We start from the raw sequence: 64,304 nt of genomic DNA, 5'->3' as shown, positions 1-64,304 counted from the left end.
GACAAGAGAAGAGGAGACACAGATGGGGAAAGATAGAGAGGGAGGTGAGGAGGAAAAAGAAGAGAATGAAAAGGGGGAGGGGAGAGATAAAAAGAGAAGAGAGAGGAGAGACAGAGAGAGAGACAGAGACAGAGAGACAAAGACTGAGAATGTATGTGAAGACCCATAATACCTTTTTTCTCAGGGTATTCTTCTACTCCTTGAGAGTGTTCCTTAAAACTTCCACTGTCACGGAAAACTCCCCCCTCCAGTAATGATCTCCCATTATCTTCTTCTCTGGCCAAGTTAGAAAAAGTACAACTCCTAGGGTTTAAAGCAACCTTGCCCTCGTCACAAGGCAGCTATTCCAAACTTTGCCAGAAGGACTATAATATAAATAAAACCTCTTAAGAAACCTTAAAAGGACTGTGCCAAAGACTGATTTCTATTCCACAATGGGCTAGGGAGAGAGAGGAGAGCCTGTTTATAAGTAAGAGGGTAGAAATTAGAAAGAGATGTAGGTATGACAATTTCTGGGGCCAGGAAAGAAAAAAAGAGTAAAATAATGGAGAGCTGGCCCAAGGGCTTATACTGGCAGGAGTAGTCCTCTCCCCTTACCAAATTCTTACACATGATTCTCAGAAGTCTCTTTTATTTGTTGCTCTGCCATCACCACCCCTCCCCAAATCCCCAGTCCCTATCTTAGGCGATGGGGAGCTACTGCCAATATTTTAGAGTTGAGATGGGCGACCAGGATGAAAAAAGGACTCAAAACCAGGACATCTGAAGAAAAGGACATCTGGAGAAGAGAGAAATAAGGGTAGGGATATAGGAGACAGACACGTACTCAAGTACTTGAAAGGTTGTCCTGTGAAGGAAAGATATGACTTTTTCCACAAAGAGCAGAACAAGGATCAAAGGATGAAAGTTACAGAGAAACCAAGTCTATCTAGGAAAGAAAAAAGGAAAATAAAAACTGTGTAATAGTTAGAATTGTCCAAAAGTGAAATGATGTAACAGCTCTCATGACATGAGGTGCTCTGTTACACAAAGTGGGGTTTTCTATCTTGTTGCACACCACTCAGACAATCTGGAAGAATCACTATCTAACACTATCCACTCACTCCCCCAGCAAAAAAACAAGTTATTTAATCAAAGTCGTATTGAAATATTAAAGAAAACAAAAGTCTGCAAAATACAACCAATGTACTACAAGTAAAAACCCTTCAATAAACAACCATCTCCCAAAGATCTATGGGAATTCTTATTGATATAGTACAGAGAGTGCTGAATTTGCAGTCAGAGGATCCGGGTTCAAACCTCCAGTTTAGTGCCGCCATTTTCTATTTGCACAGCTGTGGGCAAATCTCAATATCTGTGGGCCCCAGTGGGACTATGTGATCTCTAAGTTTTCTTCCAGCTCTACTGTAAATCTATGATTTCATGTTTATGGCTTTATCTGTCCCGTGTACCAAAGTTTTGTCAAAGTAAGGGGGTTGGATTAAGTAGCCTCTGACGAACTTTCTAACCTCAGTTCTAGGATCCTACACACACCAGACTGATGAACTGCTCTTGAAACATCTAACTTCCAGATTGCCTAACATTACCAACTACTTCAGTGGCCTAATGCAAGATACTTTTTTCATTCTATTAAACAGGGCGAGAGTGAGGACAGGGGTATTAATAAAACATTGTCTATGCAACGCTATGTGGTATTTAGCTTTCTCGTAAGAGAGTGGTTATGCTAATACAAACTATCAAACTTTGTATAATGGCTCGCTTTTCCTCTGATCATTTTTCTCCTTTTTTCTCCATCGTTCATCTACCTGACTTCCCCTTTTCAGTTCAGGACAATCCTGCTGAGTGAGTGTTGAAGCATAATCCTGCACTAACTCATTGGTTGGAGTGGTGCTTACCGGAAGGGATACTGTCAGATAAGCCTAATCACTTTCACAGACAGCAGGTGCCACGACTAAAATAGGCCCAACTAAGGGAACAAGAACATACAATAAAGCCATCGCATAGTACTGGATGGATTTATGTCAGGAGGAGGAAAAGAGTCAAAACGTGACACAGGCAGTGCTTCAACTCAGTGTGAAAGGCAGCAACTTCAGACAAATGGTCAGTGCAATTGAGTTTAGCAAGGCGCTAACCCAGCTATTTCTGCCTGGCACACCATGTTCAAAGCTTCGCTAAGGGCTGGTGAAGGACTTTTCATGCAAAGAGAAGGGAGAAAAATTGCTCCACATGCAAGGCTTCTTACCTGCTCCTGGCCATTCAAACTATCTGTTCAAAATAGCTCTGATGCTTAGAAGAGAAAAAAAAGAGACTTTTAAAAGGAAGGCACCTGGGGGTGGGGTGAGCACTCCATGTCCCAATCTGATTTTTGCACACCACGTTTCACTGATAAAAGGCAAGTAGTGGGAAGATTTGTTGCCTGTCAGGCTTTGCTCAGACTGAGATAGGAAGCTATGCCTAGACATGTCTAATCTTTTATCAATATTCCAAATTTAAATTGGAGGGCATAGCAGAAAGGGAGGGCAACAAATCATTATCTTCTGGCGAATCGTATATTAGATTTGTTTAGTTCCAGGATTTTTCTGTAAGATCCATAAGTAACTCAAATGTTAGCTCATCATCGATTCCAAAGGAGTAGTGTTGGTGTTGGTACATGCTCATTTGTTGTTGATAGCAACTCTTCTACACTTTCTCATCTTAAGCAACTCTTGTCCATATCTTTCTATGAATCTTCCATAGAAGATTTGCTAATGCACTGAAGGCCTTCTTTAGCTCTTTTAATATTTCATGGATGAGAGTGCAGTACTCTGGTGGTCCATCAGTTACGGCTTACTATTTCTTACATGACTAGAACCAACCCTTCCTTTTCCAGGCAAACATGTCCTTGATGATGCCTTTTGTTTATGTGTAAGAGTATGACCCTCAATTTTCTGAGCTCAATTTCTGAGACATAGATCTGTTCAGGGTTCTAAGAGAAGTTGTTACACTCACTCAGGGTTCCAAGACATCAGTAGTTGCTCATTTGAATGTGACAAGTGGTAGTATTCTGGTGACAAATGGAGAGCACAGTATGCTTCAGTGTTGTGTATCTGAAGAACTGTAGAACTTTTATGTTAATAATTGCAGGAAATATGGCACCAGAGCTGTTCTACGATAATGAGACAAAATGTAAATGCTGTTATCATAGACAGAAAATGAGAATTCGATAGCTAATTATAAACTATAAGCTATATTTCTAAGCATAAAGAACAGCTTGGAAACAGAGAATAAGAAAAGCTACCTAGCAGATCAAACAGTTTGTCTGAGACATAATATCCAGGGAAGTGTAAGACAAGCATGGTATGGGTCAACTCATTTTAGCGGTGAAGTATTTTTTCAGCACAGAAGTTATGTTCATGAAGGAACTTTGATGGACAGTTTCTGAGTCAGAAAAAGAACAATGAAGTTTACACCATCAGAGTTTTGGATTATTCCAAGCTTGCAGGATTTTCTCACTTCTGTGCCTCCTTGACAGGTTTCTGTAAGGGCCCACTCAAGAGACAATGATTAAACTGGTAGGAGAATGTGGCTCAGGTTTATATGTGGATTATATTTAAATTTTCTGAATTTGATTTGACTATTTGTGATATTATTTATGTTGCCTTATTGCTAAGTAAATAGTTATGTTTAAGACCTAAGTGTGTCATTATTGTAATTGGCTGTTTTTGTGTAAATATAAGCACATTAGTGAAGACTTGAGAGCTAGAGTCTTGAATACAGGCAGTATATTTCCTAACAACCAAGTTAGCCTAGGAAAACGAGAAAGTTTGAATGTAACTGTGGTGGTGATTCTTTCCCAGAAGCCTAGACCTACTAGTATGAGGAAAGGTGGAAATGAGTTAGCCATCCCAGAGAAAGAGTACATGTCCATTCACTCTCCATGAGAAGTATATGGCCCTACATAGATGAGAAACCTTAAACATATATTTTTATTATTTTTTTTAAGTTTTTTTCAGTCATATCCAACTCTTCATGACCTTTTTGGGGTTTTCTTGGCAAAGATACTGGAGTGTTGTGCCATTTCCTTAACCAGCTCATGTTACAGATGAGGAAATTGAGGCAAACAGGGTTAAGTGACTTGCCCAGAGTCGCACAGCTAGTAAGTGTCTGAGGCCAGATTTTAACTAAGGAAGATCTTCCTTACTCCAGGCCCAGTGCTCTATCTGGCGTAGAGTTAAGAAGACTCACCTTCATGAGTCTTTGGTGGGGGCCCACAAGGTCGAAAGCATTTTCATAATAATATTAAGATGTTTTAATTTCTAATACTGTAAATATTGATAGATATAACCCACGTAAAAGTTATTTGAGGGGTTCTCAATAATTTAAGGGTATAAAGGGGTCCTCAGACACAAAAAAGCTGAAGAATCACTGCCACAGATAAACAGAGATATCTTAAGGATAGGGGAAAAGGACTGGGCATATAATTTCACTGATATAGGAAACTCCCAGGTGAGGAGAATCCCTTTAACCAATGTAGATCAATGTTTTCTCTGCAACTTGCAGTATTAGCAGTTACCTAGAGCAGTGATATTAAAATTAAATAGAAACAGATTCCAGTGGGTTTTGTGTTGACTTAGAAAACTGCAAATTAATATAATCTATGTTGTACTGTATTTTTATTTGTTAAGTATTTCCCAATTACATTTTCACCTGGTTCTGGCTGCTGGCTGCTTATAGCTTTCTGAATGTTTCATACCTGTGGCCTAGAGCACTAAGAAGTTATGCCCAAGGTCATACAGCCAGTCTATGCAAGAGGTAGACTTGAACCCAGATCCACTTGGCTTAGAAGACAGCACTCTATCCATCATGATATGCTTTTTCTATCTTGATATTTTAGGACAAAAAGCAAACAATCCCACCTCCCCCCAGAATTAGCTGAATTATGCCACAACCTTCACAATTAGGCTATCTCATTTGCACTCATGCTTCAATGCAAATTTGATGCTCCTTAAGTCAGTGGTGTCAAACTCGCATCGACATGGGAGTCACTACACCTTCCATAAGGATCTACATACTGCTGCAGAAAACCACATGTTAACATTGACTATGTCCTACTGTATTTTTATTTATTTTGTGCTATTTGGGCCTTGAGTGTCATATTTGACACCTCTGGCATAGGGTGTAACATAGTCTTGCAGTCAAGAGGCTAGATCACATTCTGCTTCTGGCACAGACTGGTGGACTAGTGGTGTGACCATGAGGAAGTACCTTAACTTCTCAGTACCCCAAATAAGTGTGAGCCTTTAAGGTACAGATGAACTGCTCATCAGCTCAGGCCAAGGGAGTTTAATCTACACTAAGGTTGCTTACATTAGTGAATTCACTAGTCTGGACCAAAAATTAAAAAACAAAAAAACAAACAAAAAAAAACTCTGAATTTAATGTTACAAAGTGCTTCATATGCATTATCTCATATCTCAGACAAAGACCCTTGAACTCTAAGTAGTAAAAGTATTATTATCCCCATTTTACAGATAAATAGACTCATAGTTGAGTCTGTGCATGCGAGGTCACATAGCTTGGATATAGCAGGGCTGGGAATTGAAATCAGGTCTTTTGACTCTAAGTTTATTTTTTTTACTATCAAAATACTCTGTTTCCCTTAAAATGTGCTATTTCTGTTGTTCTCCAGGCTCTGAAAACTCACTAGTATCAGATTATTACAAGGTAAAAAGAAAGGGTAAGGATGGCTAGTGTGTGTGCAATGTGCTCATAATATAATGAAAGTGTTAAATCTCTGCAAGATGGCTCAATAAACCTCTTCAAAGGCTTTTCCAATCAAGGCCTTTTGTTAGCCTATAGACTAAAAGAATACCTACAGAAATATATTATTAATGATTATCTCAAATACAATTCCTTTTTTCAACTCAGTTTGTCACAAGCAAATAATTCAATTTAAAGAAACGAAGCAGTTAGAGAATATAGTTGTTAATAGAGGAACTGAAATCTCTTCTTGGCTTGACAATCCAAGTTCAAACAGTCTTTCTACGCACGAGATCATGGTCTCTTTTCATCTACATTTAGACATCTTATTCCAGGAAAAAGTTCTTTTGCCAGAATTTTTAAAGAAATAATGTTTGTAGTTTTGACAGGGTTCTACTTTAGGGATAATCTCCAACCAACTAAAGGAGATCTACCAGAGACCTTGTTCATAAAAGATTTAAAGAAAAGCCACAATGTGGTAGAACTCAAAATGTAGCATGCTTAAGATAAATGACTCATTTTAAATAATATCTTCAGAAAACTACAAAAACATATGACCTCAAAACACAATGGGACAATATTAGAAAGATCTCTTAGGGAATATTACTCTTGACAAAGTAAGTACAGGCTCACTCTCACTGTGACTTCAGAACATCCCACGGTGATCTGGAGAACAACATTAATAGTTACTCCATTGGGAAGAATGCCTCAGGTATACATATACACATACTGTGTGTTTAGGCAACAACCAAGCCACTTATCAGGGTCTGAAAAAAACTATCTTGCAGGAGACATGACAACAGTAAAGGCATTGACCAAAATCCTTTCGTTTCCCAAGAGTAATAATGGAGCAGTTCTATTAAACCTTGGGTCAATTCTGCTTGGATGACACCTGGTAACTATTTGCCTTTGGAAGGTAAATAAGCTGAGACCATGTAGGCTCTAAGACATTATATGTGTGTGTTTGTGTGCGTGTGTGTGTGTGTGCACGTGTGTGTGTTTTGGGGGGAAAAGAGAAGGGCTGAGAATACGTCTGGGAGTACTTCGGTATATTTTCATATTCTCTCCACTGCTGTAAGTCAGAACTCATTCATACTTCTTATCCTACATGATTCTTCCCCTCTCTCTCACCCCCCTGAAATTCACTATAGAAAATCCACCCAATTTATTCATGTCTTCTTCTGGTTCTTTTCTTATATCATAGATATCAGTGATGCCTATGTTATTTATCCCTCTTTCTGTATGCTTCCTTTTCTGGTCTTGCATGTCTTTGATGGTATCTCATGGGATCACAGATCTAGAAAGTGAAGGTCCTCCAAGAGCATCTAATCCTGCCCCCTCATTTTACAGATGAGGAAACTGAAGTCCAAGGAGACTATAAGTGACTTCATGAAGGGTCACAAAGTGGTGAATATCAGAGACAGGATTTGAACCCAGTGCCTCTGACATCAGAGCCAATTCACTTTCCAAGATTCGTATAGATTCTTATTTCAATTATGCCACTTTTTAAACACAGTGTAGACAAGCATAGTGCCTGATACCTAATAGGCACTTAAATTGATTGCTAATATACTGTAGTCTAGTGGTGTCAAACTCAAATAGATCCCTGAATGTTGCATATTGATGTAGAAAACAACAAATTAACATTATCTATGTTTTATTATATTTTTATTTTGTTAAACATTTCCCAACTACATTTTCATTTGGGTTCTAGGCCTCACTTGGGAAGCTTTGTAGCCTTATTCAACCAGTGGGCCAGGAGTTTGATACTTCTGCTATAAATTGTTTCCACCCCTCATCTGCCTTTTATTTTACTCGATCTGAAGTAGAAAAATGAAACAGCCTAACATACCTGTGTACTCATCTGTAAAATGAGGGAGTTGCTCCAGACAGCCTCTAAAGTCCTTTAAGATCCAAAATCTATGACCCTTATGACTCTTCCACTTTTGCAGTGACGGTGGTGGAGAAGTACAAAGGTGAGTAATGCTTATTCACAGGTTGAATGTATCTTTAAACACTAGCTGTTGCCCAAGGACCAATGAGTGGATGAAATCAAATGATATTTTTGCTACTATAAAAACAAGAAGCCCTAGAACCTGAACAAAACACCCGAAGTGGCATCTCCATGGAAGGCTATCTCACAGATTCTCACTGGAGAGACAAAGAAAGGAAACGGTGAAAGTTTTCATTTTGAATCCAAAGGTAAAAAAGACAAATCATTTCAAGGGACTCTTGACAACGAGCAAAAGCAAACAGACCACTATACGGATAAATGCAGTTCATATATAAAAACACTTGAAACTCTGGGTTTATTAACCTGGGGTTACTCCTAGGAGCTCTCATTCCCCTTCTCCTGGGGCTGTCTGAGTGGTCTCTCTAAGCACCAAATCCCTGAAAATTATACCCATTGTAAGATCCTGATCTCCATTACAGAATATCTCTTTTCCCAAGAGAGCATTTATTTGTAGCACATAGTCTCATCCATGAAGCAAGATTATCTATTTCTTTCTGCTTTTTCAGTCCTTCCCTTTTCCATTCTCCTATCTTTTAGTTAAATTTCTCTAAGAAATAACGATCACATTATTTAACAAATAAGTTTCTATTCTAGACCAGAGGTATCAAAGGCAGGGCCACAATGCTAAAGGGGGGACCAGGTTAAAATGTTGCTGATAAACATTTAACAAAATAAATAAAAATACAATAAGATATAATTTTAACTTGGGGTATTCTAAGTCAATATGGGGCTCTCAGGGATTCTTATGTAAGGTTTGGTGGCCCCTATTTCTATTTGACTTTGACACCACTGTTCTTAAATAATGTTGACTTGGGATATTCTTTCTTTCCAAGCCCATTTATAAAACATTTACAGAGGCAGCTAGGTGGCGAAATGGATAGAGGACCGGCCCTGGATTCAGGAGGACCTGAGTTCAAATTCGGCTTCAGACATGTAACACTTACTAGCTGTGGGACCCTGGGCAAGTCACTTAACCCCATTGCCCAACCAAAAAACAAACAAACAAACAAAAAAAACATTTACAGAGGAGGATAATGGAAAATCATGAACTGTATCTTATCACAAAACAACAAAAAGGAGCCTGTAGTAGTTCACACCCAAATGATTTTTTACCTAGGGTGAACTTTCTGGTGAAGAACCCCTCTGGACACAACTTAGCTGATGACTCAACTGCAGACCTAGTTTTCCACAAATACCATTCTTGCAACCTCTCCAGTTGAGCAAAAACTGCCAGATCTTTCTCTGGGCATAATCTTCCCAGACTCAGGTTCTATCACCTCTTCCCTCCCCACTCCCACAAATAATGAGGCAAAGTAGAGTGTTCACTTTGGGAGAAAAAAAGAACTTCCAACAGGCAGGGATCCTTAGGACAACATAGGATGGTGAGGAGAAAATGAACTTGGGATCGATGAGGTCTGCTGCCTTTTCTACAATCTCAGTTTTGCTTCTTACTGGCTATGTGACTGTGGCCTCAGCTTCCCATTTGTAAAATGACTAAGTTTTCTCTGAGGTCTTATCTAGTTCTAACATTGTGATTCACATGGTTGAGTGTGATCTTCCATGGCTCCAGAGAATATCTGGTCCCTCATTTAGGGGACTGATGCTAACAGGTTTATGTCAGTCACACCAGAGGTTCTATTTCACTATGGAGACCTTTTTCTTAGGCACAGGATTAGTCTTAAAACACTAGTTCTCAAAATGCAGTAAATGGTCCCTTCAGATCATCTGAGACCTTTTCAGGGGGTCCACAAAGTAAAAAAGATTTCCATAATCGTATTTTAAATTATTTGCCTATTAAAAAACCCTTCCCTTCCAACCACATTATCTGTGAAGCTAGATTTTCTTCAACCAAAAAAATATATCACAACAGACTGAATGGAGAAACAGATATGAGAATCCAGCTATCTTAAGCCAGACATTAAAGAGATCTTAGAAAAAAAAAGGGAAAACAATGCTACTGTTTTTATTTTTTTGAAGTTGTTTTTCATAAAATGCTATGTTAAAATGGACTTACTGTTAAAATGAATAAATGCTTTTCAAAATAATCAGTATTAATTTCTAATATAGCGATAGACATAACCCACATAAACCAAAATTCTTCAGGGTCTGCAACAAGAGGATAAAAGAATCTTGAAACCACAAAGTTTGAGAACTACTGACTGATCTAGATTTTTTTTTTTTTTTTTTTTTTGGCAATTGGGGTTAAGTGACTTGCCCAGGGTCAGACAGCTAGTAAATGTCAAGTGTTTAGTCTGAGGCTGGATTTGAACTCAGGTCCTCCTGACTTCAGGGCTGGTGCTCTATCCACTGCACCTCTTAGCTGTCCCTTCAATCTAGATTTTTTAAAGAGCTAATCAGTATCTCAGGGATCAATCCTGCTCTCAACCATGTCCTTCTTTTAGTTTTCCTGGAATTAGATTGGATTGTGGGATCTAGAGATAAGGAGGTGGAGATGGAACACCTACCTGGATCTGTTCTGGTTCTGTTCTACCTTTTCATTACATGTAAGTCATTTAAAACCCCCCAGGGGCACTGCCTAGAACATTCTCCATTGATGGACACAAGGCTTTTGGTCTGAAGTCACCTTACTTGCTTCTTAACCTGGGAGATACCAAAAGGTTAGAGACTCTTGGAAAGAAAAAGCCACCAGAATGAATTCTGCTCACCTAGAAGGTAGTCCCCTCCTATTACGTGCCACCAAGATCTGCCTAAGTGAGGCACCCAAATAGTTGCACCCATTTAGAAGACTACAGCAAGATGAATCAGATCTGGGTTAGGGAGTGGATGAAGTCAGATCTTTTTGCATCTCATTTCAGCTGCTGGGAATATCCAACTACTGAATCAAACTTTTCTTTTCTTTTTTCCTAAAGAGGTTTTTAGAAAGGCAGAGTTGGGTTCATTATCTTCAAGGATTTCATTTTCTGTGTGAATGATAGCTCTTGGGCAGTAGTTTTCTATTTGATGGCCACCCAACAACCTGTGAGTTTTTCCTGGGTAACTGAGGGCACCAGAACCATGAATGCAATTTATTCTTCAAAGAAAATGAAAAACTCCCTACTTTGAAGGAGTGCTGAGTACTGAATATGTAAAAGGTGGTTAAAGAACATAGACACCCAGGGTTAAGATGCCTGCCTATGACCTAAGTTCTGTAGTACTCTGTGGGTACAAGAGACTTTATACGATTCTGATGTTAAATAAGTTCTGATGTTATGATTTCTGAGTTAAAGACTTGAGAGCCTAAGGTTTTCTGAGTGCTATAGATGAAGAAATGAAGCAGGATATCCAAAGCTCTCAGGAATCATAATACAGTGTGGAACAACTGACTCATTTCCATCTGGGATGACCACATTCACATCTATATTAAGCATCCCTCCTCTGAACTATAGAGACAGGGAAAGTAAGAGTATGTGAAAGATAGAGACAGGGACATTGCAGGAGGAGGAAGAGGAGAGAGAATGCAGTTGAGCAGCTGATATTTAGATTCAAGCTAGTAGTTTTACATGAGGGAGGGAGAGAAAGTGAGAGAGACAGACAGAATGAAACATAAAAACCATCTTTACTACCACAGGTGGAATGGAAGCAGATCTGGTGAGGGATTTGTGGGCATTGGATAGCACAAACTGTGGAGGAGAAAAGCTACTACATTCAGCAAAAGAAAATAGTAAAGCATCATGGTAGTATAGCAGAATTTGCATTGGCACTGAATTCTAAGCCTCCACTACTTAGTAACCTATGTGAACTTTTGAAAGTCACCTAAAAATCTCAAAGATCTTGATGCCAAGTGACCTAAATCCTCATTTTACAGATGAGGAAACCGAGGTTGGAGGGCAAGGGGTTAAGCCACTCACCCAGTCTCACACAGGTGGTAAGCACCAAAGCAAACCAGGTTCTCTTGACTTCAGAGTCAGTGCTCACTCCACCACAATACTCTTCTTTGGGCCTAGTTTTCTTATCTGTGAAATTAAAGGTGGCAAATGGTTTCTAGTGTCTCTCATAGCTACAAAACTATAAGCAATAGCTAGGATACTTCAAACAGTGTGATTAAAAGAGAGGACACTCAGATAACTTGATAATATTTCAGTGTGTGATTGTATTGGCTTTGTTTTCTAATGGGAAATTTTAAAAGTTGTGTCAGGATGAGAGTATATACTATACCACAAACATGTATTTATTGTCTTCTTGCAATCAAATTGAGTTATCTGGCATTTTCTCCAACAGTCCTTTTATTCTGAATTTTCATTTTGGATTTTATTTCAATTAGAACATACTAAATAAGAAAAATAGGCCCAAAGATATTAAAAATAAAAAGTCTTATTGGTCTTGTTTAGAGGATAGAAAGGGAGTATTTTGATATTTATGGTGTTTGGGTATTTTAGGCAGGTTAAAAAGTAACAAAGGAAAAAAAGTATAACAATTTCAAGTGGACTTATTATTTCTGGATTCCAACATTATGATCTGATTTTGCTATATGCAGCCTCTGCCTGTTATTCGTATCACAGAAAATGAATTTTAATTACAGAAATAAGCCAGGAACCACAGCTAATACATAGTACAGAGAGGTCACAAGTTCAGACCATCTGACCAATTTTTTTTTTTTTTGGTGCAGCGTTCATGCATTAGAACTATAAACTACTTCCTTTGCCTTTAATACAGAAGCAAATAGTTGATTACAGCAGCTTTAACTTCCATTATACCCACTTTGAATGTGGCAATTATTTTCCCCTTCAAATGAGCATGCATTTTCTAAACACTGAATTATAGCATTCCTTTCCTTGCTGACCCTCAGTTGTATATGGAAGCATTTATCAACTGGCACTGTAGAAAAATGGTTTTCTAAATCTGTCTAGACTCTGCTTGGTGGAATAGAGCATATTAACCGCAAATCAACCAGGCACACTTTTTTTTGGTAGCCCTTATTAGCTCATGCTTTTTTTTTTTTAACCTATTATAAAGACAGAAAAGTATGTTCAATAGTACTTGAGCAATGAAATAGTTGATAGCACAGGTAAGAGTAAAAAAAGAAAATTAAACCTTTGCTTTGCAGCTTTTAAATAAAGTTTCTAAGAAGCTTAATTTTTTTTTTTTTACACAGGTAAACTCAATGTACCACATGTAGGATGAAAAATATATCTTAATCTACCTTCACAATTAGTTTTTGATTAAGATATATTTATGTCACCCAATAGTTGTTTTATTCAAATAAACAGTTAATTAAAATATCGGAGTTATTAGATGAATCCAATTAAGTTCTCAGCTCTTAATCTAATTGATTGATATCAGACCCTAAGGCACATTAGAAAATCAAAGATAAAAAAAACCCTCAAATATTAAAAGTGTAAGACATTTAGCATTTTCTAAAACCCAGAGAGAAATCACTATATTCAATGTTAATTTCTCAAAAATTGTTTCTTTAACAGATAAAATAAGTTCATTCTCTTGCTGTCTTTCTCCCTCTCCTCCCCTCCCCTTTAATATACACACACACACATTTGCCAGCTCCAATATTGTTAACTTCCACGGATGAGAATAGAACTAAGCCAAGAGATTCTTAACCTGGAGTCCTTGAAAGCTTTAAAAAAATTTTTTTTTCAAAATAACTGCTTTCCTTTTTAATTCTATATATTTTATTTCATGCACTTTAAAGCATTATTCTAAGAAGGGACCCAAAAGCTTCACTAGCTTGCCAAAGGGGTCCATGATCCCCAAAAGGTTCAGAAACCCGGTTTTAGACAAAAGGAAGAAACTGAGAGCTGAAGAGGATGAAAGAATCAGCCTGGATAGGTTCCTTCTCACATCTCTTTCCCTGACTATCCATCCTCCAACATAGCTGCTGAGTTATATTGCCAAAGCACTGGTCTGACCACATCCGTTTTCAAGAAATTCCAGTAGCTCACTATTAGCCCTAGCATAACGTACAAACTCCTTTGTTTTGGTATCTGTCACAATCTGGTTCCAGCCAACCTTTCCAGGCTGATTACATATTATTCTCCGTCATGTGATCAACACTGCAGCCAGAATGACCTATTTACTGATCCCCATACATGACATTCCATCCCTCCTCATGCCTGGAATGCTTTCCCTTCTCATCACTTCCTCTTGGAACTCATGGATCAGCTCATCATGTGCTGCCTCCTTCAAGAAACCTTTCCTGAATTCCCCCAGTCTTTAGTGGCAACACCTCTGCCCACCCCCTTCACTTTGTATCTATTTTGCATATAACCTATATGACTGTAAATATTCCCCATCCCCCCCTTTCCTCTTTTGGTCTGTTTTAAGATTCCAATCCTCTTTCTTTGGATTTGCAATATTTTCTTTGGTTTTCATGTAACTCTTATAGATTTAAAGGGACAGATATTCTATGATTTTGTCAATTTAATCAGCTATATTTCATTACCATGTTCCTCCCTCCCCTTCCTCATTCTTTAAAGTGGTTTATTTTTTAGTGTGTGGCTTATTATTGTTGGAATATAATATTCTTTAAATATTGACAATTTAACACTGATTTCAAATGAATGTGGTCATTGATTTGGGCGTTTCCTCCAATGCTGCATTTCACAATGCACTGATGCATGTCCCTCTTTTAGGCAGCTAGGTGGTACAGTGGATAGTGCTGGGCCTAGAGTGAGGAAGATCTGAGTCCTTATCCAGTCACAGACATATACTAGCCTGCGCAGGTCATTTAACTTCTGTTTGCCTCAGTTTTCTCATCTGCAAAATGGTGATAAAAGCACCTATCTTCCAGACCTGCTGAGGATAAAATATTTGGAAATGCTTTGCAAACCTTAAAGTACACATGCTAGCTATTATTAATACAGTGACTCATCTGCATCTTTCCCCAAATTTCACCACAAGGAGTCCACTCAAGGTGCTTAGAGGGCTTGTTTTAATACTATAACCTTAAAAAAAAAGACTACTCTCCATATCTCGTTACCCCACTTTTAATAGAGCAATTAAAATCTGGAAACAATTGTACCAAGTAATTCTTGAAGCAAAGAAGGACATGCAGAAATGATAATGATAAAGAACAGATTATTTAGATTAGCAAGAGTCACAGATTGCTGCTCGCTTTCTGTAATTAAAAAAAAAAAACCAGTAACACAAGAAAACTAGTTCTGAGTGAGTCTCAGTTATCATGGTGAGAGCTTGGATGCTAATACTGGAAACAGAAACCACTCCCTGTCCATCTAGGCCCAGAAGCCATTAAACTGATTTAGGACAAGCAAGAACCTAGCATACTCCCTGCATTTTGAATGCTAATGAATTTGCAAATAAGTGTTAAGGCTTACAAAGTCGGAAAGAATGTAGCCTTCTGGTTAGACTAGATTAAGAATCACAAACATCTAATTTGTGGTCTAAACATTGTCAAGAGTCCCTCTGGGAATCTTCAGATGCTTTGTATCCTATCTTCAGAAGGACATTTAACTGTGAAGTGTTTTTCAGTGGCCCAGGTGTAAGGTGTAATTAATCCTATATGGCTAGCAATGCTAAGAACTATTTTAACAGGAAATGAGCCACTAGCGTGTCCCTACGATCTACTCATCAAATTTATAGCCTGCTGAGCGTCTTCTAGGCTATATTATGTTAGCAATAAAATCAGACAGAAGGGGAGAAAACCACATACCCAGCACATCACACACACACACCTAGGCACTTAATAAAAATAGCTAGTATTTACACAGATCTTTCAAGGTTTGCAAAGCACTTTGCATGTATTATTTCATTTGACTGGTAAATCTGATGAAAGTCTCTTTGACTGGAGATATTATCAGAACTCAACCCAAATCCCTCAGTCTTATAAATGGGTTAGGTTTAAGCAGCACAGACATTGAAACTATGTAAGTATGATGGGGATCTATGGTTTCATTAGCATAGGGAATTTCTAGGTAAAGTGAATCCCTTTATTTGTGCAGAATCACACATGGTGTACAACTTAGTCTTAGAGAGTTGCCCAGAACACAGAGAGATGGAGGGACTTGCCCAGGCTCACAAAGCCTTAATATACCAGAGATAGGAAGGACACAGACCCAAGCTTTCCTGGTTTCAAGGTTAACACTCTATCCACTAGGCTCTGCCGCCTCCCTGCTGTAAGGAAAGCATGTTGTAGACTGTAAAGTAGCATATAAATATGAACTGTTATTATTTTTATAGCAAAGAAGGAAAACTAACATTGCTTTGAAAAACACACTTTAAGGCACCCTTTGCACAAACTCAAGCGTACTGCACATCACAGGAGCCGTTAAGGGCTGGTTACAACATATGACTTATGATAAGTGTGAAGTTGTGGCATTTTTCTATGGCTGGCCTCAAAACTCAAATTCTTAGTTGTCTACACGAAGTTGAAAACCATAAACTTCTCACCCTAAATCTACAGAACAGTAAAAGTTAATATGCTAAGAAAACGGAGTGCCAGCTAATAGGTAACTTGTATTAACAATTTCTAAAATTACCACTGAGTGTGAACCTGAAGGATTCCAGAATACCACTCAGGAGAGATTACACACACATCAGGCTAGACAAAGGATGTCTACAGTCAGTGTCCCACGCCTAAAGGTAGTGGTGCTGGAGGTGGGAGTGGAAGAAGAGAACCCACAAGGAATGGGGAAATTCAATCACAGATCACGTTTCCCAAATTAAAACACTTGCAATATGGACTTCTGCTATTAGAAATGCAGCAAGCTGGTAAAAGATAATAATGGAAACATGGTTTGAGAACCCTGTCTATCCACCACAAGGGCTCCTTCAGATGGACACAGAGCAAGTTAATCAATAAAACCGCTCATCAGCACACTGCCCACATTTCCCATTACACACACAAAAGCATCTAGAGTATTAGGGGAAGAGCAGAAATGGAAGGGAAATGAGATGCTATGCTGAAATCCTCCCCTTCCAAGTTGCCAGAAGGCAGATGCTAAAGCTAGATACGAGAAGAACAATGATCAGTGATAAAGGATAAATCACTGTAACATTCAGAAATTCAATCATGACTAATCATGCCATGCCTCATTTTGGCTCCTCAACTAAAATACTTGAATATTTCAAAGAGAATGCATGTACAGAGACATTTGTGGGTTTGTTTTATTTTTTAAGGGGGTAGCAAGAAGTTTCCTAAAAAAACAATTCAATGATAATAGTCTGAACACTCAAAGAATTAAAGATTTAGACCTGACGGGACGTTAGAACAGGGGTTCTCAACACTTTTTTCAAATGGATGCCCCCAGCAGTCTAGCCAAGCCTACGGCCTCCTTCTCCGAATAATGTTTTTAAATGCATAAGATAAAAATATTTAGGATTACAGTGGAAATCAATTAATTACAATAGTTACCTATCCTTTTCGCTTTCTCCATTTATGGATTTCAGGTTAATAACTACTGCCTTAAAGGCCATCTAATCCTTATTTTACAAAGGGGGGAGAAACTGAGGCTCAGACAAGTTAAGTGATTTGTCCAAAGTGACACAGGTAGTAAACAGCAGAACTAAGATCTGAACCCAAGTCTTCTGACTCCAAAGACAGTGATCATCTCTCAACTGTACCATATCAATGTATTAACTTCATTAAACTCCAGAAGAAAAAATTCCAAGATCAAATGACCCATATGTATCTTCTCATGTTCTGAGAAAGCAAGAGAGTTTAGACAACATTTTGATATGGTAAATAAAATTCAAATGGAGAAGGTGGAGAGTGTCATGTCAGCCCAAATTTACTCTGACGCTCATACTGACACAAAGGAATGTATGTGGTACAGAGCAGGAACATGTTCAAAAGTGGCAGCTAGTGAACCTTTACAGCCTTTGTTTCTTCCTTCATCTTTTAAATAGAGATGTTGACAGAAAAGGATTAAATGCAGTCTACTTTTTCTTCAATTGGCTGACTTTGCAGAGGATGATAAATCATGAAATGAAACTGAGAAAACTCTGGAAGTTTGTTGCAGGCGGCACCTGGAACAGGAGAAAGAGAGAGAAAGAGACGAAGATATGTGTCGGTGGATAGTAATTATATTTATTTTACAATTATGAATATAGAAGCCTAGATCTAGAGCTGGAAGAGAACTCAGATGTCATCTAATTTAGTTCCTCATCTTAAAGATGAGTAAATTACCCAAGGTCACCCAGGCAGTAAAAGCACAGGAATCGGAAGGTGAATGCAGGTCCTGTAACTCCAGAACCAATGCTCTTTCTCCAATACTATACTGCATTTATGTAAATAAATTTATATAAATAAATAAAGACAAATACATAAATAAACATGCTATTTATTCACCTGAGGACTTTTCTCGGTTAAGGTTCAATGTTTGTTTTATGCCCTGACTCTACCCAAGTCTTATCAAAACCCTGGAGTATCTGCTTAATTCTTACAGGGCATTAAAAATCCCAGAGACTGAGGACCAAAGTGACAGGTAGGCTCTCCCTATCAGCTTTAGGATACTCACTGGACACTTATTTTATACACCTGCTGCTTTCATTATCTTACCTTTAACCAAAAAAAGGATGGAAGTAGAAGGTTATTAATACTATTCCTATAGGCCAGAGGTCAACCAGAATCATTTTCCACCCTCCATCATTTCCTCAGAGCATGGGCATCTGGTCCTTTGCTAAGTGACGGCTTTCATCTCACTAGTCTAGCTGCCCCCTTGGATTTCTTTCCTTCTGATCACTCCTCTTTCCTCTGTTCTACTACCTAGACTCAGATCCCCTGTCATTATCACTGCTTGAATAAAAGTCCTTAAAATGCAAGAAACTGTTCTTAGTTTTATCCAACAAATCAATTTTAAATTAATCTATAATTACTTAATTATCATTGTTATATTCTATTAAATTCATCTTTGGGACTTCTAAGAAGCTTTTTACTTGTTGAAGAAATTCAATGACACTGATATTTTCTACTTCAAGTCCCTCTTTTCTCATTTATATTTAATATTTATCTTAATACTTGGAAAGGAAAAACAAATTCCTCAAATTCAAGTTTTTCAAGTTAGAGAACTGTGGGAAGGAAAAGATCAAAGAGCTACAATAAGCAGTCTAAGCTAATATGACACATTGATTAGTAAGTTGTATTTTTTAGTGATCTAAAAATTCACTAATGAGCACCAGCACAGTGGTTGATCTCAAAGTGCTTTGAAGCTGTGATAGGTTTATAAAGAAGGCAGATGAAGCAAAAGATATATATACAGTAAAATGCAAAAATAATTCTCCTGTCTATTCCTATGCTTACACATTAGAAATACTTAATAAAAGGACAGCCTCGTGCACCTTGAAGACCAAAGTAAGACCACTTAGGGAGCTGTGACATTTAGAGGAATGGTAAAAAATGAAGAAGGAAAGAGAGTGTATATAGATCAGCCCATTCTCTTAATAAAACAGATAGAAGTAAGAAGTAAAAATGTGGAACATAAATAAGAGGGTGGAGCTTGTGGCCAAAACCAGGGCAGAACCATGATGCAGCCTGCTAAGGTCTGGCTTACTAGTATACTTGTAAGGTTGATGTGCAGGTTTCCTTTGGATACTTAAAGTAATCTATACCATTGCTAACAAACATTTACTGAACATACAGGGTGTTATGTATATTTTATATCCTGTACAAAGCTAACAAAAACAGTGCAATTTAATGCTAGGTGTATCATCACAAAAATCTGCAAACACACTTATCAAATATAACTCACCATAACTTCCAGTTGTATTGGCGCATATAACAGCCCCAAAGAACTCAGGATAATATTTCTGGATTCTGGAAATAACTTTCCGGCAGGCTAGAGTTGGATCATCTCCTTTTCTCATATATTCTACTGCTTGGTAACTGGTTAAAAAAAAATAAAGTTAATGACAAGGTCTAGAACAGAAATTCTTAACATTTATATCAGGACCCTCTTGAGCAGGCTGATGAAACATATGAATCCTTCTCAGAAAAATGTATTTAAATGCACGAAATAAAATGCATAGGACTAGAATGAAACCAAAGGTTAGTGAAAACAGAGGTGTAATTTTTTGCCCATTTCAGTTCACTGATTAGTCCATGGACCCTATGAGCATCCACAGACTCCCAGGTTAAGATTCCCTGGCTTTCAATATGAATAAACTTTAATACATCAGGACCACAGATATATGAATAGGGACCACCATGAGCTAGGATCATTTAGGGCTGGAATGAACCCAAGAGGGCATCTAGTACAACATTCTCTTTCTTACAGCTGAGGAAACTGAGACCCAGGGAAGTTAAATGATTTGCCTAATATCACATAGTTCATATTAGAATTAGAATTCAAACCCAAGTCCTTTGATTCCAAATGCAACAATCTTTCCACTATACCACTCTGTTTGAATAAATAATGCACTAAAATTAGCATACCTGAAATTATACACTTCAAGCTGCTTTAAAAGTTATCATATTCAGTAGAATGAATGCAATGATACAAGTAAATAAGTTGGCTCAGTTAAAAAATCAGCTTTGATGCAATAACCATCTTCCCAACTAATCCACCAATTAATTTTAAATAAAAGACAAATGAATTCTTTTTGTTATAGCTGAATAACTGTGTCAGCTAGGTCACTATAGCTAGAAGTCATAAAGCGTGGAGATCCCATTTAAAAGAAAAATGCTGTTATAGTTGAAGTGCAAAATGCCGTTAGTGTGCACAATGTCCAGTCATAATGACCACCTTTCAGCAATTACTCGTATACAATGACTGCATTTCCCCCTTCTGCCATCAATAATCACTGTCTTTTTACTGACTGGCTGAGTGACCTTGGGCAAATTACTTAAACAGTACTTACGTTTCCTCATCTGTAAATTAGGTAAAATGTTACCCTACCCCAGGAGGACAAGTCATAAATACTTTTGATGACAATAATGGTCATTAATGGGAATACAAGCTAGTAAGTCTACAGAGCCAGAGACAAAACAACTCTGCACAGACAGTTCAAAGGCAAGTTCACAAACCTCTGTGCAGGCACATTCAGTTAAGAAAACACCCCAACATGATACAAGAAAAAAAAAAACCAGTTATGATAGTGATGCTAACCAACAATAACTCTAACTTAAGTATGGTACCAAGAAGCATACCTGGGTAAAAAGCGCATCATGATGTCACCATCTCCGGTGGCAGCAGCCCCTCCAGCCGTGCTATCAGCGTAAGACCCTGCTCCTGCTATTGGAGAATCGCCAACTCGACTTTTAAAGGGGAAGCAATTAATTATTACAAGAGAAAAAGCCAGAATGTATATTTTTATCAGTTCAATAGTCTGTCCAATAAAAGAAATCATTTTATTGAGCAAGATATGGTATCCTACTATGTCTTCTCCCCAAATAAAAATACAAACCCCACAATTATTATTATAGGCAGAACACTGTTTTTTAAAGACTGTTCTTTAGATCAGATTTTTATATATACTAATTGGAGTAGGATTTGATACTAGATAGATAAAAGTGCTGGCTTTGCAGCTGTCACACAGACAAGTGGTGTCAAATTTCTGAATGACATTCTGGTTAGAAAACCACAAATTAACATTATTTATGTTGTACTGTACTTTTATTTATTTTGTTAAACATATCCCAATTGCATTTTAATCTGGTTGCAGGACTTGGGGCATGACACTTCTGATCTATAATGTTACCAAGGCCCTAACTTAAGGCTTCATCATCTCACAATGGAGGATTTCAATAGTCTCCTACACTCTACTCTCTGCCTCTAGTCTCTTTCAACTTCAATCAACCCTCCTAGATTCATCCTGCTAAACCACTGGTTTTCATCATGCCACTCTGTTCAAAAATTGCAGCAGTGGCCCATTACCTAAGATAAATTCCAAACACCAGGAAAGAGCTTGCAAGGCCTTAATAACCTCACCCCAACCTATTTTTCCAGCTTTACTTCTTATAGTCTCTTATGCACAACAGGTTCTCACAGAGCCCCTCTGTTCTACCAATGGATCCTAAGAATGAACCTTATAAATTTCAGCCTGACTCTGCACATGCTGTTCTTGTAAAAATCCTTCCTTGTCCTTGCCACTAACTCTTAATCATCATTCAAAGTCTATATCAAGGGTAGCATTCTGTCATTACTCCCTGGCTACAAGTAAGGTCTACTTGCTCTGAACTCCATCAGCAATTTAATGTCAATAATGCTTATCTGGTATTTATTACATGCTGTCAAACACAATTACACTTCAACTCCTCTACTTGCACAAAGTTCACTGACAAGATGGGAGGTGGCATTTGGAGTCTGTTCAGAAAGAAGAGGAAAGATGTAAGAAGTAGTGTGATGTACGTGGCTAATAAGTGAAACCTTCTCGAGGAGGTCTTGTAGACAACAGTTGTGGGAAGTGTGTATTTGTGCACTGGCAATGAGTAGGGCTCACCATGTGTGTATCACCAATGCCCCCAAAGACAGCAGGGCTAGCTAGTGTAATACCACAAAAAAGGCAGAAAAAGCATGCTATAAAGCCTCACTCAAGTGTCCCTAGGGCAGTAAACAGGCATTTTGCTATTGCCTCAGAGCTACCAACAAAAATTACAGGGACTGAGTAATTTTACTTCCAGAGATAAGAAGAATTTTGTAGGGACCTATAAAGTGCATACTATCTGTACTTGGAAAACACAAATAATAGGCACTTGAAAAAAGTAAAGCTCTTGGAAAGGGATGGAATGCATTTGAAGAGGATTGGTTTAAAAGAAATTGTCTGAAATCTTACAAATCTGATCAAATGGGAGGGTCAGGGAGGATGGACAAACAAACCTGCCAATATAGCTCTTCCAAGCTGGATGGCACAGAGAATACTAAGTATGAAGAACTTTGGTTTCACAAAAAACAACAGGAATATAAAAATTGATGGTCTCAGATGCTTATACACAAATGTATGAAACTATAATAATAATATAATATATATAATATAATATTAATAACAAAAATAAACAAGTGAGCTAGAGTTCCTAAAGTAAGGAGGCAAATTCACCTGAAGAGGTATCACTGAGACACGGTGGAGGTGGGTCTCAGGAGCAGAATATTGATATGGAGGAGAATACCCCCTTCCAAAGGGACAGAAATGGTGAAATAATGTTGCATCTCAAGATTTGGATGAGGGAAATCGGGCACTGGAGGGGAAAACACAAAGTGGAGAGCTTTGGGGTGAGACTCAATGGAAGAAGAAACAGAAGCAAATTATCATGAGTATGCTGGACCTGGTTAAAATAGGCCTGTAATCTAGGAAACAGATCACACACCTGGCACACAAGCAGGCATGAGATAGTACTAGAGGAGCTGAATTCCCTGAACATCTGTCTGGTGCAGGCAGAATCCCCTAAAGGCTTGCGACCTCACCAGGGAATTCCCAGGATGGGAACCTTCTTCCCTACTCTGGCCTATAACTGCCCAGGACCACCCAGTTAGTATGTATCAGAGGTAGGGCTCAAATCCAGCATGGCATTTGATCCACCATGTCATGCTGCCTCTACACGAAGAGCAGAGCAGACAACAAATTATTCTGTGACGTGGGGTAAGTCACTTAACCACTAGGATCCATTTCCTCATCTGTAAAATGAGGGAGCTGGATCAGATGACCCTTGAGGTCTCTTCTGATTCTAAATCTGTTGCTGCTTAAGGACAAGGATAATGTCTCATGCTTCTTTTTATCCCCTGCTTAGCACCCAGCATAGAGCCTTCACATAGCAGGCGCTCAACAAATATTTTCCATTGATCAAACACTAACCCAGGTATTTTGAACTTCGCACCATTTGTGGATGTGCCAGCAGCAATATGTCCTGTCTTACCAATTACAACCATGCCTAGGAGTTTGAAAAAAAAAAAAACAAAACACAACACAATCAGTAGGTACCAAATCAAAAAGATTTCTGAAATACAATTAAATGAGGGTAATAAAATTAATCAAACTTCTAGAACACCAAGGTGTTTTCAGGCTAGGTAGAAGGACAGAAGAAGAAAACTTGGGAATCATGAAAATACCATTCATAATATTTAACATAAAGTCAATGAACCAGAAAATCCTGACCTTTTGGCTTTTAATAGGCCATTTTCATAATTCACTCTTTTGGTCACCCACAGGGGTGCCACAACCACCCCTTATTTTCCTCCTAAAAATGAGTAATCACCCTTCAAAACCTGCTTACAAAGTGACATTAAGGAAAATCACTAAAGCAAACTGATGGTAATTTTCTAACCACAACCTTGGGAAAAAATAATGTACACAAATTTGACTTTGCAGTGCAAAGAAACCAAGAATTGAACTGAAAATCAAAAATGGATTTTTAAGCTTGCACTTGAATATTCATTAGTTGTTAAGCATGCTGGATGCCACTTAGGTGTCCTGGAAAAGATAATTCACCAAATGGCAAGCAGATGCCAAGGGAAAGAGGTCCACTCTTCTTTGGAAGTTAATAGGAGAAGTTTATTCCTAGACTGTATCTTTTTTTTTAATTGTTACAAAAGAATCAGGCTCCTGGAACATTAATAGCCATGGATAAGTTAAGGGATAAACAAATGCAATTTTAAAAATTCTAACTCCTTAAGTTTGAAAAATTCATAAAAAGAAAATTACCAATAGTATCATGACTGTGAATATTTATTTTCTCAGAGGTGTGAAGGTGCTGTTTTAAGACTCTAGATGGTTTATATGGTCCACAGGATTTTGATGCATCTGGTATAACATTCTGTAAATAACATTTCAAATACAATTTTTCTGTAAGTATGCTTTATCCAAAACCATCTACTAAAAAAAAAAAAAACCCAACCTAACAATAATCATAGCTAACCACAAAAAAAGAACAAGAGGAATCTGGTACAGTGTAAGGTGGAAATTGGGGCAGTTAGGAGCCCGGGACACTTATTAGCTGTGTGACCCTGAGTAAGTCTCTTAACCCGTTTGCCTCAGTTTCTTCATCTGTAAAATGGGTATAATAGCACCTACATCACTTAGTTGTAAGAACTGAATGAGATAGTATATATAAAGGCATTTTGAAAAACCTTAACTCACAATATAAATGCTAATTATACTTAAGTGGATAGTTTCATGATTATTCTGATATATAATGAGTTGGTTACACATATATTTTAACTTACTATATCTAGATTATGTTGTTTAGAATAGATAGCACTCTCTCTCACCTAAACTATGAGATTCTCAATAATGAAACATCAGTTCCCAACAGAATCAGGTACACAGTTCATAATTAAATTTGGGAATTACATTGTTTACTATGGTCAGAATAATGTTCCTAGATCTTTAAAAAGAAAAATGAACTCATCATTTACTAAACTAAGTTTACATGAATTTATTTTCAAAGTCATTTCTAAAACTTATCCCCCCTACCCCTACCCCCAATCTGGACCTGTGATTTTATCAGGAGAAGGAATTTCAGATGAGAAAATTCTCTCAGTCAATGCAGAGCAAGACTATAAATTGCCAAACAATTGTCTGAGGCACTAAGAAATTAAGGGCCCAGGGGCTGTCAGAGTTGCATCTGAACCCAGGTCTTCCTGATTAATACTGGTCTTCTATTCATATCAGCTCTTAACTATTCTAGTAGGCCTGTATATGTATGTATATTTATATATGTATATCCACATACAGACATATAAACATACATATGTGTGCGCATATGTATATGTACATGCACTCATATATATAGATAACACAGTGTGTTATATATGTGAATGTGTGTATGTATGGGGAGGAGAGAGTATGTGTGTGTGTACATCTTACAAAAGTTCTAGAAACTGCTAAAAACCTAGAAATGAGGGTTACATTCGTAGAATTTTCTCTCACAGAAAGTTCATTTAAAAGTCAATGTTAAAAGTACACATTTCATCATTCAAGGCAGCAGAGAACCTGATGCTTACCTATATCTATGTCAAACATATAAACTGACAGACACTTATAATGCCTCACATATGGATTGTGAACACATTTTTCAAGTGCCAGGCTTACAATTCCAGTCTAGTTAGTCTAACGGTGCTGGTGGTGGTGTGAGGGTGGAACAAAGGGACAGATGGAGAAGTAAGCATTTCCTGGGATGGGGAGAAACTAATTCTCAGTGGCAAAGCTAGACCAATGTAACGGTAAAGAGCCTGCTAATATAATAAATGTGCAGTATGAACTAGCAATCAAGTCAGTAGCATCAGATAGTAGCAATCCCCAGCAAGATACGGTCACACTTCAAAGCACATAAAACTAGCTACACTTTCAGGCACAGAAAACACTCTGATGGTAAGTATCAAATGATTCTCAGATGTAGACATAGAAAATTTTTTAAGTTGTTCAAATAATTCATATTTTAAATCCCAAAAGTCTTCTAACAACGTCAGACAATTAGTATTTTATGACAAAACATACATACCTTCCAGAAATTTGGCTGACATTTATGGCTCAGCCACTCCAAATGGAGAAAACGAGAAGTGTTGGTGGATAATTCCTCATTTGGAAATCCCATACATTCAGCAAACTGGGTAGCTAAAGAGATGAAGATAAAAGCAAAATAATAGTAATCATGAAGGTGATGATAACTGGGACTTACATAGCATCTTAAAATTTACAAAACACTTTACATATTACATGTGTTTATATTATAATATGTAAAATTGCTGTAACAATCAACACACTGACATTCAATAAAAGACAGCAAAAAAAAATCATATTTCCCCCAAACAGCAAAGGTTTAATTTGTAAAACTGCATATTAAAACAGGAACAATAAAGGAAGCCTTTGTTTTGAGGAAATTATAGTGAATTATGAATTTATGTAGAAAAAAATTTCTCCTGCACATGAAGATAATAAGGATGGGAAGGAGGTACATAAACCTTCCTGATTTCGACCTCTTCCCACTCACCCCTACCACCAAACAGGAAGCGTTTCTTTGTTCACAAAAAGCTGATCTTTTATTTCCAGTTGTTAAAGTATCTGTCATTTAACAAACTTTATTTATTTTTTTTTTTTGGTATGCAAGGCACTCTATCAGTGGTAGGGATATAAAGATGGAAAAATGACAATCCTTTCTCAAGTAACAACAACAGAGGCAAAGGAGGAAAATGAAAACAGGAAGGGGTTATCATTTTTAGCTTGGAGAAAGGGGGGAACGGGATCAAGTAAGACTTTATAGAGAGAAGCTCTCAATGCTGGGTTTTGAAGGAAGAGAAGCATTTAAATAATAACAACAATAATAGTAAAAGTTAATAATTATGTAGTATCTTAAGATTTGCAAAGGGCTTTCCTTCTATTATCTCATTACAACAACCTTGTTTAGGAAGGTGCTACTTTGATCCACCTTTTACAGACGGGGAAACTGAGAGTGAGACTAAGTGACTTGCCTAGGATCACACAGCTAATAAATGTCAGAGGCAGAATTTGAACTAAGGTCTTTCTGAGCAGGTAGGTATTGAAGTAGATAGAGTGGCTGGTGTGGAATCACGAAGACTCATCTTCTTTGTAGGTTCAAATCCAGCCTCAGACACTTACTAGCTGTGTGTGTGACCCTGAGCAAGTCACTTAACCCTGTTTGCCTCAGTTTCCTCAGCTGTAAAATGAGCTGGAGAGAAAGAAATGGCAAACCACTCCAATATCTTTGCCAAGAAAACCCACAACTGGAAAAAAAAAAAAGACTAAACAACAATCTTCCTGATTCCTAAACCAGTACTCTCTGAGTTATGCCACTTCACTCTGGGGTAGAGACAGAAAAAAATCAGAGCAAGAACTGAAAGATTACCAAATAGCAGTAGGGGCTCAGAGGAAGTTATTAACATAAGATAAATAGATGGTTGGTGAAAACAGAGTACTTTGTCTAGTAACTACCAGCTGCCTGGGGCAGCAACAGAGAAACCGAGTTGTAAGGGTTTATTTTGATTTGAGGATTAGCAGGCTGGAACCTGATGGCTTCTAAATTTGTGGCTGGTGAAATCACTGCTCCCCCTAACTCCTTTGCAAAGGTAGGAGGTCCACAAGTGAGGAACATTGCATATATTGTTTTAACAAGTTTTTGTTTTGTTTTTGGTGGGGATATATTGGTTGGTTTTGCTGATTTTTTTTTATTCTTCCTCTATTAGTGTGTTGTTGGAGCTTAAAGGTGTAGTTTTAGGCTCAAGGAAATTTTAGGTAGTTTGAAGAGTATCTGATAATTTTAGCCTCAAGGTAAAAGAGTACTTTACACAGCAGGCAGTCAACTACGGAACCTGTGATCTAATTATGATGTTTAAGGTACTGACTACATTTTTCATTTAATGTTCTTGGACATAATGAATGCTACCTTTGGGAATTAAAAGAAACAAAGTGTAATCAACATAAAATCCTCATGCAATGAGGAAGAATAAATCTTAACTATTTTTGCTGTGGTTTCCAAGCCAAGGAAATGTACAAATACACCTACCATGTGTTCAAAGGCTTCTGTTTTTAAACCAGACAGTTTTGTAACATTTATTAACTTGGGAAAAAAAGTATACTATCTTAATTGCATAAAAATATGTGATAAAGGTAATGAATTTCATTTACACTTATGTAAAGCTTTCTTTGAATGTCATTGCTTTTTTTTAAAAGACTAAATTATAAATCAAATCATATAAATTTAAATGACAAAGTTCTGATTCCTAAGCAATACATTTTTTTCATAATATTTTAATAGAATTAAAAGCACAGTACCTGATTCTCCCACTAAAAGTGTATGTTTTGTATGTTCCATTACTTTTCTTGCTACACCAACAGCATTTTTAATTCGTCTGAGATCTGCTACTGCCCCTACTTTCATGGTGTTGCTAAAGAAAAATTTACAAGAAGGTCAGTCTTAAGGTTCACAAATACATGTGGTGAATTTGTGGGCAAGCAACTGACAAAGTTTTGTGAAACCTGACTTATTCTGAGATTTCCCAAGCTTTTCAGATTGCTTCCCTGATGAACATAACTCATCTGGGAAAGTGGATTTCTATTATTGTGGATCATTTAAAGTTTTGTTTTGTTTTTGCAAAATTTAATTCAGACGATAATTTTCAGTTTTCATGAAAAAAATTGTGCCCCTCCCCCCTAAATCAAATCAACTATTGAGGAAGACATTTAAAAGCCCCAAACTTTAAAATCATTTCTTTCCTTTAATAGTCATAGGAAATAATTCTTATTCCCTAATTCTAACCTACTCCCTTCTCCCTAGTACATGACCCATCTCAAACCTACAAGCCTAACTGAATAAATTATCTATTAAGCACTTATTGTGTACAAAGCTCTGTGCTAAGCATTGGGGATACAAAGACAAACATAATAGTCCTTGTTCTCAAAGACATCACATTGTAATAATTAATAATAACAAATTCTATTCCATCCTAGCTTCTTTTAAAGATGTTTACTGCACTGACCACAACAACAGAAAGCGAACAATGAAAAACTAGAATTCTGATTCACAGAGGACTAAATGGTTACTTCAGAGGACCCTACCTGGGGTGGACAGACATGCAGAAGGAGGCTTATATTTTTCAGACCTAGAAGCACATATCACATCAGGAGCTGGAAGGGATTTTAAGAAGTCATCTAATCCAACCTCTTTATTTTGCTTATAAGGAAAGTAAAACCCAGGCAGGTAAAGGGACTTGCCTAAGGTCACAAAGGTGATGGCAGAGGCAAGACTGGAACCCAAGACCTTTGACTTCAGAGCCAGTGGTCAATATGTTGACTTGCTTGACTGCATTTATTTGTTAGAAGGAAGGGTTCTATGAGGGAGGAGGAGAAGGGATAGGGGACAATCACCAGGAAGCAACAAGGATGAAAAAAAAAAGAAAAGTCATCAATAAAATATTTTAAAAGAAAGTTGGAAGCTATCAGTAAGAAGCTGCTAAGACCAGAAGGTTGAAATATTTAAGAAGGGAGGTGGAGACAATTAGGAGTGCAAAGCCACTTCTAAGTAGTCTTGGATACTTTCTGCTCCCAGATTCAAACAAAATGGTTTATTTCCATGGGATAATCACCATTAACAAGGCACAGTGATTGAATGATATCTGGAAAAGCTAAGGGTGGTGAACAACAGATTATTAGGTTATAGATTTCTAGAGCTGGAGGAGCCATGAGTGATCACCAATCACCAGAGGACCCATTCTGGTTTTATATTTCTTCTCTAAAAGGTCATGTCTTCCTTCTCTTTCTATCTGTGTTTTCAAAGCAGAAGAGCATACACAAACTTCAATATATTTCAATATAGTTATCAATGTCAAGCTTTCCCATAAAGGACCACTTTGACTGGTGTACTTACCCATCCATAATCATGGAATCTAATGTCGTTTCTCCATATTCATCAGGACTTCCACCAAAGCCTACACTGCCATCGCACTGATTTGTCTCACACCAAGCACACCCCTCTTCAACTGCATCTAAAGCAGACCCTCCAGCCTGTAGGTTTTGCCATGCTGTGAAACAAAACACAATGATTTAAGTGTTGCTACATGCACGAATCAAATGTCTGGAACTTCTGAGAAATTCATCAAAATGCTACTACTGAGTTTTTCAACAGACTCCTAACTCTGTAAGAACTGGTGCCAAATCTTGTCATTCCTATATTCACAATTTCTTTTACATTTCTCCTCTACTCACAGAGCCACCACTGTAGTTTATTGGAACAATTGAGATAGCCTCCTTGATTGTTTGTTTGTTTGCCTCAAGTCTCTATCTACTCCAATCCATCCTTCACCCAGCAGCCAAAATGATTTTCCTAAAACTATTACTTCCGAGATAAAACATTTGGCTTTTATATTTGGCACTAAAAGTTCATTAAAACCTGGCTCCTCCAAATCTTTCCAGTTTTCCCCCCTTAACATGGTCTTCCTCACAAAGGATACTTCACCTTGCATCCCTGGGCCTTTGCACTGTCTGTATCTTTATTCCTAGAATGCTCTCCAATCCCACCTCTATCTCTTAGGATCCCTGCCTTTCAGGACTAGAATCAAATGCTGCATTCTGAAGAGGTCTTTTCCCTCTTAAGATTACTTTCCATATACTCCATATTTGTCCTGTAGGTACATCTCATTTCTCTCATGAGAACAAAGACTGTTTTTGTCTTTTTTATGCATCCTCAGTGCTAAGCCTCGTCCCTGCCACATAAGTAAGTCCTTATTAAATCCTTGCTGTTTGATGATGTCACATGGATGCTTTTTAGAAGTCACTGCGGAAACCTATGAGCAAGGACCATTTCATACTTTGTATCCCCAGCATCTAGCATGGTTTCTTGCACATAGTAGGCTTATCAAAGACTAACTGTCAATCCAAAAATCTAATTGTCTACTTCCTCTTCCGGTTCTTCCTAGTGATATACACACTGTCCTGAGATCAGGGACTGTGGAAAAGAAGAAAGTGAGGAAAGTTAAGATACTTTCCTCTTGTTTTTTTAAAGAGAAAACTGAGACTAGCTACACAAAAGTAGTTTAGATGGAGAACTATTAAAATTATGGCCCAGTGGATTTCTATTATAATAGAAGTATAAAACAAAGCATATAGAAAGAGAATTTACAATTGTGTATTTCCTAACTTAAGATGAAATGCATCTTTGAATAGAATATACTACCTTTATTAAAGCAAAACCTACAGTAAGTCCCCTAAGGTTGAACAAAAAGGGCTATCCTATAGCCAAATATATATACATATTAGATTCCAGGTTCAGAAATAAAGCTTGGAACAGAATACTAAAGGAATAGCTTGAAATGTCAAAGCCCATGAGTTGTATGATTCCAATCCTCCTCCAACTAGCTCTAACCTTTTCTTAAATCACAAATCCTCAGCTGACTCCATGCCTTTACTAGTAAAAATGAAATATTTGGGAGGCTAGATAACATTCTTGGTGAATACTGGATTTCAAACACCACTACTGCACATACCAAATTACATGTACTCTACCCATTTCAATAATCTGTGATTTCATGTGTGCAGCAACCTGCACAGATCATAACCTCGGTCCCACATTTTGTAGTATTTTTCAAAAGTAGCTGGGGCTACAAACAAAACCAAATGAAACAAGAGCACCCATCATCTACAAACCAGCGCATATGGAATTTTAAGGAGGCAGGCCCTTGAAGGATAGGAAGTTTATTGTCTGGCCTTTCATCCCAGCTTGGGAGTACTTCGAAGGACTGGAGAGCAGCCACCAGGGACCTTAAGAACCTAGGGTCATAGCTGCCCACTACCATAAGGATCAAGGAGGCCTTTACTGGAGAGATGTTTGCTAAAAAGGCTTTTACCAAAGCCAGTACCTTGGAACGCTTCAGGAAAACTTCAAAGCACATTAATATTTCTTTTTTATAAAACTGATGCTGACTTCAACCCAAAGAACTCATTTCTACTTTGAGTCCAAAGGTTCTTCTCCTCTCTTGCCTAAATCAATGATTTATTTCTATGCCCCTCAAGTTACTTCAACTTCTCAGGAGATAAAGAATTAGAGATACAACCCAAGCAGGGCAAGACCTAGTGGGGAGAGACAAGCCAGCAATGCAAGGCCTTGTGCTGGCCTCTTGAGTCAGTTGATCAGGGATTAACAAAATCTCAAGAGCACGTACCCCAGTGGGAAAAGAGCTGAATTTGGAGTCCAAGGATTTGCAGCTCTTGCTCTGTACTCTCGGTCTTCCCAAGTCAAAGTCTCTGGACTTCAGACTCCTACCTGTAAAATGATGGGTATAGGCTGGTTGTGCTGTGGGGGTCCCTTCTGACTTCTAGGTCAATGTTGCTAATATGCTCTTGGTCTCAAATTGCACCAGTAGCTCCCATACAATTCAAAGATTGCTGAATTGGGGTGGGGGAGAGACAGCAAAAGGATTTGCAGGGTTAGCTTCTTACCCTCTGTGACTTTCATTAAATCACTTAACACTTCTCTCAGCCTCAGTTTCGTATCTGCAAAATGGGGGAGCTGAGCTGGATTCTCTCTGGGGTTACTCCTAACTAGGTCAGGGTTAATATGTTCTCTCTCCAAATTGCAGCAGCTCCCATCCCTGGCTTGCTTACTTTATCCCTAACCTCCTGGGATTTGGAGTCATAAGAATTGCAATAAATCGCGGAAACCTCTACAAGCCTGCCTCAGTTTCCTATCCGTAAAATGACGGGGTTGGGCTGAACGGCCTCTGGGGTCTCCGTGGAGAATGTGTGTTTTCTTCCCCGTTAGCAGCGCTCTCCATCCCGGACTTCCCTTTCCTATCCCTGGCCCCTAAGGCGCAAAGAGATGCCTCTAAAGGGTGCACCAGGTGAGGCTCCAGCAAGTGTCTCCCTCCCGTCCCCCCTCCCCGTGCAGCATCTCCCCCCCAGCTAAGAGACAAAAAGGAACGAGGTCTCCGGGGGAGTCCAGTTCAATGCCGCCCACCCCACCCCACCCCCGGCCCGCACCTGCCACGGTTGCACCCCTAAAAGGCCAAGTGTTGATGACAAGGGGCAGCAGGCCGGAGCTGCCCAAGCTGCGCCCTGCCAGCAGCAGTAGCAGGAAGGATTGCAGGAACCCGGGCCAGCACACCGAAGCCAAGCCCATAGTGATCCTTCTTCTCGCGGACGGGCGCGTGCGAGCAGGCACTCACGAGCTCGAATCCTGACCCGGGAGGGTCCAGGGGGACGGGGATTGGAACCTGGGAGTTTGGGGACACCCTTCTCCGCAGTAGATAGAAGAGAGGGGGCGTGGCCTACCAGTTCTTCCTCTTTCTCCCTCCCCTCCCCCGCCCTCTCCGGGCGGGCTCCCACTCCTCTTCCCTCCCTCCCCGCGGACTCTTGACTCAGCCCACCAAGTCACCTTTGACCAATTGGCTTCCGAGAGAAGTTCAGCCTCTCGGGTGTGGTGAAATCTCGCGAGAAATAGGACTGCCGCCTAACTGAGGGTTGGGGAGGCGTGGAAGAGCTTCGGTTGGGCCTGGGTGGGTGACGCTGTGGGGTCTCTTTTTCTTTTCTTTTTTTTTTTTTATGCCTTTGGTGTAGACTTTGGGCAAAGTGAGCTTGGTAGAGACTCTGTTTGGGCATGCGAACCAAAAAAGCTGCACCAAGTGGTGAATAAAGAGCCATGTTCTAAAGTGGAGTCATTAACACGTGGCCCGCGTGAGAGGGAGGCCTCGCCCTCCAGGTCCCGGGGGCGTTGTCTGCGGCGCTGCCCGGCCTCCGCGGGACCCCCGGGGGTGTTTCACCTACCTGTGTGAGGTTCAACAGTTTCACCACCATCCCTCAGCTTAGTGGCAGGAGCTGGGGTACAAAAAAGAAGGGAAAAAAAACCCAAAAAACCCAGCTCCTGCTTTCCACGTGCTTACGTTCCAATTTTATCACAAGATGAAATGTATACAAGGATAAGTAAATATAATGTAGCATAGATTTAGGGTTGGAAGGGACTTTAGAAGTAATAGAATAATAATAAATAATAAAACTTAGTTGAACAACTGAGAAAAGGAGGCAAGTTAAAAGGCTTGCCCTGGATACATGGTTAATGTTTCAGGCAAGATGAGAAAACAAGTCTTCTTGACTCCTTCTACATGTTGTCTTCCAGGGATTGTATTTCTTTTTGCCAATATTTGTATTGCCGGTACAAGACCTAGCATTTAGTAAGCACCTAAAACGTGTTGTTGTTGACTCCCAAGACCAAAACTCTGCAGGGGTTCTTAAATTATTTTTGTGGCGTGAATCCCTTGGACAGTCTGGTAAGGCCATGGGCCCTTTCTCAGAATTCTCAATAATGTTTTTAAATGCATAAAATAAAATGCATGAGATTAAAAAGGAAAGCAATTACAGGCATACCTCATTTTATTGTGCTTTGCTTTATTGCATTTCACAGACGTTACTTTTTTTACAAATTGAAGGTCTGTGGCCACTCAGCCTCCAGCAAGTCTATTGGAGCCATTTTTTCCAACAGCATGTGCTCACATCATGTCTCTTGTGTCATATTCTGATAATTCTTGCAATATTTAAAACATTTTCATTTTTATTATATCTGTTATGGTGATCTGTGATTGATGACCTTTAATGTTACAGTTGTAATTGTTTTGGGGAAGCAGGAACCCATATTAGACAGTGAACTTACTTGATAAATGTTATATGTATTCAAATTGCTCCACCAAACCCACTGTTCCCCCCTCTCCTTTGCCTTGGGTCTCTCTATTCCCTGAGACACAACGATATTGAAATTGGGCCGATGAACAGCCTATGTCTCCAAGAATTCAAGTGAAAGGAAAGATCAATTGATGGGGCAAACTTCACTGCTGTCTTATTTTAAGAAATTGCCACTGCCCAACCCAACCTTCAGCACCCACCACCCTGATCAGTCAACAGCCATCAACATGGAGGCCAAACCCTTCACCAGCAAAAAAATTATGATTCACTGAAGGCTCAGGTGATGGTTAGCATTTTTTAGCCATAAAGTATTTAGTTAAGTTATGTATATTTTTAGACATAATATTATTGCACACTTAACAAACTATAGTATATATAGTATAGTATAGTATAAACATAACTTTTATGTGCACTGAGAAACTTCATGTGACTCATTTTTTTGCAATATTAATTTTATTGTGGTAGCCTGGAACTGAACCTGCAATATCTCCAAGGTATGGCTGTTCATTGAAATTCAATTGTCTGTCTTCTATCTATATCCATCTCTATCTATCTATCCTTCTATCTATCTACTTATCTATTCATTTATCATCTACCTATCCTTCTATCTATCTACTTATCTATTCATTTATCATCTACCTATCTACCCATCTATCCAACCTATCTATTCATCTATTTATCTTTCATGTCTCCCCATCCATCCACCCACCCACCCATCCATCCATCCATCCAGCCATCCATCCATCCATCCATCCATCCATCTATCCATCCATTCATCCATCCATCTATTCATCTATCATCTATCTATTTATCTATCTAATTCACCTCCCCAAGTTAAGAACCCTTGCTTTTGAGCATTAGGTGAGTGAAGGAGTAAAGGAATGGGAAATGACACTTGAGTCAACTTCAAATTCTGTAAGGTAGAGATGAGGAAGGAGTAAATTCCAGTAACAGAAAATAGCTAAGGTAAAATCACTAATGCTGGAGACAGGAGATGCAATATTTTATAAGGAGAAAGGTGGCTGGTTTGCTTGTAACTGAGAGTGCATGGTGGCAAGTATTATGTATGAAATGAGCCTGAAAAAGCTGTTTGGAGCTATATTGTGAATGGCTTTAAATACTAAGCTGAGGATTTTGTATTCTGTCCTACACTAAAAAAGGACCTACCGAAGATTTTTGAACAGGTTAGTGGCCTGGTTAAATCTGTGCTTTAGTTCTATGTATTCTTAGAAATGTGTCCTTGGCACCCTTCCACACAAGGTATTGAGGCACAGTGCCTTCCACATAGTGGATACTTAATATTTGATCTTGAGATAACTCATACCAATGGAATCTTAGATCCATCTAAGTATTATTACCTCAAGATACATTGCAAACCATGACTTGCCATCAGTGAAAGTGTTATTGTAGCCTTAGGTAAAATGGTAATTGTGCTTTACCCCTGTGGTTACTGGAAGCAGAAACCTCCAATGGTTACTGTGCACAGGTGAAATGTGGTTTCTTACAACTAGATTCACTTTGAATGAGGTTTCCAGGGTGTCTCAGTAGTTCATCCCAGTTATTGTTTCTGTGATGAATTTGAGAGCTTGGGTGTTTAAGAAATGTACAACTCCATGTGAAAAGTCATACTCTGTCAGAACAGCAAACTTGTGAGTTGGGAGGGTGAATGCACAGGGAGCTTTAAGTAAGAAAAGAAGACTGTCTAGCCTGCTAAATCAGTTTAATCAATCCTGGTGATCAGTAGAGTGATAGATACCACAGCTAAATCTCTTTCACATCCACTATCTGCTTTGTGAAGAAAGGAAAGGCTTGAATGAATTGTTTAAAGTTATGTCTAAAATAACCCTTTGCAAGCTTCTGTCTAGTTTTTCCAGGCATATGAAGAAAATAACTTGACAATGGGAGGTATTGTACAGGCATAAGAAACTCTGTATATGTTTTGCCCTGGGAGGAAGAAGGATCTAAGCTACAGAAATATGACTCTGGTCCCATTGCCAATTTTCTACTTCACCCTAACTTTCTCAAAAATCCTTTCTATATGTTCCAATGTAGTGTGTCAAGAGTGCAAACTTAATTCTTGTGGAGTTTGATTTTTCTTGGAGTATGTTTGAACTTGGGCAATAAATTTACTTTTGCAATCCCTGAAATGACCACAGTGCTGAAGGAAGGTTAGCTGCAAATTAAAACAAAACAGAAAAACACATCAAATTTTATTCAACACTCATTAATTAATTATAACACCTCACATTTATATAGAACTTAATTCCCCGAGACTTGGTTTCATTATCTTTATTGAGGGATAATAATAGTCATACTACCTAGCTCATGGAGGAATGTGAGGAATGGACTTAGTAAATTTTTAAGTCACAGGAAGCTGGGGGCACTTTGGAGTCAAGAAGACCTGAGTACAAATTTGGTCTCAGACATGTGCTGTGTAACCCTGGACAAGTCACTAAAATCTCTCTGCCTCAGTATCCCCCAAATGGGGATAATAATAGCGCCTACCTTGCAGCGTTGTTGTGAGGATCAACTGAGAGAATATTTGTAAAAAGCACTTAGCACAGTGCCTGACACATAGTAGACACTATATAAATGCCCTTCCCCCTTTCCACACATAGCAAGTGTCAGAACTGCTGCAGATACCCTAATCCAGATCTCATAATCCAAATATTTAACTGTGTGGTTATTTGATAGTTGTTATATTCCCACTAACAGATGGGGTTTGGGTGGGGTGGGGAAGCAGCCCAGAAGCTTACTTGATAGAAAGAGGAAATCAATTGGGGGTTTTAAATTCATGGAAAACAAGAAATGGCTATGTTTTACCCTCAGTATAATCACTTAGAATGTCCTTGAGTATATTAAATGGAAGAATGGAAGTGCCTCAGTAACTATCTATGCCTGTCCTAGAGTATTTGATAGATCTAGGATTTTATCAGTGTGGGTATTCCCTGTGCCAATGTAGATCTTGACTTTTTCATACTTTATGCTGTGTAGTTTTTGTAATACTTTTTACAGATCCTTTGCTGGAGGTCTTCCTTCCTCCCGTTCTTTCACTATATTGGGCTAACAGTTTACTGTATCTTAGGCTGCCCACCTGTTGTTTCTCATTCTCACTTTGTCATGATGGGATGATAGATCATCAATTTGGAGCACTGGCAGGGGACTCAGAAGCCATCTAGTCTGATCCTCTCTTTTTATAGTTTAGTAAAATGAGGTCCAGTACTCTTCCTTTGCTGATCAAAAATATCTTTGAAAATTCATTTTTCACCACTTTAGTGACTACCTAAAATTTAGTGCCTAAAACTTTTGACTGGCTAAAATACATTAAAAGGATGGCCTGTCACTGAATTTCATGTTTCTCAAGTTGCATCCTCAAGCCTGACCAAGGAAGGACACTAGGACACATTATCTTAAAAGGCTCCTAGTATGAGGTCCAAATTCAGTCCTCCTGTTTAGGGTCTAGCCGTGCAACTCCCTCTCTTTGCTTTAAACTTCATGCCCTTCAATTTATCAGTCTCTGAAGGATGAAGAGTTGAGGCGATCCTGATAGGATTGGAAACTGTGGTCCCACAGAGGATTTGAAGCTGTGGTTCCAGGGAGTCTAGGTATTTCAAATCTGAGGCTTAAAAAACAAAGCCATCCCCTCCGGCTTTTGCACTGATGCTGTGAAATCCATTTGAGAAACACGTTGGTGTTTTGCTCCTTGTTCAAAGCTGGAAGCGTGACTTGGCATTGAAATAATAATTTGCTTTAAAAAAATGTACCAGAAAACTGTTTCCTGGGTTATCTAAATGCAGCTCATTATTTATTTGATTGACAGTTGATGCTGCAGGATTCATAAACTGTAAATGATGGGTTTGCTGATGTTGAAGAACAGTGTATACTAATAGTTTCAAATTTTAATGATAATTTATGTTAATTGAGAAACTTTTGATTTTGCTACTTTATTGTACTTTTTAAATATAATTAGAGTCATTTTACAGAAGTTGGTGTTACCTTATATGCCATTAATGAAACTTATATAGGAAAAAGAGGATATTCCCTTCCTGTAATAATTATTCAGATTCATGCCCAGGAAAAAAAAATGGTCATAGCAGATGGCAGAGGATGAAAGCCCACTTTCTTGATTTCCTAACTCTTAAAAGTAATTATTGTGTCCTATAAAGAATAGAATCATACAGTAATATGCTGGCCTATTGGGCTATTTTGTCTCAAAACAAGTTATGTGTAATATATTTCCCATTTGTAATAGGAATACTGCCCCACTGCAGTAATAAAGTTGTCATACCAAGCATGCAATAAACCACTTTACATTGTTGGTTCTGCTTTTTTTTTTTATTAGAACTGTTTGTAACTTTCAGATGTCTTCATAGACGTGATCCATTGCAATAATAAAGTTGTAGAGGAACAGAAGGAACCTGCTGTTTTCTCTGAATGTTATCTTCAGTTTGGTACCTAGTTTTATATATCATATAGAGGGAGTGATGGAAAGAGTTTGGTTTTGGAGCTGAAAGACTTACATATTTAATGCTGAAACAAGTTTCTTATTCATTATGTGTGCTAATGGCCTACAAAATGCTCCTCTTAAATAAGACCAAGATGTGTTAAGTATGTCAATATACCAAAAACTTGTGATTTTATCACTGTGGGAACTCTTTCTATCAGTACTGGGTCTCCCCATCTCCAACCCCAACCCTGCATTGGCGTCTTAGAGAATTAATTCCCTGAGGCTAAGAAAGGCTAACTGAATTTATGATATTCACACAATAGTGTTAGTGATTGGAACCCAACTCTTAATAATTTAAAGTCCTGAATGCTGTTAGGTTGATTGCTATCAGTTGGGTATTATGAATTTAAATGCAAAAACATTTTCATTATGAACAAATGTTCTTGATGTATAATTGTTCAAATATAATGTACCATAGGTTCATCAGTTTAGAGCTGGAAAGAGCCTTAGAGATCATCTAGTCTCATATCCTCATTTTATAAATGAGAAAACTGAGGCCCAAAGAGAATGACTTTACTAAGGTCATACAGGGAATACCTTGGCAGAACTAGAAATTAATCTTATGTCCCTGGACTCCAAATTCATTACTCTCTCTCCCACTGCTGCATGTTGCCTCCATGTGGTGATACTTCATTTAAAAATGCAATAGAAGCCCTGTTTGTCCTACATGACTCATATCTTGAATACTTCATTTACTTTTTTCCAAATTATTTCTATGTGTTATACACAGTTTACACCCCTTCTGCTAACATTAAATCCCCATTTTTTTCAGTTTAGAAAAGAGCGTACCTTATATGCTCTGAAAGATTTCATTTGATGATTTTTATCAGATATTACAATAAAGCAAGTGATAGGAATGGAATTTGGAGTATCTATCTGATTGTCAAGATCTGAATTTCTATTGACACTGCTCCTTTAGAATAAAAATTTTCAGTGTTAGTTTAAGGTGGGTTCGATTGATAACCATTTTGAAAACCCAATGAAGAATTGTTTTTATAAGTTGATACTATTTACCTTCACATTATAAATTACACAAAGCAACTATGTTAAGGGTTTGTTTCCTTTTATTTTTGAAAGAAAATCTGTCAGTTATTTTGGATAATGAAGGTAATTATAACTTGTAATTCCTGACATAACTTGTACAGTGCTGAGACATGGATGGTGAAAGCCAAAGCCAGCAATTCAGGGCCTTTGGAAAGAATAAAAGTACTAGGCCAGGGGTGGGGACCCTGGGGCCTCGAGGCCACCTGTGGCCTTCTAGGTCCTTGGTGAGGCCTTTTGAATGAGTCCAAGTTTTACAGAACAAATCCTTTTATTAAGGGGGATTTGTTCTGTGAAGTTTGGATTCAGTCAAAGGGCTGCACTTAAAGACCTGGAGGGCCACATGTGACCTTGAGGCAGCAGGTGCCCTACCCCAGGACGGGGCAATGGGTAAGGAGTTGAGGGAGTAAATAATTAGCAATGGTGTCAGTTAAAAAAAAAAAAAGCCTGAAAATAACTTGGATATTATTTGCCCCCTGTCTTTTTTGTAATTCCTACTGGGCTTAAGTTACCCTGGACCAACAAGTTTGTAATTAAACTCAGAGGGAAAGTCAAGAGCTTTACAAGTACATCTTGCTTAATAACAAAGACAGACATGTATTGGCCCAATAAAGGCCCAGTTCATAACCAGTCCTGCAACTCATTAGCTTTATCACCTTAAAGAAACCCCATCATTTTGTGGGCCTAGGTTTCTTTATCTGTAAAATGAGATATCAGACTAGATGAGCTTTAAGATTCCTTTTGGCTTCAAATCTTGTGATCCTATGAAATTATAAGTCCTGGTCCCTATCCTACAGGCAGCTGTAGAATACAGGACTTGGAGTCAGGAAGACTTGAGTTCAAATCCTGCCTTATGCACTTACTAGCTGGGAAACTCATTTCAGTCTCAATTTCCTCATCTATAAAATGAGGGGGTTGGACTCACTGATTTCCAGGGTTCCTTCTAAATCAAAATCTGTGATTCTCCAAGAATCATAGACTCCAAGACTCCAAGTCTAACTGGGGAAATAAGACATGAAAACATGAAAAGTTAATGCAATATGTAACTTACAAACAGCAATTCAATATAATGTAGGAAATGCATCAAAGCAACATACTTCTTAAGTGGATAAGACAGAAAGTGTTCTAGATCTGAATAATGTCCATAAAACCTAGAGAAAAGAGAGTATCAAAAAGAAGAGGGTGATTGATGGTGCCAGAGGCTGCAGAAAGGTCTCAGAGAATGAGGACTGAGAAAAGGCCATTGGATTTGGCAATTAAGCTATCGTTGATGTTTTTGGAGACAGCTGTTTTGATTGAATGGTGGGGTGAGAAGTCAGATAGCAAAGAGTGAAGAAAAAAGAATGAGGGGAGTGGAAGAAGAACCCATTTTAAACAGCCTTCTATAGGAGTTTAGCCTCAAAGGATGTGAGACATGAGACAATAACAGGGAGACAGGTATCATGAGAGTGTTTTTGAAGATGAGGGAGACACAGTCATCTTTGTAGACAGTAAGGGACCAGCCTTTAGACAAAGAGAGATCGAAGTTACGTGAGAGAGTGGAAATGATAAAGGGAGCAATCTTCCAGAGGTGATGAGATGAATGGGATCACTGGTGCAGGCAGAGGGGTTTGCCTTGGCAAGGAAAACGGTCACCTCTTCAAGTGAGACAGAGTGGCAAAAGACGTCTGAGTGATGTGAGATAATCAGGAGAGGAGACAAGGGTGAAGGGTGAATGGCCTCAATTGTCTTTAAATATGAAGCGCGGTTCTCAGCAACACAGGATGGGGGGGAGGGATACCATGCAAGGTTTTAAAATGGATGAAAAAAGGTTGAGAAGAACCAGAGTGGACTGTTGTTTATGGGATAGTGGGTTGGTAAGGTGGGTGTAGAAGGATTGCTTAGCAGCAGTGAAAGCCCAGTTGAGATAGCGTAAATAAATGTGTAGTGGACCCAATAAAAAGGTTTCTTGTTCAGAAGCATACGTGTAATAGCGAAAGTGGTAGATTGTGAGACTCATCCAAACCTAAGGCTTGGTGCAATTGAAAATATGCTAAGGGGGACAGGGACTCAAGAAGAAGTCCACCTGTACCTAAACATGAATCCCTTACTCTGAGATTTTTCACTTGCTAAAACACAGCAACAAAGTCAAAGTGTTTTGCTGCTGATAAATATACATATTCTAGACCAAATGGGTAGAAGAAAGTGACCCTAATTCCTTCCCTTAATTTCTGTTTTGCCTCAAAATCATTTATATATCATACCAGATGAAAGATTGGGAATGTGTCAGATAGTTGTTTGGATCGAGGGACTATGTATGTTTCAGTGCTAAACACAGAACATCTAAAAGAAAAAACTTAGCCCTAGCTTGGGGAGCTAGGTGCCTCAGTGTAAAGAGTGCTGAGCTGGGAATCAGGAAGACTTCCTGAGTTCAGATCTGGTCTCAGACACTTAGTTATGTAATCACCGGCAAATCCCTTAATCTTGTTTGCCACAGTTCCTCATCTATAAAATGAACTGGAGAAAGAAATGGCAAACCACTCCAGTATCTTTGCCAAGAAAACCCCAAATGTGGTCATGAAGAGTTGGACATGACTGAAAATGACTGAACAGCAACAAAAGTCCTAGCATGGGGGCACTTCATCTGTCTGGTGATTCTGTAGCCTTTTAGTTGGATGTGGAGATTCATAGCCTATAGCTATGACTGAAGAGCTCTCAACCTACCCTCATTAGAGAGAGGCTTTCTAGTCACTAGCACTAGGGGCATGAGGAAAGGATTCCTGTGGAATATGAACTGAATTTTGAAGGAATCAAGGGATTGTAAAAGGCAGAGTTGAAAAGGGAGTGAATTCCAATGAATTCCAGGAATGGGGATCAAAGGCATGGAGGTAGAAGATGGAATAAAGAGATGAAGGAGAAGCACATGGCTGGAATGTAGTCTGTAAGGAATACTATGAATTAGATTGGAACTAGATTGTAAAGAGCTTTAAATGAAAAACTGAGGTAAGTTTACAAATTTTGTTTTGTCCTAGGAGCAGTAGGGAGATAGTGAAAACCCTTGAGCAGGGGAAAGAATTGGACAGACCTGTGATACAAAAAGATTATGTTAGCAAGTGTGTAGTAGATGGATTAGGGAAGGGAGAAACTAGAGGCTGGGTGTTTAGTTGACTAACTGTGTAGTAGTTTAAATGAAAGGTGATGAGGGAGGGTGAAAGTAGAAAGAAAGGGACAGATTTGAGAGATGTTGAGAAAATAGAGTTAATAAGATTTGGCAACTGATTAGGTTTGGGAGGTGTAAGAGGATAGGGAAGAAATAGGGAAGGATGACTCAGAGGTTATTGACTTTAGTAATTGGGAAGATCATGGTGCTTTAGAAAAGGAGTATTTGGAGGAGAAGCAAATTTAGGAAGGGGAGTTCTATTTTGGGTATATTGAAATTGATTTGATGTTGCTGGACAAGAACTCAGGACAAAAAAAAAAGAATGGGAAATGTACTGATGTACTCTCCCTCCTCCTTCTCAAAAGTCCTTTTATACCATCAGAAGAAAAAAAAAATAAACCAAGATTAGCAAGTTCAGTAATTATGGCAGTATTCAAGAGAAAAAATACCTTAATAAAGAAAACAAGAGATGCATATTTTCAAATACTCCTTAACAATTTTGATGAGACCTTCCAAGTTGTTCTCACTACTTTGCACCTTAATAAATAGTAACTAACAACTAAAGCCAATTCCTTCTGCAACTCCTCTTTAGCCAGATCTCTCAGATTTTTGCCTTCAACACTAGTATTAATAGTTTCAAATCTCATCCCACTAGTCCAGATCTTGTTACTGACACCATTATGCTCAGGGTACTGCTTGGAGTCACTTCTTTCAAGGCTCAACTTTCAAGGCTCAACTCAGATGCCACATCCTCTTGGAAGCTTTTTCCTGATCTCATCTCACCCTGCTCCTGACAGATTCCTTCTCCTCAAATTTCCCTAAAACCTTTTTGGCTCCTTCCTTTAAACTTGTCACATTTTACCTGTTGTTTTTTTCCCAGAAGAATTTGAGGTCAGGATCTGTGTCATGCTTTGTTTCAGTTTTCTGTAGTCCTAGCATCTAATATTGTATATAGTAGGTGCTTAATAATTGATTGTTCAATTCAATGAAGAATTATAAGCAGTTAGTGTAAATCACTTATTCAAAAAGTTTGAATGTGAAATAGAAATAAATAGGCACAAAGGGAAAATTAGGGCAAAAAGAAGGATTTCTAAATGTGGAGGAAACTTTTCCATCTTTTAAGGCAGAGGGTAAGAAATTGGGGAAGTGATTTACTAGGTCTTGGACCATGGCAAAATGATTTTACTTCTCTGTGCCTCAGTTTCCACATCCATAAAACTAAATATATTTGTTTAGAAGATTTCTGACATCCCTTAGAGCTCTAACATCTTTTAATTCTGTGATACATAACTAAAGGGAATAATCAGAGTTACATCTTAATTATCCCATAAAATATGTTTAGAATGGAAGGGATCACAGAGGTCATTTAGTCCTTTCTCTTTATTTTACAAATGAGGAAACTGTGGTATAGATAAGTTAAATGACTTGCTCAAGTTCACATAGGTATAAAGCGATAGAACTGAGATTCAAACCCCACCCGCAACTCCCTGTTCTTTCTATAAAATTACTTATTTAGCTGTCATCTCCTACCTGTAAGTTCAAGGAGGGCAGGAATCTCATCTTACCCTCTTTGTTTCACTGTAGCATGTAGTACACTGTCTTGCTCGTAATGAGGATTCAATAAGCATTTGTTGAATGAAAGAAAAAAAAATGAACAAGTTCCTATCTTCTCAATCCTAGTAGAGCACTGGACTTGGAGTCTGAAGACCTTTGTTCCAGGACACTCTGGACTCTGACACTTTTCAGATCTGGGACTGTGGCCAAGTTATTTCACTGCTCGACTTCCTCATGTATAAAGTGATGAGATCTAAGTTTCCTTCCTGTTGACATTCTATGATTTGAGTCTTCCCACAATATGACATTGCCTCAAAAGAAGAGGTTTTTTGTGACACATTGAGGTATCATGTGGCTTGTTCAATGTTGGATGAGCAGTTTTGAGAGCATCCATCAAATGGTGCAGTTAGGAAGTCACTATTATTTATTTTAGCTATTAAAACATTGCACACCAGAAAAGCCATCTGTCATTAGAATATGGAAAATGTTTCATGTCAGAAGAAGTATTTGGGAACATTTTCTTTGAGAAATTGCCCTATGTGTTGTTTTGTGACAAATCCTGACTTTTTTTGGGCAAAGATTCATTTTGTTTTTGTTGATCATAATGTCAGTTAGAGTGTTTGGTAACTCAGCAGGAAAATGAGCAACTACATCCTAAAACTATTGAAGAACTTCTCGATCTGCCTTCTACCAAAAGTCTTTTAATTTCCTGCTGGTAGCCTGCAAAATCTATTAATTATCCCATTTTTAATAAACACCCCAACTTCAAAATAGAAAAGATGTTGTGCTTATTTTCACACAAAGGAAAACCTATCACTGCGATTGCCCTGAAGAACCATAGACATACAATATGAATGACACTGGAATGCTTCCATGTGGTAGTAAGCTGCTATTTCAGAATGATCAGCATAGATAGATGAAATTTGAATCCATAGTTGAAGCTGTGCATTTACCAACAAGAGGAACTCAGCCATCTAGTTTTCAGAATCTGTGCTAACTGAGCACATTTTTCTATATTACATAATTTTATCATTTAAATATTGTCATTCAAATATGAAGACCAGCTGTGCATTTCAGGACACAGCTGTTGGACTGAGGTGCTGATAAGCCATCTGGTGCTTGGTTCTTGGTGGTTAAAATCCAGCTAGGGATTTAACTCCATATCCAGCTGTGATAACATCAATTGAGGGGTGCATATTACTTTTCTACGATAACTCCTTTGGGGAGTATTATTCTGAAATAAATTTTAACAAGAGGAGACAGTGATTGGTTTAACATTTTCAATTATAGAATATGCCAAAACAAAAGAAAATTTCTCTGGTCATTTCATTTCCCCTATATGAAATGAAGAGTTAAAAATAAAACTTTTTCAGGCCTCTTCAAACTTCAGGGGCAATTTGCATAGGATTTCCAACCCTCCCACTTCCTCCCATAAAAAAAAAAATTAGACGATACTCATAGGCTGTCAATAGAGCAGGGGTGGTAATTAATGATATTTCCAGAGGCGTGTATAAATAGTTAGGAGATGGCTATAACACATTTCATTATAATCTTTGGATTTACCTATTTCCTTTAAAAATTCTAAAGACTTTTTAAAGATGATTGGTGCTCATGATACTCACATGACCTTGGGAGGTAGCTCGTGGGTGAGTGACTTCATTCTTCCTATTTTCATAATCTTGGAATCATAGGAGCCAAAGGGATCTTGAGAGGCCACACCCCTGCTTCCTGGCTACCTTCTATGTGGATATAAATCCATCTGGCTTTCAAAGAACTGTTAATAAGTAGATTTCTTCCTTTACTGATTATAGTATTTAACAACTCTCACTGTCCAGAAATCCTTCCTCATAAAGAATCCATCAAACTTTGGTCAAGCACCTATTTGCAAAGTATTGTGGTGGGCTCTGGCAAGGGTATGCTGGTAAATATTTAACAACTAGATTTCTGAAAAACAAACAAACATGTACACAGTATGCACTTTTAAATTTCATTTGCTTTATTAATATTTTATCCATCACTTTCTTAAGTCTAGACAATCAACAAAATAATCACTCAAGCTCTGATTTATAGTGTTTGCCAATATCTGAGATGTAAAAAATGAAAATTTGACAGTAAGTAATTTGACAATCAGTCCAGCTCACTTCAGCATATCTCTCACTCTGGAGTCTAGAAAACTCTAGAAAACAACCCAGTCTTTGTCCTCAACGAGTTTTTATAGCCTAGTAGGCAGGTGCGATGTATACACAACCATCTATAAGACATACAATTTGGAAAATTCTCAAGGGTATTGATGAGGTCTCAGAGATTCAAAGGAGCTACTGCCAAAAGGGTCCATCTGGTCCAATTCCCTCAAGATGAAAAAGTGGAGGCTCAGGGAGACTGAGTCACAAAAATAATAAGCACCAGAGGCATGATTTGAACCCATCTCTTCTGACTTTAAAGCCACTCATCTTTCTACTGTAACATACTGTTTCTCCTTTCCGGGAGAGTTGTGTGGCTCAGTGAAGGTTTTGTGAAAGAGCCACCTTCCATGAAGTTCTTGGGTTGGGTCTTGAAGCATTGTGTTAAGGAATGGAAAGGGGTAGGGTAGAGAGACCATTCTAGGAATTAGAGGTGGTTATATGCAAAGGCACCAAGGTTGAAGAGGGCAGGATGAGATTGGTGAAGAGGTAGTCACACAGTTTGCTCAAGCATAACGTACATGAAGAAGGGTGGTATGAAATAGGGTAGAGAAGGTAGGAGGTAAATTGTAGAGGGCTTTGAATGCTAGACTGCGGAGCTTATCTTTTAAAAGCAATGGTGAGTCACCAAGGTTTTTGATTGACTGAGTTATGTGATCAAATCTGTGCCTTAGAAATTTCTGATTCCTTTAGCACAGTTACAAAGAACTGATTATAGAGGGAGAGATAATGGAGTTAGTGTGACTAGTTAAAAGGCTATTACAATATTCCAGGTGATAGGTGAAAGGGTCATTGCAAGAATTGCTGACATTTAACCAGATTGGTTGATATTTTATCCCAGGACCCAGGGATAGGGACACGACTAAAAATGTAATGTGCAATGACTAGTAGTTGTTTTTTTTTAAATTTTGATTTTGGTAATAGTGCTAATAGTTATCATTTGTAAGCACTTTAAGGTTTACAAAGTACTTTATATATATTATCTTATTTGATCCTCACAACAACCCTATAGAGGAAAGTACTATCATTACCCCATTTTACAGATGAGGAAACTAATAACCCTAGTGTAGTAGAGAAAGCACAATTTAAGATAACATTAGGCTAAGTAAATGCTTTAAAAATCTGTAAATTGGTCAGTGTCAGTATGGAATGGTTTCTTATTCACTCTTCTCAAATGTGTTAATAATAGCTAACATTTATATAGTACTTTAAGGTTTGCTGAGTGTTTTACATATGTCATATCATTTGATCCCCACATCAACCCTGTCAGGAAAGTACTATTTTTGTCCCCATTTTATAGATGAGGAAACTGAGACTGGAGGAGGGGTTAAATGACTTTTCTAGGGTGATATAGCTCATATATGTCTGAGGCAGGATTCAAACTGCTCATTCAGTTTCCATGTACAGAACTCTATACACTGTACCACCTTTTTCCTTTCCTTTCTCTAATTCAGATGAAACTAAAAACATGAGGCTAAAATCTGCAAGCACCCAAATTCTGCATAAAATATCTGTGCCTCTCAGGAATGTTCTGGGCTGGTGATGCCAAAGGAACCAAGGCACCATGGAGCATGGAAGACCAGAGCTAGCTGGGGCAGAAATAAAAGATGGAAATAGAGGAGAGAGGTTCATTTAAGTGGGAGAATACTATAGAGAAATAGGGGTAGGGTATGGAACTCATCTTTCAGGAGACCAGATTATGTGTGCTCAGGTCAAAACCCATGGATTATTTAAAATCTGCAATGATTCCAAATTCACACAATCTGTATTTTATTATTTTAGAGTCTCTGCTTTCTTAGTATTGTTCTTTTGGTTAATTCTTATTTCCTATTTTTTTCCTACTTTCCTACATAATACTACTACATAATACATAATACATAATAATACTTTCTTACATAAATTTCTAAGAAAAAACAAAGAACATCTTTTTTCCGATTTAGGATAATTGTTAGAAAACATATGGACTAGGGACTGGGTCTGTGATTTCATTAATGTAGTGAGCTTCTAGAATACCCACTGCTACTAATACCACTGAATAACTTCTAGTTTTAAAGAATTGCCAAGAGCACCAAGAGTTCATGTAGTCAGTATGTGCCATTAGCAGAACTTGAACCCAGAGCTACCCACTTTGGAAGCCAGCACGCTGTCTACTGGGCCACAGCTGCCTGTAGGTAGTTTAAGGAATTTTAGAAAACTTTGCAAAAAATCTTCCAGTGGTTCCTCATTTTCTTCTTCTTGGTGTTAACATAAATGGCTAGTCTCTGAATTTTATTTTGTCATTATATAATCATACACCCATTTATTTATAATTTATTTATCTTTATCTATATAGCTATGCATTCATATATTATATATAATTTATATTAGACATTTACAAATTTAAATAATCAACTTAAAACACTTTTAAACAAAAAATAAGCTATTTGGCAAGACTAATAGATCTAGAATGAAATTCATATAAATGATTTTCATCATTTGACATATAAATTTAATGGGTAAGTCTTGACCTCCATGGACTTCTGTTTTCTCATCTGTAAAATTAGAGGGTTGGACTAGATGACCTCTAAGGTCCTTTCCAGCATTAGATTTGTGATTCTATGATCCTAAGTCTATAGATGACAGCAGCCTGTCTAAGAACTTATAGAGTAATGGCAAATATCACATCATTCTTTACAACAAGAGCAGAAAATAGAATAGTTTTTATCACAGAAAGAAAAAATTCTTGGGACATCTAGAGTCCAATTAGCTTAAACATTGATTACTCCAACTTTTTTCTGAGATACTGTTCTTTAGTGGAAGAGAGGTAGGAATCTTGAAGATTAGTAACATTTTTCAGTGCCTAGAATGGACAGAGATGTGTGTCTGTTATTATAGGGGGAAATAGCAGGCAAAAAAGGGAATGTGGAAATTATGTGGTGCTTGTGGTTGTGGCTTGAGATAATCTAAGCCACAGCATAGGAATTCTATAAAGCTGCCTACAATGTGAAGAGGAATCCCATCTGCCCCCTTGCCACACTCTAGACATGAGATTTGGTTTTCATTTACAAAATGTTGTGGGAAGCTTATCATGGAGGCTACTTGACTGTGCCATGTCAATATCTGCTCCTGCGTCCAGCTTAAATTTCAAAAACAATATAGAGAAACTGGAAAAGCTCCAATGAAGGAAAATAAAATCGTGTAACAGAAAAACTGAATAAATAAATGAAAGAATGAATGAAAGAAGAAATACTGTGAAGTAGTATTAAATAGAATTAAAGTAGCAAGAAGTAGTAAGTTAAAATAACTGGAATTATTTAGTTTGAATGGATGACTTAATAGTCCAAAATTATGGGAACATATATACACCGAACTGGGAGTATGGGTATCTGATTTCTAGTCCTTAGCCAGGCATTCAATATGTCACTATCACTATGTTATAGTTATGTTAGTAAGGTTTGGGATTTCAAGGAATGCCTTTAGAAGAGACACACCCATTATAAGCTACCTACAGCATTTATTGGATGTTTTCAAACCACATGTACACACTTAGTGTACAACTTATGCTCATAAATGTATAGGGTATCATTTAGGAAGATACAAGAAAGCATATGCATTGTTTGGTCTACATCATTGCTACCTAATGAGTTCCCAACTTGGTTTGTCCTTTCCCCTGGGGAAATAGCATCTGTAATTTGATTAGTGCTTCCTGAAGACCATCTCCATTCAGATAATTTATAATAGCTAGATTGTGAGATAGCCCAGAGATATCAGAGGCCATATGACTTTGTACTGTGGTATAGAAAGGGAGCTGATGATGCCACTTATGAATACACTGGCCTAGGGTAAGCAGATAAGGCTAAGTACATGAGTTGGTAAAATTCCTTTGAAGTCCAGGGCAGCACTCATGGATATTCATCGGTTATTCCCAGTAGTCTTTATCTGCATGTTTCCCTTCCCTCTTGGGCTAAGGGGATAATCTGATCAATTTCTATGATTGTACCCTTTGCCCAATGATAGACACAGGCAGGGGTGTGCTGGTAAATGTTTAACAACCAGCTCTGGGCAGGGGAGCACACATGATGCACTTTAAAGTTTAATCTGCATTTATTAACATTTTCTCCATCACTTTCTTAAATATAGACAATCATCAAAACAATAAATTGAATCCTAATTGCTCATGCTGAAAATTGGCTCTCTCCAACACATGTTCCTGTTACAGATGCAGCCGCTGAGATTCCATCCAAGTACATTGTATAGTTTTCTTACATGAAATACTTACTTTTGTAGGACACTCACCTTTGTAGGACAAAAAAATACCAAACCAAACCAAAACATAAAATCAAATTAACATAAGACCTCTAGCTATTTCCACCTGCATATCTCTCTCACATCCTACTCTGGATTAGCTAATCTAAACATCTTTTTTTTCCAAAAAAAAAATCTCTTAAATTCAATTTTATAACCTAAGCATCCTGAACCATTAGTAGATAATTTCTAAAATTTCCTCCAAAATCAGGTCTGATGATCTTTAAACATTTAAATTCATGAATAATGCTGGAGTAAAGCTATCTTCATTTCTCAAAGCCCAAAGAGTAAGAAATCATGGGATAAGAGATTTTGTTTAGACATAAAGAATTTTATATTTAGGATTTTAGGATGTTAAGGGACCTTGAAGTATACCTAGCCAAACTTTTTATTATTATTATTATTTTTTAAACAGATAAGGACACTTAGGCCCAGAATTGGGAAATGAGTTGCCCAAGGAAACTCAAGTCACTTTTTAGTGCCAGTGACAAAAATCCAGTTCTTATGATTCTGCCATGACACTGTGATACAACTGGGAGTGTGCTGGAGTTAGCCCAAAAGGTCTCAAGAGAGCTAGTTGTTAAATTTTAAGCATAAACATTTACACCTCAGAGAATGGCAAATACTACATACCAGGGCATGATTGATGATTTGTTGATTGTCTAGAAGACTTAAGAAAATGATGGAGAAAATGTTAATAGTGCAGTGTGCCATTCAAATATTTTTTTCCCAGAAATTTTTGTTTGTTAAACATTTCAATCATATCCCTGGATGATAACCTGTTCAAAGGAAAGAAATGCTTTAAAATACCTAGGTAGATTTCCTCAAGGTCTGTCTGCTAAATGATACAACTGTCCATAACAGAAGTGAATCTAAAGTCACTTACTAATCCAATTTTTTGAGCCACAGAGATCAGACCAGCTAGCTCTTAGGAACACAATATGTTTGGCTGGTCATTAACACCACCTGAATATAAGGGTGGTTACATAAATGAAGGGTTGCTAAAGATGATTATATGAGAGATACATAGCAATAGAGCTGAAAAAGCCTTCACCGTATTCATATTCTGTCAGGGCCATAGGCTCTAAGAGAGTTATTTTTTCAGACTATAAAGTATCGAAGAGTTACTAATTTGCACTGGTAGGAAAGCTTGACTAACCTAGAGCTTCTTATACAAATAAAATCACAAATCTGACCCCAAACCCAAACAAACAGAACTGAGAGAAGCATAGTTTAGAGTATAAAGAAGCAGATTTGTAGTCAAGTCTCATATTTTACACATACTGGCTGTGTGACCATGGGCAAGTCACTTATTTTCTCAGTACTCTCCTCTTTCTCCACCCCCCCAACCCCATTTTGATTTGCATTGGTGTAGGGAATTTCCATAGCCAGTATTCTCTAGACTTATGGAATTACAGGCCTAGACCAAAACCAAAAAGAATTTAATAGAAAAGAGAAAAAAATTAGTTCAGTAAAACTAATAAACACACTAACCAAGTCTATTCATTATATCCCATAGTTCTCCACTTCTTGAAAGAAGGGAAGGAGATGAATTTTCTCCCCTCTTGGGGATCAGATTTGGTCATTATAATTACAGTTTGAAGTATTGAATCTCTTTAGACAGACTGATACTTCTTAACCACATTAAACCAACTAAGAAGTTCTAATCCTCACCAAGAAGATCTCCTCCTGGCTATGAGATTTGAAATACAGCTTCATGGTCTCACCTGAAAATTTTATTGGAGATTGGAATTTCCTGATAAGCAGTATTTGGTTGGAAATGAATCTACTGAAGTAGTAACCTGGAAGAACTTTTGAGGAGGAAAGTCAGTATTATTTGAAGAGCTGTCTATTTTTGGAGATTAAAAAACATGCTAATGCTAAAAAGGTTATCATGTAAGCATTTCTATCACATTTCTAGTTTTGACTTAGAATTCCCCTAACACACTGCACAGAGCAGACTGCAGCCTAGCCATACTGTGCAAGTAACTGAGGGCCACGATGAGGATTCTACCTCAGAAAAACTGAGAGAGTCAAGAAATCTGGATTTTATTCTTGGCTCTGCCACCGATGCATCTGTATGACCTTTGGGAAGTCACTCACATATATCACTCCATTGCCTACTTCCTGACATTATAACTGGCTGACCCCCCATGCCTGGAACTCTCTCTCTCTCTCTCTCTCTCTCTATTTATTTCCTCTTGGAGGTTTCTTTCAAGTCTCACACTCTCATTCTCTAAGGAGACTTTTCCAGTCTTCCTTAAATTTTGGGACTTCACTCTGAGATTATTTCCAGTTCTTTTCTCTGTCTGTTTCTCTTTCTGTCTCTTTTTCTCTCTATCTCTCTTCCTCTCTCTATTACTCTGCTTCTCTCTGTGTATATCTCTCTCTCTCTTTCATCTGTTCATACATGTTTTCATATTTTCTCCTCCATTAGACTGTGAGCTCCCTGAGGGCATGGACTGTCTTTTGCCCTTTTTTTATATCCCCAGGGCTTAAAGGCACAATGCCTGGAATACAGTAAGTGCTAATAAATGTTTGTTAACAATCTTTCTGGGCTTCACTGTTCTCTTCTGTAAAGTAAGAGAACCATAGCAGATATTCCTTCTTTAGGGATAAGCTTTAAGCTTTTTTTATGTAAGTGCCATTCTATCAATTCATCTTGAGTAAAGTGAGGGCCCAGGAGCCTGAACTTGTTGGACTTAGGACCTTGCAGCTAGAGGAGCCATGAGCTTGGTGTGAGACCTCTGAATGCTGACCTGCTCCTGGCAAGGTCCTCCTAATCAGTCCAACGCAAAGAGAAAAAAAACTTCCTAGTGCAGCCAGAGCCAAATGAAAATATAATTGGGAAATAGAATCAATAAAAATACAACACAATATAGATAAGGTTAATGCTTGATTTTCTAAGTCAATATGCAGCCCCTAGGGATCCTTATGTATAGTTTATTAGCTGTGTTTCTATTTGAGTTTGATACCACTAGCTGCATGAAGGGGAGACATTTTCATCCAGTTGGTTATAGATATGGTAATACTGTAGGTAATTTTTCTTTTCATAGAGCCATAGATTTAGAGCTAGAGGAAACCTTAGAGATCATATAATCCAATATTCTCATTTTATAGATGAGGAAAACTCAGATTCAGGATGAACAAGTGATTTGCCCATGGTTCATAGAGCATATAACTATCAGAGGTAAGATTTGAATGTGGATTTTTCGTCATATCAAGTTGCCTTTCAATTTAGGTTCACTTAGATCCCCTGATTATAAATGTGGGACTTTGCATTTATATGGCATTTTCGTTCATTTTTCCCCCAAAAGATGTCAGGTAGCAACAATTGCTAAATTGTATTTTTCATTGAAAGATCCACGTTCTGTCACATATTACACATTCCTGGCCCAGAGGGAAAACTAAAATTGAACCCTGCCATTTTGGATAGATGTGATTCTGTTTAGATAATTGGCAATTATTAAAAATGTGGAAATCATGTTGAGCATCTTAGAAATACTATCTATAGTGGGAAAATTTTTAAAGGGTTGGTTGTAGTTATTAGAAGCCCCTAGCAAACATTTTTGTAGTAAAGTATTTTGTTGCCTGCCAAATTTTCTGCTCTATGTTAAATGTTATTTGAATGTCTCTGCAGTGACAGAAATATATCTAGAAGAAGAAAATAACCACAGACCAGTTGTCAACCATGATTGCATGACCTTAATTTTCATTACTTTACATTTTTATCTTTTATTGGAGGAGCAGCCTATCGACAGTGCCATGCAAACAGCATGATGTAATTAGGAATTAATCTGTGTAAGAATTGGCAGTCAAGTAGCATATGCTGCTGTCTGATACATTGCAAACAAGTTCTAATGGTAGAAAATTAGGTTGAACACTTTGCCTATATGAGTAAGAAATTTCTCATTCCAGAAAGCCAAATGGAATGTTTAGAGTGAGATTTGACTACATCACACATTAGAAAATGCTTATGGACAGAGTTTACTTAAATTTAGAAAGAGGACCTGGTCATAGCAAAAGAAATATGGATAAATTTATCAATTCAATTTTGAACTCAAATCCTTTAAGTGCAGAGGTGATATCGTCCCCCCAAAAACACAAAAGTATTGGTGCAGTGGAAGAGCTGGTTCGAAGTCCATAAGAATACCAAGGCCAGAGTCCTTCCAAGCAGGGCTTTATTGTTGTACAAGCAAAGGGAACCAAGCAGCTCAGGATACTGGTTGGTTGGGTGGAAGGGGAATGGGGACTTGCTTATATCAGAGCTGAAGGGGGAGTAACTTAAGGCAATTTGGTATGGCATAATCTTTGTGCTATGCAAGCAAAAACAGACTTGTGCCTCTGCTGTACTGGGTCTTCCAAGTGGCTATCTTGAAATAGCCATACTTTCACGCTTGAGAGTCCCTTCATTACCATATTCATAAGATGTAAATGGAGACTTTGACATCACTTAAGTTACTATCGGGCATGGGCATTGAGGAGTCTTGTTGCGCTTGCACAATCTTGGGAAAGTCCCTTGACCACAAGGTCATTGGTTATAGGGTAGGCTGAGGGTCTCTAAACCACAAGGTCTCTGGTGATAGGGTGGGCTGCGGAGTGGTGAGGTTGGGTGCCTATTCAGCATATGGAGGAAGTAGTTGTCTGCTCAGCATATACTAAGAATATAGGGGAAAGGGTTGCCTAATCAGGATATAGGGAAAAGATGGGGCCTCACTGCTCTAGGGGAAAAAATAATACTTTGCTATTCCTACTCCATTGGGAATACCATTGACTCTTAGTTTACAGAATGATACGATCATAGAATATCAGCATTAGAAGGGGATTAGGAGGCAATCTAGTCCAACTTGTCCCTGAACAAGAATTATTTCTACAATAAGACTGCCCATGAGGGAGAACCCACTCCCTCCTAAGTGGCCTACTCAGTTATTTTTCCCTACAGACAGATATTGTATACTGGTGATTCATGACCAGCTTATATTAGGACCCCAAAGAATCTAATTAGAGGAGAATTAATACCCCTTTGGTATCATAGATGTGTATTATTTCATTTTGAGGAGTCTAGACCTGTGATTTAATTGCTATGGGAGAACTCCTGGATGTTGAACCTCTGTTGCGGAGGTAGATGAGCAATTCCTTGGTAGACAGTATTCTATTTTGTTGACAACTACTAGAAAGGGTCTTATTCCATAGGTGCTCAAAAAATGTTTGTTGAAAGAATTAGTATTGAAGTAAAGAATGTTTATGGGTTTGACAAAGGCCAATTAAAGAGAAAATGACAGAGGATTATGAATTACGATTTTATGTTACAATTTTTATCTAAGATCTGGGATTGAGAGCTAAAACCTAGGAAATGGGATTTGAGTTCTAAAGATCTTAGATATCTCTTACCTGTGATTTCTAATCTTGAAGAGTTGCCTACAGTACTGACAAGTTAAGTGACTTGCCCATGGTCACACAGCCATTTTGCTTGAGAGGCAGAGTTTAGACCCACAGTCTTCCTTTCTTCAAGTCCCTATATTCACTTTTCCATGTTTCCTTCCTTTTGCATTATTTCACATCTCAGGCAAAAGTTAAACAAGGTTCTGTCAATTAGTATTAAGTGTATTTTAGAAAGGATTGGGGAATCAGGTTTTTAAAAATTATTCTTGAATACATTGGAAAGGGATTTAGCACAAATAGATAAATATTAAGTGCCCACTATGGGTAAGATACTGGGGAGACAAAGGTGAAAATTTATTTAATCTCTTCTCTACTTCAGAAGTGTTAAACATGCTGCCTGGAGGCTGCATGCCGCCCAGAGCAATCTGGAGAGTGGCCTGAACCAGATTAAAATGTAGTTTCTATTTGATTTTAATATTTTGATGTATTAATAAAAAATATATTAACATGTGTGGTTTTCAATATGTGGCCCACAGGGATCACTATATATGATTTAGTGACCCCTATTTCTATTTGAGTTTGACACTACTTCTCTACCTCACTTCAGACTTGTAGACCCAAACTTTCTATTATGTGTTTCTTATTTCTAAAGGTTGTTTTGTTTTTGCATTTGTTAATGAGGCAGTCGGGGTTAAGTGCCTTGCCCAGGGTCACAAAGCTAGTAAGCTTCATGTGTCTGAGGCAGGATTTGAACGCAGGTCCTCCTGACTCCAAGGCCAGAGCTCTATCTACTTCGCCACATAGCTGCCCCTTGTTTTTGTTTTTTAACCAGGAATGTTAGGTAGTTTGGTTTAGGTTCTTAAAGAACTATTATGGTTCTTAAAGAACTTCATTTATGAGTAAGATTGGCAGTCTGTTTTTGTGATGATTTTTCTAGTGGTTTGCATTTCACTTTGACTACTTTGGTTAATCTGTTGACCTTTTAAAATGTTCATCGTACAAGTAGAGAGCAATCGATGCACTTATATGTGAGGAGGCATTTCCTATAATGACACTTTATTCCATATTGCCCCTCTAGCCTCTGTTCTGACAGAAGTCTTTTGAATTATTTCCATAATTCCCATCTTACTTCAGAAGACTGTGCCCTAACTCTACTTATTGGATGAACTTGAGAATCCCTTGGTGATCCTAAGTTATGAGGTACACTTACATTTACACTTGTGCCACGGTGTATGTTCTCCTCCTTTACTATTTACATTATTAGAAACTCTTCACAACCTTGCCCCTTCCTACCTTTCCAGTGTTCTTACACTTTACTCCCCTCCACCTACTCTTCTTTCCTGAGACACTGACCTTTTTGATCTGCCTCGCACAATCCCTTATACTTATGTTTCCAACTGTGTGCCATCACTGACTGTCCTGCTATCTGCTCTCCCTCCTTACCTCCACCTCCTGGCATCCTTGCTTTCCTTCAATACTCAGCTAAAATCATGCCTTTCCTGTCCCCTCTATTCCTTTCCTTACTGCTAGTGCCTTCCTTCTAACATCTCCAATTTACACTGTACATACCTTGTATGCTTATGTTGTTGTTTAATCTTTTTTCAGTTGTTTCTGACTCTTTGTGATCCCATTTGGGGTTTTCCTGGCAAAAATCCTGGAGTGATTTCCTATTCCAGCTCATTCTACAGATAGGGAAACTGAGGCAAACAGGGTTAAATGATTTGCCCAGGGTCACATAGCTAGTAAATATCTGAGGCCATATTTGAACTCACAAAGATGAGTTTTCTGACCCCAGGCCTGGCACTCTATCCACTATTAGACAACTAACTGTTAGATAACTGCCCAAGGTGTTTGCTTGTTGTCTCCTCCATTAATCAGACTGTGAGTTTCTTGGAAGAAGGGATTACTTTTTGACTTTCTTTGTATCTCAAGTGCTTAGCACAGTGCCTGGTACTGTCAGTACTGACAAGTAAGTCAGCCGGTCAATAAACATTTATGAAGTACCTGCTATGTGTCAGGCCCTGTGCTAAGTACTGGGGATACAAGCAAAGGACAGTCCTTACTCTCAAGGAACTTACTATCTAATTAGAGAAACAACAAACAAATATATACAAAGTAAATACAAATATTTACAAAATCTTTACATGGTATATAATTGCTTAATAAATGCTTGTTGAGTGATAGTAGAAATGCTCTAGTGTGTGGCTAATATACGGAAACTTCATAAATCATTCCTTAATTGAATTGTTGAATGTCTTGTATGGTTAATAACAATTATAAACGGCTTAAACATGTGTATTTGGAATTGAGATGCCAGAAGAGAGTTTGGGTAAGAAAGAGGGATATTGTTTAATGCTGTACTTGTTCCCAGAGTTCTCTCCACTTGAAATGCCCCATTTCCACCTCCACCTCATCTTCATTTGCCAATATTCTACTCCTCCCAAATCAAGTATCTTTAAATTTTCCCTCATTCTTCCAAGCTAATACTGAGTTTTTCCTCTTTTGAACTATCTCAGCACTTTGCATTCTACCTCTTGTGTTAGTCATTAGAATTCATAGCTTCTTTCTCTTGGTAGACTGAGTTCTCTTCCATTTGCTCTAGCTCAGCCAATAATGGTGGCCTGACCTCTGTGTAGATAACTTTACCTGTACTGCTTACTATAGGCAGCTAGGGGACACAGGGAATAGAGCACTGGATCCAGAGTTAGGAAGACCTGAATTGAAATCCTGCCTCAGTTACTTGCTGCTATGTTACCCTGGAAAAGTCACTTAATCTCTACCTTAGTTTCTTCATCTGTAAAATGGGATTGGTGATAGCACCTATCTCAGGGTAATAAGGATAAAGTGAGTTAACATTTGTAAAGCTTTATTTTTTCCCACACATCTTACAGTACTATACAATGCTCTCCATTATTATTATTTCCGTCTGTGTGGCCTTGGGCAAGATATTTAACCTCCCTGGCATCAGTTTCATCCTTTGTAAAATCAGGGCATTGGTCTAGATGACCTCTGAGGTCCCTTCCAACTCTTGATCTGTGATCCTATTTACAAGTGATGTATAATCCCTTTACAATTAGTCCCTTTTCCTCCCTGGTCTCAGTTTCTACATCTATAAAATTAGATAGCCTCTGAGGTACCTTTCAGTTCTATCACCTTTTGAATTAATGTTAAAGTTAAGAATGTTTGATGGGTTTGACCAATGTTCATCAAACAGATAATATATAATATAAAAAGATCATGAATTAGGGGTATTAGAATTTTTTTATTGGGTCTGGGTCTCAGATCTAAGATTCAAGATATGAGCTATGAGGTTTAAAGAGTTTGGATTCCGTGCTGACCCTGCATATGCAGATGAAGTTTAATGGAACAAGTTTTCATATAGGATTAAGAACAAGGTCAATTTAGAGAACAAAATGTTGTCTATCTCAAAACAGTAAATTAAAGGTTTTTCAGTGGCTGAGGAGAGGTAGACACAGGCCAAAGGATTAATGATTTTTGACTGTATGAAATATCCAGGCTTTCTAATGGATACAATCTTATATAACAGTAAAGCCAGAGACCCCAATCTGGAAAGAAAGACTTCAGTCTTGTGTTAGGGTAATGTAATGGAAAAAGCATTGCACTTGGAGGAGTGATAGGATTGGAGTTCAAATTTAGGTTCTGTCACTTATTACTTGTGTGACCTTGGGCAAGTCACTTAATCTCTCTGGGTCTCAGTTTCCTCATGCGTAAAATGAGGGGGTTGGACTCAATTACCATCAAGGTCCTTCCTCAAATCAGTTCTGTGATCCTATGTGTGTAAAAACATAATCAGCTATGTGCAAAAGGTCAATAGAGAGCAAATAATTTATGAAAACCTTTATTGGGAAAGGGGGGGATGGGAAGAATGATCTCATTGACCTAGTCAACTCCTGTTCTTAGGAAGGGAGAAAAAGAAGCATAAAGTGCCAAAGATATTAGTTTACCTCTTGACATCTCTTTACCAGGGTATCACTATGAATCAGAGTAAGACACATCATGGAATCATCTATCCAAACCTTGTAGGGAGCATTCAGAGACCATTATTCCAATCCCCTCATTTTAGAAGTTCTCTCCTAACTCTGTTCATGTTCTTTCCGTGCTCTTTCCATGATACCAGAATGCTTCTATAGCATCTTAAGATTAGAAAGATCTTTAGAGAACATTTAGTCCAGTGCTGACCAACCTGTACTTCTTGGGGGGGGCTGTAGAGGCAAGAAGTTAGAGAATCCATGAACTCAGCAAACATCATCATTTTGATCTTCCTTTAGTTCCAACCAAATATTTTGGCCCAGTTCATTGACACAATCAAGTATGCCTTCTGTAAATACTATATCCCACATATATAGGTACATTTTGGAAATCATATGAATATGTTTCTGATTAGAAAATTCACGTTCATTTAAAAAACCGCTGAGTTCATAGTAGCTTCTTGGTCCCATATTTTCTCAATCCAAAGTCATAAATAATAAGTACTATCATGTGGTAGGCCCTGAAACTTTTGGATATTTAAAGAGGAGTTGTCTTACAACAACAAGTTTGGCAACAACTGAACTAATCCATCTTCATCACTTTGTAGATGACAAAACTGAGGTCCAGAGAGATAGGATGGCTATCAATGCTCTTACATAGCCAGAACAAAAACCCATTGAGGAACAGTAATCCTGTAGAGAATGAATCTTTATTTATCCCTGGGCTTCTTGGATACCATTTCAGCTGTCATAGCAATGATTTCTTGACGGTGCTCTGTCTGTTAACAAGAAGTTTAAGATAAAGTTTACAATTTGCATTTTTTAAGCTTATAAAAAGATGGTCTTTAGTGATAGTTTCATATATATATATACTTACATATACATATATATGTATACAAGATTTGAGTAGTTCTGAATTGTAGGCATCTACCTAGCTATTCATTTGTTAAGCAAATATTTATTGAAGACCAAATGCTAGACACATTTCATATGTCAATACAAATAAGACAGCTCTTAATCTCAAAGATTCGATTGAATTTTACTAGTCCACATGTAATTACTAAGTTATTATAGCAAATTAGAGCAGCACTGTGTTATGTGCATTGAGTCTTAAAAAAAAGACTTTACTGGTACATTTAAACACACACACACACACACAGCATACATGCAAATACAGACAGACAGACACACCCATTCACTTCCTCATATACTTCCCTAAATATAGAATGAGGTGGGGGACCCTTTTAACAAAGGAGAACAATTAATCAAAACAAATGGATATGATACCCACATCTAACAGAATATGTAATATTCCATATCCAAAGTTCTGTATCTCTCCTCCCCAAGGAGGGAAATTATGCTTTGGTTCCTCTAGCAATTTTGTCCTAGGGGAAAGGACACAAAAGTGTAATGAATTACATGGTGTACTAAATGGTATAAGAGTGGTATAAATTAACTGTTGTAGGAAAAGTGGGATCATTTTCAATTCGGAGTGATCAGAGAGGGCTTCCTAGAGGAATTGGAATTTAAGATGAGCCTTGAAGGATGAGTAGGATTTTGATAACAGGAACTGGTGTGGAGAGGGAAGTATTTTGGGTAGAGGAAACAGCTTAAGCAGTGGTGGAACTAGGATATTGGAAGGCCTGTTCAGAGAATGGTCTTTATTATATTTTGACTGTAGCATAAGACCACATGTAAGTTTAGGGTCATTAAAAACACTATACAATTTCCCAAATGCAATCCAGCCCACTTCCCTCTGCCTGTCCCCTTCTGGAGCTGGTTTATTGTCCATCCATAGTATCTATTTTATTATAGGGGAAAGTGTATAGAGAGACAGCATTAAATAGAGTTCCTAAAAAAGCAGCAATTTTACTGCTGAAAATTTTAACAGATTCAATATTAGGTGAGCAAAAGCACCAAAATAGCATTTCTATAATAATTCTGTTTTAAGTAAACCACATTAGATATCAGTCTTAGGGGAAAATGTCTATTTGTTACCAAGGTGATGCCTACATAAAATTACTTGACAAAGAAAATCATAACAGTTGCAGAAAGTTGTGCAAGCTTAATTTCCAAGGTCATGAACTAAGAAATGAAGAATTGAAGGTCCGTTTAAACAATTAAGGAAAAAACAAACTTTTGTTTTGAGGGAGAAGAGGATGGTCTTTAAAAAATGGATTTGAACACATCTTGTGTAGTTGCTTTCTAAATGGGTTACTTCTCCTGTTTGCTATGTGGATATCCATGTGGATAAAGCCCCATATGTTTGTACATATATATACACATATGTGTTTACACATATACATGTATTTGTACATACATATATGTTTATATACCTATATTCTTATATGCCTGTACATTATTCATGTGCTATATTTCAATCTATAATATTAAAATGAAATTTACATGATACCCAACAATTATCAATTTGATTATGATGATAAACAATATGACATTGCTTCAACATTACTTATCTACATAGTTTTAGGAAATATATTGCGCATTCAATTTAAGTAAAGAAAAGTTATGTTATTTGTACTATAATGCTTTTAAGTTTATTTTTCTAGAGGAACATATTGATTATTGAGTAATTTTGCCAAAATTTCAAAATGTATGCTTCTTTAATAAAATCAGTGAAAAGCACCCATTATATTCAAACCATGTGTTCAGGCTAAAAGGTAATGTGACACTGGATTTCATGAATCCAGCCTAGGAACTCTAATATCCTTCTGTGCCATGCAAGGGATTAGATGCCTCTGTACAATATTAAGCTGTCTATGGAGGATCAAATTGACTTTGCTGGTCTGGGTTACTGTCTAGAGCTTGTTATCCAATTTAGCTCCCTTGCTTCTCTTGCAAAGCATCCTGGTAAAGAGAAGTAAGATAGACACCCTTTTGATTTTATTTTATCATTTTTCAGTGATATGGCTATGTATGTGGTTGAAATTTACAGGAAGAAATAGATAATAAGATCCAAGAATAGAATGAGGACAGAAGAGAATTGTGGAGTTGACCTAGCTATTAAAGAGAACATATTTCTCTATTGGCTTAGAGGAGGACAATTGCTTCTTATGTCATGTGATGTCTAGCTTTGGAGGTGTTAAAACTTCCTGGAATATAACTCAGATAACACAAGGGACAATGCTTAATAAAGCTCTTAAGGGAGTGAGACTGGAGATTTTCATCTCTTCCAGTAGCCCAGGGCTAAATAGTATCATTTTCTTCATCTGTGCACAATCTACCATAGGTGTAAACTTTAATTGACATCTGTTCTTTGTAAATTGTATTCAGTGCGTGGTGGAAAACCCTCATATAATAATCAGTTTAGAAACAGAGTGAATTTGAACACAGGGTCACAGATCAAGAATAAAACTTTAATTCATACTTTTATGAGAGCTGGCTTAGATTACTTTAATTCCCTGTCTGTAGGTCTCATTCATCTCTCCCTCTTGGAAAAAAG

At 37.9% G+C, this 64,304-nt stretch overlaps 1 protein-coding gene across 1 annotated transcript; it reads right to left on the bottom strand.

Moving 5' to 3' along the window:
* Window positions 1–17,428: 17,428 nt before the first annotated feature.
* Window positions 17,429–33,373, bottom strand: AGA (aspartylglucosaminidase). Its single transcript, XM_027837624.1, has 9 exons — window positions 33,077–33,373; window positions 29,970–30,123; window positions 28,379–28,491; window positions 26,091–26,203; window positions 24,293–24,404; window positions 23,447–23,522; window positions 20,808–20,915; window positions 19,411–19,544; window positions 17,429–17,689 (listed from the first exon to the last, which is right to left on the bottom strand). Exons 1-9 carry the CDS (start codon window positions 33,213–33,215, stop codon window positions 17,589–17,591), a joined length of 1,050 nt encoding a protein of 349 aa, XP_027693425.1. The 5' UTR covers window positions 33,216–33,373; the 3' UTR covers window positions 17,429–17,588.
* Between the last annotated feature and the right edge of the window lie 30,931 nt (window positions 33,374–64,304).

Source organism: Vombatus ursinus, unplaced genomic scaffold (genome assembly GCF_900497805.2).
Source record: "Vombatus ursinus unplaced genomic scaffold, bare-nosed wombat genome assembly UNPS02014821.1, whole genome shotgun sequence".
Taxonomy (NCBI): domain Eukaryota; kingdom Metazoa; phylum Chordata; class Mammalia; order Diprotodontia; family Vombatidae; genus Vombatus; species Vombatus ursinus.
Note: the sequence above shows the minus strand (reverse complement) of the source record. Positions and strands in the feature narration are given on the sequence as shown.

What these genes read in the sequence shown, in the direction of transcription:
- AGA (XM_027837624.1), bottom strand. Translation starts at nt 33,215, where the DNA reads ATGGGCTTGGCTTCGGTGTGCTGGCCCGGGTTCCTGCAATCCTTCCTG. An exon ending in TAGGGGTGCAACCGTGGCAG is followed by an intron (nt 30,124 to 33,076) that starts GTGCGGGCCGGG and finishes TTTGTTTCACAG; the next exon opens with CATGGCAAAACCTACAGGCT. An exon ending in ACTTTTAGTGGGAGAATCAG is followed by an intron (nt 26,204 to 28,378) that starts GTACTGTGCTTT and finishes TCATCTCTTTAG; the next exon opens with CTACCCAGTTTGCTGAATGT.